The sequence below is a fragment of the Ranitomeya variabilis genome, chromosome 2 (assembly GCF_051348905.1).
Source record: "Ranitomeya variabilis isolate aRanVar5 chromosome 2, aRanVar5.hap1, whole genome shotgun sequence".
Lineage (NCBI taxonomy): Eukaryota > Metazoa > Chordata > Amphibia > Anura > Dendrobatidae > Ranitomeya > Ranitomeya variabilis.
Genome location: NC_135233.1, coordinates 751914985 through 751987073, shown reverse-complemented (window position 1 = coordinate 751987073; position 72089 = coordinate 751914985). Strand labels below are relative to the sequence as shown.

The 72089-nt window shown below is 42.1% G+C and overlaps 1 protein-coding gene across 1 annotated transcript; it reads right to left on the bottom strand.

Annotated features, from left to right (window-relative positions):
* Positions 1 to 34344: 34344 nt before the first annotated feature.
* On the bottom strand, positions 34345 to 60556 carry LOC143807758 (troponin C, slow skeletal and cardiac muscles-like). The gene is made up of 6 exons (XM_077289665.1): positions 60430 to 60556; positions 54696 to 54726; positions 52738 to 52884; positions 52448 to 52562; positions 51504 to 51640; positions 34345 to 34929 (listed from the first exon to the last, which is right to left on the bottom strand). Exons 1-6 carry the CDS (start codon positions 60451 to 60453, stop codon positions 34898 to 34900), a joined length of 486 nt encoding a protein of 161 aa, XP_077145780.1. The 5' UTR covers positions 60454 to 60556; the 3' UTR covers positions 34345 to 34897.
* Positions 60557 to 72089: the final 11533 nt, after the last annotated feature.

Below are 72089 nucleotides of genomic sequence, written 5' to 3'. Positions count from 1 at the left end.
CGCCGTTTTGCCTCTGCCCCTGTGTTGCGTCAGCCTGATGTGAATCTGCCTTTTCAGGTTGAGGTTGACGCTTCGGAGATCGGAGCTGGGGCAGTGTTGTCGCAGAAAGGTTCCGACTGCTCCGTCATTAGGCCTTGTGCCTTCTTTTCTCGCAAATTTTCGCCCGCAGAGCGGAATTATGATGTTGGGAATCGGGAGCTTTTGGCCATGAAGTGGGCGTTTGAGGAGTGGCGCCATTGGCTCGAGGGGGCTAGGCATCAGGTGGTGGTATTGACTGACCACAAAAATTTGATTTATCTTGAGACTGCCAGACGCCTGAATCCTAGACAGGCGCGCTGGTCTTTATTTTTTTCTCGCTTTAATTTTGTGGTGTCATACCTACCGGGTTCTAAGAATGTTAAGGCAGATGCCCTTTCTAGGAGTTTTGACCCGGACTCTCCTGGTAATTCTGAACCCACAGGTATCCTTAGGGAGGGAGTAATTTTGTCGGCCGTTTCTCCTGATCTGCGGCGGTCCTTGCAAGAGTTTCAGGCGGATAGACCGGATCGTTGTCCGCCTGATAGACTGTTTGTTCCGGATGATTGGACCAGCAGAGTCATCTCTGAGGTACATTCTTCTGCATTGGCAGGTCATCCCGGAATTTTTGGTACCAGGGATTTGGTGGCAAGATCCTTCTGGTGGCCTTCCCTGTCACGAGATGTGCGAGTCTTTGTGCAGTCATGTGACGTTTGTGCTCGGGCCAAGTCTTGTAGTTCTCGGGCTAGCGGACTGCTGTTGCCCTTGCCTATTCCTAAGAGGCCTTGGACACACATCTCGATGGATTTTATTTCAGATCTGCCTGTTTCCCAGAAGATGTCTGTCATCTGGGTGGTCTGTGACCGTTTCTCTAAAATGGTCCATTTGGTTCCTCTGCCCAAGTTGCCTTCTTCTTCTGAGTTGGTTCCTCTGTTTTTTCAGAATGTTGTCCGATTGCACGGTATTCCTGAGAATATTGTTTCTGACAGAGGTACCCAATTTGTGTCTAGATTTTGGCGGGCATTCTGTGCTAGGATGGGCATAGATTTGTCTTTTTCATCTGCTTTTCACCCTCAGACTAATGGCCAGACCGAGCGGACTAATCAGACCCTTGAGACATATCTGAGGTGTTTTGTCTCTGCTGACCAGGATGATTGGGTTGCTTTTTTGCCATTGGCAGAGTTCGCCCTCAATAATCGGGCCAGCTCTTCCACCTTGGTGTCCCCGTTTTTCTGTAATTCGGGGTTTCACCCTCGATTTTCCTCCGGTCAGGTGGAATCCTCGGATTGTCCTGGAGTGGATGCGGTGGTGGAGAGATTGCATCACATCTGGGGGCAGGTTATGGACAATTTGAAGTTGTCCCAGGAGAAGACTCAGCGTTTTGCCAACCGTCATCGTCGTGTTGGTTCTCGGCTTTGTGTTGGAGATTTAGTGTGGTTGTCTTCTCGTTTTGTCCCTATGAGGGTCTCTTCTCCTAAGTTTAAACCTCGGTTCATCGGCCCTTATAGAATATTGGAGATTCTTAATCCGGTTTCTTTCCGTTTGGACCTCCCTGCGTCCTTTTCCATTCATAACGTTTTTCATCGGTCGTTATTGCGCAGGTATGAGGTACCTGTTGTACCTTCAGTTGAGCCTCCTGCTCCGGTGTTGGTTGAGGGTGAGTTGGAGTACGTTGTGGAGAAAATTTTGGACTCTCGTGTTTCCAGACGGAAACTCCAGTATCTGGTCAACTGGAAGGGTTACGGCCAGGAGGATAATTCTTGGGTCAATGCATCTGATGTTCATGCTTCTGATCTTGTTCGTGCCTTCCATAGGGCTCATCCTGGTCGCCCTGGTGGATCTGGTGAGGGTTCGGTGCCCCCTCCTTGAGGGGGGGGTACTGTTGTGAATTTGGATTCTGGGCTCCCCCGGTGGCCGCTTGTGGAATTGGACTTGTCATCCTCTTTCCTGTTTCACCTGGTTCCATCAGTAGTGGGTGTCGCTATTTAAGCTCATTTCTCTGGTGGTTTCTTGCCGGTCAACAATGTTATCTGATGCCTCTCAGTGCTTGTTCCTGCTTCTAGACTACTACTAGATAAGTTGGACTTTTGTCCATGTTTTGTTTTGCCTATTTGTTCCAGTTCACAGCTGAAGTTTTGTTACTGTGTCTGGAAAGCTCTCGTTGATCAGGGATTGCTACTCTGGCGTTATGAGTTAATGCCAGAGTTTAAGGAAATCTCTGGATGGTGTTTTGTTAGTGTTTTTCTGCTGACCATGAAAGTATACTATCTGTCTTCTGCTATCTAGTAAGCGGACCTCAAATTTGCTAAGACTATTTTCCTGCTGCGTTTGTTGTTTCATCTGAACTCACCGTCATTATATGTGGGGGGCTACTGTCTTCTTTGGAATATTTCTCTAGAGGTGAGCCAGGTCTTATATTTCCCTCTGCTAGCTATTTAGGTCTTAGGCCAGAGCTGGGCATCTAGCGATAAATAGGAAATGCTACCTGGCTATTTCTAGTTGCGCGGCAGGCTTAGTTCATGGTCAGTATAGTTCCATCTTCCGAGAGCTTGTCCCTCTATAGGCTTGCTATGATCTCTGCCTGCAGAGATCATGACAGCACACCCCACGGCTACTTCTAGTTGCGGTGTTAGTTCAGGTTTTGCGGTCAGTACAGTTTCCACCTACTCCAGAGAAAGTTCATGCGGCTCCAAAGTCACGGGATCATAACAGTACAACTGGCCCACTATGAGTTAAATGCATCTCAGAAGAAGGGAAGAAAGGTGTTGAGTCATTTTTTTTTCTGCAGTTTGCTTTGCCGTTTCTTCCCTCTTTTTCTCTGGGCGGCTAAGGAGTCTTGTGTTAGCATGGATGTTCAGGAATTAGCTTCTCGTGTAGACCAGCTTGCTGCTAGGGTACAGGGAATTTCTGATTATATTGTTCAGACTCCTGTTTTAGAGCCGAAGATTCCTACCCCTGATTTGTTTTTTGGTGACAGGTCCAAATTTTTGAGTTTTAAAAACAACTGTAAACTGTTTTTTGCTTTGAGACCTCGATCCTCTGGGGATTCTATTCAGCAGGTTAAAATCGTCATTTCCCTGCTGCGTGGTGATCCACAGGATTGGGCATTTTCCCTGGAATCTGGGAATCCGGCTTTGCTTAATGTAGATTCCTTTTTTCAGGCTTTAGGACTATTATATGATTAACCTAATTCTGTGGATCAAGCGGAGAAGACCTTGTTGGCCCTATCTCAGGGTCAAGAGGCGGCAGAATTGTTTTGTCAGAAATTTAGAAGATGGTCTGTGTTGACTAAATGGAATGATGATGCTTTGGCTGCAATTTTCAGAAAGGGTCTTTCTGAATCCATTAAAGATGTTATGGTGGGGTTTCCCACGCCTGTCGGTCTGAGTGATTCTATGTCTTTGGCCATTCAGATTGATCGGCGCTTGCGGGAGCGCAGAACTGTGCGCGCTGTGGCGTTGTCCTCAGAGCAGAGTCCTGAGCCAATGCAGTGTGATAGGATTCTGTCTAGGACAGAACAACAAGGACTCAGACGTCAGAATAGGTTGTGTTATTATTGTGGCGGCGCTTCTCATGTCATTTCAGTCTGCCCTAAACTGACAAAGAGGATCGCTAGTTTATTTACCATCAGTACTGTACAACCTAAATTTCTGTTATCGGTGTCCTTGATCTGCTCATTGTCATCATTTTCTGTCTTGGCATTTGTGGATTCAGGCGCCGCTTTGAACTTAATGGACCTTGAGTTTGCCAGGCGTTGTGGTTTCCCCTTGCAGCCCTTGCAGAAACTTATTCCTTTAAGGGGCATTGATGCTACACCTTTGGCTAAAAATAAGCCCCAGTTTTGGACACAGGTGACCATGCGCATGGCGCCAGCCCATCAGGAAGATTGTCGATTTCTGGTATTGCATAATTAACATGATGCTTTCGTGTTGGGTTTTCCGTGGTTGCAGGTACATAATCCTGTGTTGGATTGGAAGTCTATGTCTGTGACTAGTTGGGGTTGTCAGGGGGTTCATAATGATGTTCCTTTAATGTCCATCTCCTCTTCTTCCTCTTCCGAAATTCCAGAGTTTTTGTCTGATTTTCAGGATGTATTCGATGAGCCCAAGTCCAGTTCTCTTCCACCGCACAAGGACTGTGATTGTGCTATTGATTTGATTCCAGGCTGTAAGTTTCCTAAGGGCCGACTCTTCAATCTGTCTGTGCCTGAACATACCGCTATGCGGAGTTATGTTAAGGAATCTTTAGAGAAAGGGCATATTCGGCCATCTTCTTCACCGATGGGAGCGGGATTTTTTTTTGTTGCTAAGAAGGATGGCTCCTTGAGACCCTTTATTGATTATCGCCTCTTGAATAAGATCACAGTCAAGTTTCAATACCCTTTACCTTTGCTTTCCGATTTGTTTGCTAGGATTAAGGGGGCTATTTGGTTTACGAAGATTGACCTTCGGGGGGCATATAATCTTGTTCGTATTAAGCAGGGTGATGAATGGAAAACTGCGTTCAATACGCCCGAGGGCCATTTTGAATACCGTTGATGCCGTTCGGGCTCACTAATGCTCCATCTGTTTTTCAATCTTTCATGCATGATATCTTCCGGACTTATTTTAATAAATTCTTGATTGTATATTTGGACGATATTTTGATTTTTTCTGATGATTGGGAGTCTCATGTGGAACAGGTCAGGATGGTATTTCAGATCCTTCGTGACAATGCTTTGTTTGTGAAGTGGTCTAAGTGTCTCTTTGGGGTGCAGAAGGTTTCTTTTTTGGGTTTTATTTTCTCTCCTTCATCTATTGAGATGGATCTGGTTAAGGTTCACGCCATTCATGATTGGATTCAACCCACGTCCGTAAAGAGCCTTCAGAAATTTTTGGGTTTTGCAAATTTTTATCGCCGTTTCATTGCTAACTTTTCCAGTGTGGTTAAACCCTTGACCGATTTGACAAAAAAAGGCGCTGATGTGGCGAATTGGTCCTCTGCGGCTGTTTCTGCCTTTCAGGAGCTTAAACGTCAATTTACTTCTGCTCCGGTGTTGCGCCAACCGGATGTTTCCCCTCCGTTTCAGGTTGAGATTGACGCTTCTGAGATTGGCGCAGGGGCCGTTTTGTCCCAGAGGGATCATGTTGGTTACTTGATGAAACCGTGTGCATTCTTTTCCAGTAAATTTTCGCCTGCTGAACGCAATTATGATGTCGGCAATCGGGAGTTGTTGGCTATGAAGTGGGCATTTGAGGAGTGGTGACATTGGCTGGAGGGAGCTAAGCACCGTATTGTGGTCTTGACCGATCATAAGAATTTGATTTACCTCGAGTCTGCCAAGCGGTTGAATCCTAGACAGGCTCAATGGTCCTTGTTTTTTTCCCGTTTTGATTTTGTGGTCTCGTATCTTCCGGGTTCTAAGAATATTAAGGCTGATGCACTTTCTAGGAGTTTTTTGCCTGATTCTCCTGAGGTCCTTGAACCGGTCGGCATTCTGAAAGAAGGGGTGGTTCTTTCTGCTATTTCCCCTGATTTACGACGTGTTCTTCAGGAATTTCAGGATGACAGACCTGATCGTTGTCCAGTGGGTAAACTGTTTGTTCCTTACAGATGGACTAGTAGAGTGATTTCAGAGCTTCTCTGTTCTGTGTTGGCTGGTCATCGTGGTATTTTTGGTACCAGAGACTTGGTTGGTAGGTCCTTTTAGTGGCCTTCTTTATCACGTGATGTGCGTTCTTTTGTGCAGTCCTGTGGGACTTGTGCGCGGGCCAAGCCTTGTTGTTCCCTTGCTAGTGGGTTGCTTTTGCCATTGCCGGTCCCTGAGAGGCCCTGGACGCATATTTCTATGGATTTTATTTCGGATCTTCCGGTTTCCCAGAGGATGTCGGTTATCTGGGTTGTTTGTGACCGGTTTTCTAAGATGGTTCATTTGGTGCCTTTGCCTAAATTGCCTTCCTCTTCAGATTTAGTTTCGTTGTTTTTTCAGCATGTGGTTCGTTTGCATGGTATTCCGGAGAATATTGTGTCTGACAGAGGTTCCCAGTTTGTTTCTAGGTTTTGGCGGGCCTTTTGTGCTAGGCTGGGCATTGATTTATCTTTTTCCTCTGCATTTCATCCTCAGACAAATGGCCAAACCGAGCGAACTAATCAGACCTTGGAGACTTATTTGAGATGCTTTGTGTCTGCTGATCAGGATGATTGGGTGGCCTTTTTGCCATTGGCCGAGTTTGCCCTTAATAATCGGGCTAGTTCGGCTACTTTGGTTTCCCCTTTTTTTTGTAATTTTGGTTTTCATCCTCGTTTTTCTTCTGGGCAGGTTGAGCCTTCTGACTGTCCTGGTGTGGATTCGGTGGTTGACAGGTTACAGCAGATTTGGGCTCATGTGGTGGACAATTTGGTGTTGTCTCAGGAGGAGGCTCAACATTTTGCTAACCGTCGTCGGTGTGTTGGTTCCCGGCTTCAGGTTGGGGATCTGGTCTGGTTGTCTTCCCGTCATGTTCCTATGAAGGTTTCTTCTCCTAAGTTTAAGCCTCGGTTTATTGGTCCTTATAGGATTTCTGGGATTATTAATCCGGTGTCTTTTCGATTGGCGCTTCCTGCCTCTTTTGCCATCCATAATGTCTTCCATAGATCTTTATTGCGGAAATATGTGGTACCCGTTGTTCCCTCTGTTGATCCTCCGACCCCTGTGTTGGTTGATGGGGTGTTGGAGTATGTGGTTGAGAAGATTTTGGATTCTCGTTTTTCGAGGTGGAGGCTTCAGTATCTTGTCAAATGGAAGGGTTATGGAGGATAATTCTTGGGTTTTTGCCTCTCATGTCCATGCTGCTGATTTGGTTCATGCTTTTCATCTGGCTCGTCCTGATCGGCCTGGGGGCTCTGGTGAGGGTTCGGTGACCCCTCCTCAAGGGGGGGGTACTGTTGTGAATTCTACTTTTGGGCTCCCTCCGGTGGTTGTAGGTGGTAATGCAGTTGTCCCTGAGTTGCAGTCCTGGTCAGGTGTATCTGCTGATTGCAGTTCTGACTGGACTATTTAGGCGTGCAAGATTCATTAGTCCTTGCCAGTTGTCCATGGTTGTTGGGAGGTTTTGGTCCTGGTTTGGTTCCTTCTGCCTTCTGCCAAATCAGCAAAGATAAGTGTCTGGTTTTGTTTCTGTGGCACACATGCTGTGTGCTTAATAATTCTGTGCTATTCAATGTTTTTTTGTCCAGCTTAGATTGTGTCAGTATTTTCTCAGTCTTGTTGGATTCTCTGGAGTGGCAGATATACATTCCATGTCTTTAGTTAGATTGTGGAACTTTTTGTATTATCTGCTGTGGATATTTTTGGAAGGGTTTTAATACTGACCGCTTAGTATTCTGTCCTATCTTTCCCTATTTAGCTAGAGTGGCCTCTTTTGCTGAATCCTGTTTTCTGCCTGCGTGTGTCTTTCCTCTCCTACTCACAGTCAATATTCGTGGGGGGCTGCCTATCCTTTGGGGTTCTGCTCTGAGGCAAGGTAGTATTCCTATTTCCATCTATAAGGGTATTTAGTCCTCCAGCTGTGTCGAGGTGTCTAGGGTTTGTTAGGCACACCCCACGGCTACTTCTAGTTGCGGTGTTAGTTCAGGTTTTGCGGTCAGTACAGTTTCCACCTACTCCAGAGAAAGTTCATGCGGCTCCAAAGTCACCAGATCATAACAGGTACCCTTAGTCTCACAAGTTGATACAAATTCCTTAATATTGTTAAGCATGGATGGCCACCAAAAGAGTCTAGCAACAGCCTTCTGTGTGGCAATGACTCCCGGGTGACCACTTAAGACTGAGTTATGAAATTCCTGCAATACACGTAATCTAAGATACACAGGCACAAATAATTTAAATTCAGGAGTAGCAGATGGGGCCAACGACTGGATCTCACAAATTTCATCTTCCAATTCTGAAGATACATTAGAAATCACAATTCCTAGAGGATGAATGGAGGATCAATTTATCTGGAGGAGATACAGAATCAAGCTGCATGAAAAAGCGCCAGCCCTAAAATTCTTAGACCCCATTCTGAACGTGATTAAAAAAATTGAATCTAGTAAACAATAAGGACCATCTGACTTGTCAAGTGGTTAAACATTTAACAGATTCAATATGAGCTAAATTTTTATGATTGTCACCACAGTATCTGAAAGAATAGCTCCCTCCAAAAAATGTCTCCATTCTTCAAAAGCTAACTTGACAGTATGCAGCTCGCAATTCCCCACATAATAATTTCTTTCAGCAGATGAAAATTTCCTGGAGAAAAATGCACATGGATGCAAGATGGTGAGAGTTTTGGAACCTTGAGACAAAACAGCCCCTACACCAACCTCTGAGGCATCCACTTCTATGATGAATGGTTTCTGGAGATTAGATTGAATCAAAACTGGAGTGGACATGAAGCAAACCTTTAATTTATCAAAGGAGCAAACAGCATCCAATGACCAAACCTTAGGATCCGCCCAATTTTGTGTCAGGTCAGTAAGGGGTTTCATGATCTAAGAAAAACACTTAATAAACTTTCTATAATAATAAGCGAACCCAAAGAATTTTGAAATGCTTTCAGATCACAAGGTTAAACTTATCAATTAAGGCCTGCACCTTCCCAGGGTCCATTTTTAACCCTTCAGATGACACAATAAACCCCAGGAACGATATTTCCTGAATAGTATAAGTACATTTTTCCAATTTAGCAAACAATAATTTTCCCTGAGTTTCTGTAAAACAAATTGCACGTGCTCGTAGTGAGAATTCAGTTCAGATGAAAAAAATAGAATGTCATCAATAAACCTTCCAATAATATCAGGAAAAATGTCATTCATAAAGTTCTAAAAGATTGCAAGCGCATTGGTTAACCCAAAATGCATGACAACATTTTAAAGTAAATCCTCTGACGTTAAAAACACCATTTTCCACTCATAACACTCTTTGATATGTATCAGATTATATACCCCTCTAAGGACAAGTTTAGAACACTATTTAGCCCCCGTAAGCTGAGTATATAGGTCGGGGATAAGTGTGAGCGGGTAAGTATTCTTAACTATAAACTTTGTTTAGTTCGCGGAAAACGAGGCAAGAATGGAAGCCACCATGTTTTTTTTTCACAAAAAAGAACCCCACAGTTACAGTTGAGGAGGAAGGATGGATATGACCATTCTGTAAACCTTCATTTACATATTCTTTCATAGCGGTCCCAGAAAATTATACAGGAAATTTGGCATTAGGAAAAAGATTTATAGTACAATCATAAGGACGATGGGGAGGTAGTATCTCAGCCTCTTTCTTCGAGAACACATCTCCAAAGTCTTTCAGGTAAGCCAGCAGACGCTCCAGACTAGCGGAGCAAATTTTTACACAGCTAAGATAATTCTTATGACAGTAGGATCTACAGTTAACAATATCCTTCTGACCCCAATCAATAACAGGATTATGGCTATACAGCCATGGGAATCCCAACACCAACCTAGCAGGTAAATTATTCAACACATACAGTTGAAACTAGAAGTTTACATACACTATATAAAAAGAAACATATGCATGTTTTTCTCAATTTCTGACATGAAATCAGAAGAAACCTTTCCCATTTTGGGTCAGTTAAGATTACCATAATTATTAATATTTGCCAAATGCCAGCATAATGAGAGAGAGAATGCTTTAAGGCATTTTTACAGTATTACTTACTGCAAAGTCAAACGTTTAGATACATTTTAATAGTATTTGGTACCATTGCCCTTAAACTTAATGACTTGGGTCAAACATTTGGGATATCCTTCCACAATAGTTGGTCGGAACTTGGGCCCATTCCTCCTGACAAAACTGGCGTAACTGATCCAGGTTTGTAGGTCGCCTTGCTTGCACCTGCCTTTTCAGCTTTTCATATAAATTCAATAGGATTGAGATCAGGGCTTTGTGATTATCACTCCAAAACATGTACTTTGTTATCCTTAAGCCACTTTATTACCCTTTTGGCAGTATGCTTAGTGTCATTGTCCATTTGGAAGACCCATTTCTGCCCAAGCATTAACTTTCTGACTAATATCTTGAGATGTTGCTTCAATAGTGCCACATAATCTGTGCACCAGTCCCTCCTGCAGCAAAGCAACCTCACAACATGATTCTGCCATCCCCAAGTTTCACAGATAGGATGGTGTTTTTAGGCTTCCAGGTTTCTCCCTTTTTCCTCCAATCGTAATGATGGTTATTATGCACAAAAAGTAAAATTTTAGTTTAATCAGACCACAGGAAATGTCTCAAAAAATTAAGGTCCTTGTTCCTGTGCGCATTTGCAAACATTAATCTCGCCTTTTTATTTTTATTTTGGAGTATGGCGTCTTCCTGGCAGAGTGGCCTTTCAGCCCATTTTGATACAGTACTTGTTTCACTGTGGATATTGACAAAATCTTACCGGCTTCCGCCATCATCTTCAGAAGGTCTTTTGCTTTTGTCTTTGGGTTGATATGCACATGTTGGACCAAAGCACATTCATCTCTGGCACACAGAACCCGTCTCCTTCCTGAGCAGAATGATGGCTGGACATTCCCATCTTGTTTGCACTTGCATACAATAGATGGTATAGATGAAGAGCTACCTTTAGGTATCTTGAAATTGTGCCCAAGGATGAGCCAGACTTGTGCAAGCCCCAAATTCTCTTCCTGATAGCTTGGATGATTTCTTTAGACTTTCCCATGATGCTACGCAAAGAAGCAGTGTGTTTCAGGTGTGCATTAAAATACATCCAGAGGTGTGTCTCTAATTAACACATACAGTGGGGCAAAAAAGTATTTAGTCAGTCAGCAATAGTGCAAGTTCCACCACTTAAAAAGATGATAGGCGTCTGTAATTTACATCATAGCTAGACCTCAACTATGGGAGACAAACTGAGAAAAAAAAAATCCAGAAAATCACTTTGTCTGTTTTTTTATCATTTTATTTGCATATTATGGTGGAAAATAAGTATTTGGTCAGAAACAAAATTTCATCTCAATACTTTGTAATACATCCTTTGTTGGCAATGACAGAGGTCAAACGTTTTCTGTAAGTCTTCACAAGGTTGCCACACACTGTTGTTGGTATGTTGGCCCATTCCTCCATGCAGATCTCCTCTAGAGCAGTGATGTTTTTGGCTTTTCGCTTGGCAACACGGACTTTCAACTCCCTCCAAAGGTTTTCTATAGGGTTGAGATCTGGAGACTGGCTAGGCCACTCCAGGACCTTGAAATGCTTCTTACGAAGCCACTCCTTCGTTGCCCTGGCGGTGTGCTTTGGATCATTGTCATGTTGAAAGACCCAGCCACGTTTCATCTTCATTGCCCTTGCTGATGGAAGGAGGTTTGCACGCAAAATCTCACGATACATGGCGCCATTCATTCTTTCATGTACCCGGATCAGTCGTCCTGGCCCCTTTGCAGAGAAACAGCCCCAAAGCATGATGTTTCCACCACCATGCTTTACAGTAGGTATGGTGTTTGATGGATGCAACTCAGTATTCTTTTTCCTCCAAACACGACAAGTTGTGTTTCTACCAAACAGTTCCAGTTTGGTTTCATCAGACCATAGGACATTCTCCCAAAACTCCTCTGGATCATCCAAATGCTCTCTAGCAAACATCAGACGGGCCCAGATATGTACTGGCTTAAGCAGTGGGACACGTCTGGCACTGCAGGATCTGAGTCCATGGTGGCGTAGTGTGTTACTTATGGTAGGCCTTGTTACATTGGTCCCAGCTCTCTGCAGTTCATTCACTAGGTCCCCCCGCGTGGTTCTGGGATTTTTGCTCACCGTTCTTGTGATCATTCTGACCCCACGGGGTGGGATTTTGCGTGGAGCCCCAGATCGAGGGAGATTATCAGTGGTCTTGAATGTCTTACATTTTCTAATTATTGCTCCCACTGTTGATTTCTTCACTCCAAGCTGGTTGGCTATTGCAGATTCAGTCTTCCCAGCCTGGTGCAGGGCTACAATTTTGTTTCTGGTGTCCTTTGACAGCTCTTTGGTCTTCACCATAGTGGAGTTTGGAGTCAGACTGTTTGAGGGTGTGCACAGGTGTCTTTTTATACTGATAACAAGTTTAACCAGGTGCCATTACTACAGGTAATGAGTGGAGGAAAGATGAGACTCTTAAAGAAGAAGTTACAGGTCTGTGAGAGCCAGAAATCTTGATTGTTTGTTTCTGACCAAATACTTATTTTCCACCATAATATGCAAATAAAATGATAAAAAAACAGACAATGTGATTTTCTGGATTTTTTTTTCTCAGTTTGTCTCCCATAGTTGAGGTCTACCTATTATGTAAAATACAGACGCCTCTCATCTTTTTAAGTGGTGGAACTTGCACTATTGCTGACTGACTAAATACTTTTTTGCCCCACTGTATATTGCCGAAAAAACTTCCAAGCTTCCAAACACATGACATCATCATATGGGCAAAAAACTTTGGCACTCAAAACATACATTTATGTGTTTGACATTATATAGGAGACAAAAAAACTGAACAGAAAAAAAAGAAAAAGACTCAACCCTTACGGATACAATTCTCTGAGTACCAACATTTGTTCATAGTGAACACCCCTTTGTTCTTTATATTTATCATCATATGGGCAGTCCAGAATTGTTTAAAGGCATAGTAATCTTAGTGTATGTAAACTTTTTTACTTTGCAGTAAGTAATGTAAATTCCTTAAAACATTCTCTCTCTCTCATTATTCTGTCATTTGGCAAATATTAATAACTAGATGGTTGCCCGATTCTAACGCATCGGGTATTCTAGAATATGTATGTCCACGTAGTATATTGCCCAGCCACGTAGTATATTGCCCAGCCACGTAGTAGATTGCCCAGTTACATTGTATATTGCCCAGTGACGTAGTATATTGCCCAGTGACATTGTATATTGCCCAGTGACATAGTATACAGCAGAGCCACATACAGTTAGGTCCATATATATTTGATAAATTGAATACAGTATACCCTTATAAGATCCCTCAGATTATACCATTGTTGTGAATTTACCTTTTGGCTCCCTCTAGTGGCTACTAGTGATTTGACTCTGGGTATGTCATTCATCCCTTGTATGCTCACCTGGGTCGTTAGGTCAGGGGTGTTGCTATATAAGCTCCCTGGACCTTCAGTTCAATGCCTGGCAACGTTGATATCAGAGCTAATCTGTAGTGCTCTTGTCTACTGATCCTGGTTCCTGCTTGATTAAGCTAAGTCTGCTTTCTTGCTTTTTGCTATTTGTTTTTGGTTGCATTTTTGTCCAGCTTGCATATTATCTGTTTCCTGACCTTGCTGGAAGCTCTAGGGTGGCTGGTGTTCTCCCCCCGGGCCGTTAGACGGTTCGGGGGTTCTTGAATCTCCAGCGTGGATTTTGATAGGGTTTTTGTTGACCATATAAGTTATCTTACTACATTCTGCTATTAGTAAAGTGGGCCTCTCTTTGCTAAAATCTAGTTCATCTCTGTGTTTGTCATTTCCTCTTACCTCACCGTTATTGTTTGTGGGGGGCTACTATCCTACTTTTGGGGTCTATTCTCTGGAGGCAAGAGAGGTCTTTGTTTTCCTCTTCTAGGGGTAGTTAGTCCTCCGGCTGGCGCGAGACATCTAGCGACCAACGTAGGCATGTTCCCCGGCTACTGCTAGTGTTGGCGTTAGGAGTAGATATATGGTCAACCCAGTTACCACTGCCCTATGAGCTGGATTTTTGTACGTCGCAGACTTACTTGTTTCTCTGAGACCCTCGCCATTGGGGTCATAACAGTTTGCCAGGCCAGTATTAAATGTTAAATGCATTGCAGAAGCGGGATTATAAGAAAGAAAGTTCTGAGTTTTGTTTTTTTTTTTTCCCCTCTCATTTTTTTTTCTTTTCCCCTTTACCTCTGAGTGGCTTGTGTTTGCTGCAGACATGAATGTCCAGACCTTGATTACAAGTGTGGACCAGCTTGCTGCTCGTGTGCAGGGCATACAAGATTATGTTATCAGAAGTCCTATGTCAGAACCTAAGATACCGATTCCTGAACCGTTTTCCGGAGACCGATTTAAATTTAGAAATTTCAGGAATAATTGTAAATTGTTTTTGTCCCTGAAACCCTGTTCATCTGGAGACTCCGCTCAGCAAGTAAAAATTGTTATTTCTTTTTTACGGGGCGACCCTCAGGATTGGGCCTTCTCGCTGGCGCCAGGAGATCCGGCATTGGCTGACATTGATGCGTTTTTTCTGGCGCTCGGTTTGCTTTATGAGGAACCTAATCTTGAGATTCAGGCAGAAAAGGCCTTGCTGGCTATGTCTCAGGGCCAGGACGAGGCTGAAGTGTATTGCCAAAAATTTCGGAAATGGTCCGTGCTGACCCAGTGGAACGAGTGTGCATTGGCTGCTAATATTAGAAATGGCCTTTCTGAAGCCATTAAGAATGTGATGGTGGGTTTTCCCATTCCCACAGGTCTGAATGATTCTATGGCCCTGGCAATTCAAATCGACCGGCGGTTGCGGGAGCGCAAAACCGCTAATTCCCTCATGGTGTTGTCTGAACAGACACCTGATTTAATGCAATGTGATAGAATCCTGACTAGAAATGAGCGGAAAATTCATAGACGCCAGAATGGCTTGTGTTACTACTGTGGTGATTCTACACATGTTATCTCAGCATGCTCTAAACGTCTTACTAAGGTTGTTAGTCCGGTCGCCATTGGTAATTTGCAACCTAAATTTATTCTATCTGTAACTTTGATTTGCTCACTGTCATCGTATCCTGTCATGGCGTTTGTGGACTCGGGTGCTGCCCTGAGCCTTATGGATCTGTCATTTGCCAAGCGCTGCGGATTTGTTCTTGAGCCATTGGAAAATCCTATCCCTCTTAGGGGTATTGATTCTACCCCATTGGCAAAAAATAAACCGCTGTTTTGGACACAGGTTACCATGTGCATGACTCCCGAACATCGGGAGGTAATACGTTTTCTTGTTCTGCATAAAATGCATGATTTGGTTGTTTTGGGGTTGCCATGGTTACAGACCCATAATCCAGTCTTGGACTGGAAGGCTATGTCAGTGTCAAGTTGGGGCTGCCATGGAATTCATGGAGATTCCCTGCCCTTGTCTATTGCTTCTTCTACGCCTTCGGAAGTTCCGGCGTATTTGTCTGATTATCAGGATGTCTTCAGCGAGTCTAAGTCCAGTGCACTGCCTCCTCATAGGGAATGTGACTGTGCAATAGATTTGATTCCTGGCAGTAAGTTTCCTAAGGGGAGACTGTTTAATCTGTCGGTACCTGAACATACCGCGATGCGTTCATATATCAAGGAGTCTCTTGAGAAGGGGCATATCCGTCCTTCTTCTTCCCCTCTTGGTGCGGGATTCTTTTTTGTGGCCAAAAAGGATGGATCTTTGAGGCCTTGTATTGACTATCGGCTTTTAAATAAGATCACTGTCAAATTTCAGTATCCTTTGCCGCTGTTGTCAGATTTGTTTGCCCGGATTAAAGGTGCCAAGTGGTTCACCAAGATAGACCTTCGTGGTGCGTACAACCTTGTGCGCATTAGGCAGGGCGATGAATGGAAAACCGCATTCAATACGCCCGAAGGTCATTTTGAGTACTTGGTGATGCCATTCGGTCTCTCTAATGCACCTTCAGTTTTTCAGTCCTTCATGCATGACATTTTCCGGAAGTATCTGGATAAATTTTTGATTGTTTATCTGGATGATATTCTGGTTTTTTCTGATGATTGGGACTCGCATGTGGAGCAGGTCAGGATGGTTTTTGAGATTCTGCGTGAAAATTCTTTGTTTGTAAAAGGCTCAAAGTGTCTCTTTGGTGTACAGAAGGTTCCCTTTTTGGGGTTCATTTTTTCCCCTTCTGCTGTGGAGATGGATCCAGTCAAGGTCCGAGCTATTCATGATTGGACTCAACCCTCGTCAGTTAAGAGTCTTCAGAAGTTCTTGGGTTTTGCTAACTACTACCGTCGTTTTATCGCAAATTTCTCTAGTGTTGTTAAACCGCTGACGGATATGACCAAGAAAGGCTCTGATGTAGCTAACTGGGCTCCTGCTGCCGTGGAGGCTTTCCAGGAGTTAAAACGCCGGTTTACTTCGGCGCCTGTTTTGTGCCAGCCTGACATCTCACTTCCTTTTCAGGTTGAGGTGGATGCTTCGGAGATTGGGGCAGGGGCCGTTTTGTCACAGAGAGGCCCTGGTTGTTCTACTATGAGACCTTGTGCCTTTTTCTCTAGGAAGTTTTCGCCGGCAGAGCGAAATTATGATGTGGGCAATCGGGAGTTGTTGGCCATGAAGTGGGCATTTGAGGAGTGGCGTCATTGGCTCGAGGGTGCTAAGCATCGTGTGGTGGTCTTGACTGATCACAAAAATCTGATGTATCTCGAGTCTGCTAAACGCCTGAATCCTAGACAGGCCCGCTGGTCATTGTTTTTCTCCCGTTTTGACTTTGTGGTCTCGTATTTGCCAGGGTCTAAGAATGTGAAGGCCGACGCTCTGTCTAGGAGCTTTGTGCCTGATGCTCCTGGAGTCGCTGAACCTGTGGGTATGCTTAAGGAAGGAGTTATCGTGTCTGCTATTTCTCCAGATCTGCGACGTGTGTTGCAGAGATTTCAGGCTGGTAGGCCTGACTCTTTTCCACCTGACAGATTGTTTGTGCCTGCTAGATGGACCAGTAGAGTCATTTCCGAGGTTCATTCCTCGGTGTTGGCAGGGCACCCGGGAATTTTTGGCACCAGAGATCTGGAGGCCAGGTCCTTTTGGTGGCCTTCCTTGTCAAGGGATGTGCGGTTATTTGTACAGTCCTGTGGTACTTGTGCTCGAGCTAATCCTTGCTGCTCTCGTGCCAGCGGGTTGCTCTTGCCCTTGCCTGTCCCGAAGAGACCTTGGACACACATCTCTATGGATTTCATTTCTGATCTTCCGGTGTCTCAGGGCATGTCTGTCATCTGGGTGATATGTGATCGTTTCTCCAAGATGGTCCATTTGGTTCCTTTGCCTAAGCTGCCCTCTTCTTCTGATCTGGTTCCTGTGTTCTTCCAGAACGTGGTTCGTTTGCACGGCATTCCTGAGAATATTGTGTCAGACAGAGGATCCCAGTTTGTTTCCAGGTTCTGGCGATCCTTTTGTGGTAGGATGGGCATTGAGTTGTCGTTTTCATCCGCTTTCCATCCCCAGACTAACGGACAAATGGAGCGAACTAATCAGACTCTGGAGGCTTATTTGAGGTGTTTTGTCTCTTCTGATCAGGATGATTGGGTGACCTTCTTGCCATTGGCTGAATTTGCCCTTAATAATCGGGCTAGTTCCGCCACCTTGGTTTTGCCATTTTTCTGCAACTCTGGTTTCCATCCTCGTTTTTCCTCGGGACATGTGGAGCCTTCTGACTGTCCTGGGGTGGATTCCGTGGTGGATAGGTTGCAGCGGATCTGGGGGCATGTGGTGGACAACTTGAAGTTGTCACAGGAGAAGGCTCAGCGTTTTGCCAACCGCCGCCGCGGTGTGGGTCCCCGACTTCGCGTTGGGGATTTGGTATGGCTGTCTTCTCGATTTGTTCCTATGAAGGTCTCCTCTCCCAAATTTAAGCCTCACTTCATTGGTCCTTACAAGATATTGGAAATCATTAATCCTGTATCCTTTCGCTTGGATCTTCCGGTGTCGTTTGCCATCCACAACGTATTTCATAGGTCCTTGTTGCGGCGGTACGTTGTGCCTGTGGTTCCTTCTGCTGAGCCTCCTGCTCCGGTGTTGGTTGAGGGCGAGTTGGAGTACGTGGTGGAGAAGATCTTAGATTCTCGTCTCTCCAGGCGGAGGCTTCAGTACCTGGTCAAGTGGAAGGGATATGGTCAGGAGGATAATTCCTGGGTGGTCGCCTCTGATGTGCATGCGGCTGATTTAGTTCGTGCCTTTCACGCCGCTCATCCTGATCGCCCTGGTGGTCTTGGTGAGGGTTCGGTGACCCCTCACTAAGGGGGGGGTACTGTTGTGAATTTACCTTTTGGCTCCCTCTAGTGGCTACTAGTGATTTGACTCTGGGTATGTCATTCATCCCTTGTATGCTCACCTGGGTCGTTAGGTCAGGGGTGTTGCTATATAAGCTCCCTGGACCTTCAGTTCAATGCCTGGCAACGTTGATATCAGAGCTAATCTGTAGTGCTCTTGTCTACTGATCCTGGTTCCTGCTTGATTAAGCTAAGTCTGCTTTCTTGCTTTTTGCTATTTGTTTTTGGTTGCATTTTTGTCCAGCTTGCATATTATCTGTTTCCTGACCTTGCTGGAAGCTCTAGGGTGGCTGGTGTTCTCCCCCCGGGCCGTTAGACGGTTCGGGGGTTCTTGAATCTCCAGCGTGGATTTTGATAGGGTTTTTGTTGACCATATAAGTTATCTTACTACATTCTGCTATTAGTAAAGTGGGCCTCTCTTTGCTAAAATCTAGTTCATCTCTGTGTTTGTCATTTCCTCTTACCTCACCGTTATTATTTGTGGGGGGCTACTATCCTACTTTTGGGGTCTATTCTCTGGAGGCAAGAGAGGTCTTTGTTTTCCTCTTCTAGGGGTAGTTAGTCCTCCGGCTGGCGCGAGACATCTAGCGACCAACGTAGGCATGTTCCCCGGCTACTGCTAGTGTTGGCGTTAGGAGTAGATATATGGTCAACCCAGTTACCACTGCCCTATGAGCTGGATTTTTGTACGTCACAGACTTACTTGTTTCTCTGAGACCCTCGCCATTGGGGTCATAACAACCATTGATCTATATTTATATATATATATATATATATATATATATATATGTATATTTCCTCAAAATAGCAAGTGACCGGTGATCAGGGTGTACTGTAAAAGCAACAGTGGAAACCACTGTGATTAAGGGAGACCCAAAGAGCTGAAGCCACCTTAGATACAGAAAACACCAGAAAGTTTTAAAGCTTTGGGAGTCATTTGAATAAGCCTTTATTTCTAGAAATGGCAACAATATATTAAAAAGTATGTATAAAATTTTTTATAAATTTTATAATATAAATAAACATGTATATGAAACCACCACAGGAACAGGATAAAAAAATGCCCATACACAGAGTTGTACCCCAATATATATATAAAAAAAATATATATAAAAAATCCTTATATCTTCATTTGATCACACTGTGTGCATAATAAAGTGCAAAAGGTTAGAGAGTGCAATAAAAACCATGTTGAGAAAACCAATTATTAAAACATTATATCTGTGAAAAATCATGCCACAATTCCATAATAATGTGCAAAATATGCAAATAGCAGCTATAAACAGAACTAAACCAAATCGTGTGCAAGGGAAATTCTAAAAAAAGGTGCACTATATCAAAAAAATATATAATTAGCACCACGTATCTTAAGAAGTGCCTCCGTGCCTAGTGCCTGGATCAGTGTGAAGATAATGAACAATGTCCACACACAGCGATATAATGCTGCAGTAATATCGCCGCTACAAATACCTGGGATTGTATAGGGTCCTGAGCCTGCGGGCGCCCGACGCGCGTTTCGGAATAATTCCTTCATCAGGGAATTCCCCCTGACGAAGGAATTATTCCGAAACGCGCGTCGGGCGCCCGCAGGCTCAGGACCCTATACAATCCCAGGTATTTGTAGCGGCGATATTACTGCAGCATTATATCGCTGTGTGTGGACATTGTTCATTATCTTCACACTGATCCAGGCACTAGGCACGGAGGCACTTCTTAAGATACGTGGTGCTAATTATATATTTTTTTGATATAGTGCACCTTTTTTTAGAATTTCCCTTGCACACGATTTGGTTTAGTTCTGTTTATAGCTGCTATTTGCATATTTTGCACATTATTATGGAATTGTGGCATGATTTTTCACAGATATAATGTTTTAATAATTGGTTTTCTCAACATGGTTTTTATTGCACTCTCTAACCTTTTGCACTTTATTATGCACACAGTGTGATCAAATGAAGATATAAGGATTTTTTATATATATATTTTTTATATATATATATTGGGGTACAACTCTGTATATGGGCATTTTTTATCCTGTTCCTGCGGTGGTTTCATATACATGTTTATTTATATTATAAAATTTATAAAAAATTTTATACATACTTTTTAATATATTGTTGCCATTTCTAGAAATAAAGGCTTATTCAAATGACTCCCAAAGCTTTAAAACTTTCTGGTGTTTTCTGTATCTAAGGTGGCTTCAGCTCTTTGGGTCTCCCATACATATTTGGACAGAGACATCATTTTTCTAATTTTGGTTATAGACATTGCCACAATGAATTTTAAACAAAACAATTCAGATGCAGTTGAAGTTCAGACTTTCAGCTTTCATTTGAGGGTATCCACATTAAAATTGGATGAAGGGTTTAGGAGTTCCAGCTCCTTAACATGTGCCTCCCTGTTCTTAAAGGGACCAAAAGTAATTGGACAATTGACTCCGAGGCTATTTCATGGACAGGTGTGGGCAGTCCCTTCGTTATGTCATTCTCAATTAAGCAGATTAAAGGCCTGGAATTGATTTGAGGTGTGGTGCTTGCATTTGGAAGGTTTTGCTGTGAAGTAAACATGCGGTCAAAGGAGCTCTCCATGCAGGTGAAACAAGCCATCCTTATGCTGCGAAAACAGAAAAAAACCATCCGAGAAATTTCCACAATATTAGGACTGGCAAAATCTACAGTTTGGTACATACTGAGAAAGAAAGAAAACACTGGTGAACTCATCAGTGCAAAAAGACCTGGGCGCCCACAGAAGACAACAGTGGGATGATCGCAGAATAATCTCCATGGTGAAGAGAAACCCCTTCACAACAGCCAACCAAGTGAACAACACTCTTCAGGAGGTAGGCGTATCAATATTCAAATCTACCATAAAGAGAAGACTGCATGAAAGTAAATACAGAGGGTTCACTGCATGGTGCAAGCCACTCATAAGCATCAGGAATAAAAAGGCTAGACTGGACGTTGCTAAAAAACACCTAAAAAAGCCAGCACAGTTCCAGAAGAACATTCTTTGGACAGATGAAACCAAGATCAACCTCTACCAGAATGATGGAAAGAGAAAAGTATGGCGAAGGCATGGTGCAGCTCATGATCCAAAGCATACCACATCATCTGTAAAACACGGCGAAGGCAGTGTGATGCTTGGGCATGCATGGCTGCCAGTGGCACTGGGTCACTAGTGTTTATTGATGACGTGACACAGGACAGAAGCAGCTGAATGAATTCTGAGGTATTCAGAGAAATACTGTGTGCTCAGATCCAGCCAAATGCAGCAAAACTGATTGGTCGTCGTTTCATAGTACAGATGGACAATGACCCGAAACATAAAGGCAAAGCAACCCAGGAGTTTATTAAAGCAAAGAAGTGGAATATTCTTGAATGGCCAAGTCAGTCACCTGATCTCAACCCAATTGAGCATGCATTTCACTTGTTAAAGACTAAACTTCAGACAGAAAGGCCCACAAACAAACAGCAACTGAAAACCACCGCAGTGAGCCTGGCAGAGCATCAAAAAGGAGGAAACACAGCATCTGGTGATGTCCATGAGTTCAAGACTTCAGGCAGTCATTGCCAACAAAGGGTTTTCAACCAAGTACTAGAAATGAACATTTCATTTACAATTATTTAATCTGTCCAATTACTTTTGGTCCCTTTAAATACAGAGTGGCACATGTTAAGGATCTGAAACTCCTAAACCCTTCATCCAATTTTAATGTGGATACCCTCAAATGAAAGCTGAAAGTCTTAACTTCAACAGCATCTGAATTGTTTTGTTTAAAATTCATTGTGGTAATGTCTATAACCAAAATTTTGAAAAATGTTGTCTCTGTCCAAATATATATGGACCTAACTGTAGTATATTGCCCAGTTACGTAGTATATTGCCCAGTGACGTAGTATACAGCACAGAGCCACATAGTATATTGTCCAGTGATGTAGTATATTGCCCAGTGATGTAGTATACAGCACAGAGCCACATAGTATATTGCCCAGCTATGTAGTATATTGCCCAGCCACATATGACACAGTTTAAAAAAATAAAAAATAAACATATACTCACCTTCCGCAGGCGCGTTGTAGCACTGTCGCCTGTGTGGGGTGCAGGCGGCATCTTCCCGTCCCAGGGTGTGCTGACGTCGCGGTCACGTGACTGTGTCGCGGTCACATGACCGTGATGTCACGGCAGGTCCTTGTCATGCAGGACCTGTCATGACGTCGCGGTCACATGACTGTGTAGCGGTCACATGACCGTGAGGTCACAGCAGGTCCTTTCTGCGCAGGCGCGCAGGACTTGTGATGACGTCGCGGTCACATGACAGTGACGTCATGGCAGGTCCTTCTGCCAGACCATCCATGCGACCGGAACGTGCCGGTTGCATCGAAAGGAGCGGGAAAGGCGGCGTAGGTGAGTATATAATCATTTTTTATTTTTTTTATTATTTTTCACATTCAATGTTTTTACTATTGGCGCTGCATAGGCTGCGTTAATAGTAAAAAACTTGGTCACACAGGGTTAATAGCAGCGGTAACGGACTACATTACACCGCGGCATAACGCGGTCCATTACCGCTGCCATTAAACCTGTGTGAGGGCAGACTGGAGGGGTGTATGCGGGCGCCGGGCAGTGAGTGCGGGAGGTAAGGAGCGGCCATTTTCTTCTGGACTGTGAGCGTCACTGATTGGTCGTGGCAGCCATGACAGGCAGCTGCCGAGACCAATCAGCGAACGAATAACCGTTACAGACAGAACGACAGACGGAAGTACCCCTTATAAAATTATATAGTAGATTATGGTAATCCTAATTGACATAAAACATGAAATGTTTGTTCTGATTTCATGTTAGATATTGAGAAAAACATGCATATGTACCTTTTTTATATAGTGCATGTGAACTTCTGGTTTCAACTGTAGCAGGAGATTGACTCAGAGTGAAGAGTTCCCACTCTAAGTGTATATTCCACTGTTATCAGCTGAACAAAGTTCTGAAGTAATGGTGTCTTGTCAATGGCAATTTGAATGGGTCTATTCAATCTAACTGTCCCTAATCATAATTTAAGAACCAGTCCAGAATCAATGAAATTGGTGGCATATCCACAGTCAATGAAAGCAAGAGCAGAAAACCACAGGTTATGAAAACAATGTTCCATGTTCTGCAATACTTTATCTGAGGAGTAAAAAGGTACCTGGAAGTTTGAGTGACCTCCTCGGATATCAGCCCGACATAAATGTTTCCCGATGGCTGGCTGGCTTGAGGGCGTATTGAACAGTTTTTGAGAAAATGTCCAGAAAGACAACAATAAAGGCAGAGTCCAACATCACGCCAACACCTTCTCTCCACAACCCGAAAGTGTGGAAACCCCTGTCGCTTACCACGTCTCTCACAAATTCAGCGATCCATTCAAATGGCCTGGGTCATGGCCTCCTCCAGGAAACTGGGTGAAGTATGCAAACCCAGAGCATCCTTTAGAGTATCCAAAAGGCCACTGTGAAACTGACACCTCAGAGCTGCATCATTTGGCAAATCCTCAGAGGACCATTGCCAGAACTCAGAGCTATAGTCCTCTGTGGTGTGGCCCTCCTACATCAGGTTTATGATCTTTGCTTTCGAGATCTGGGTCCTGGGTCCTGTTTCATCGCACATCAATCCTAAGGCATCAAAAGAAGCATCAACAGAAGATCTGGGGCTAGTGGTGACAAAGAGAATGCCCAAGTCTGATGACCCCCTCTTAATAGGGACATAATTATTCCTACCCGCTGGGATTCATGCCCTGAAGACCGGGGTTGTAAGGTAAAAAATAGTTTGCCTTCTGCCCGAAAACTTGTCAGGAAGTGCCACTACAGGTTCAAGGAAGACCAACTGCACATCAGAAGGAACAGGAGTCATTGCTGCAGTTGATGTTGGAGAGCTTTGGGAAGCATCTATAGTTCTAGAAAACTGACCCTGCAGCTGGGACTGTGAGGATTCTAGTTTTTGGAGTTCCCTTTCCAGATCCTGAACCATCTGGGTCAGATTTGCCACCTGATCACAGCGTGCACAAATGGGATTCATTGGTGGAGAAAAATAAAAGTAATTTTGTGGTCAGTCAAAATGTGATGCTAGTCACAGCCCACAGACAATCCGTGAGTCAACAAAGTCAGACGTTCCGAGGTCAATACCAAAAGAACACGTAGTAAACCAAGGGAGCATACGAAGATGTAAGTCAGGTCACATTCCAGGGTCAGAATACCAGAGAAATAGATGATAAACAAAGGGGCAATAACAAATGGGTAGTCAGCAGTCAGTAGCAGAAGATCAGAAGCAAAGACACAATAACAAATGGGTAGTCAGAACATGGTCCAAAGGTCAGCAGCAGAAGATCAGAACCTACAGCACAGGGATCAGGCAAACACGCACCAGAGAGCACAAGCTTTTTACTGCCAGAAGTCTGGGTCAGATAGCTCACCTAAATAGCAGGGCAATTATCAAGAACAGGGAGTACCTGTGGAAATTTCTGCACCTCCCAGTCTCAGATAGGTCAATCAAGCTGTCAATCAAAACAATGACAGCTCAGCACACTGCAGCACAGGATAGGATGACAGAGCTGTCCGTCACTACGTCCCAGACACTCTGACTAGAGGAATCATGGCACTTGCATCACCCAGCTCATGTTACATTATGTGTTCATTTCAAATTATATCAATATAATGCGCTTTGTTGCCTCATTCTCTGTTTTAATAGAAATAGGACTTCAACTGTAGACATTGGTCATGTATTGGAAGTATGTAGAATGGTTATGGAATAAAACTTTGCATAATTAGAATTATGCATAAGTAATCCAATTCCATAGCTTTTTTTTTTTCAGATGAAGTTTTCTAAATTTTGTGCCACATTTGAAAAATGTATTTTTTTAGCAGTGTGGCTACCTAAAATACATAAAATGTGAGAATTCAGGGACTGTATACATCAGTGAAAGACAAAATTTACAATAGATAATAGGGCCTGATACCAGGCCTGGAGTTGGAAGAGAAGAGTGGGCTTCTTCTTCATTAGGATAATTCATGTTTTTAACTGTTTAATTAGGCTCACTAGAAGTCAGCTGGGATATCTTCTTAAAGACAATATCAGCTGCAGTGGCATATCCAGGGGGGCAGCTGGGGCATGTGCCCCGGGCGCAGCTGACAGGGGGCGCCAGCGGGCCGCCTGATGATGCGGCGGTCCAAGGAGGGGGTTGGCAGAGCCAGGGAGCGGGAGCTGTCTAATTATACTCACCTACTCCTGGCGCGGTCCCTGTAGGTCCCTGGCTGCCCAGTGCCCAGGCTTCTTCCTGTACTGAGCGGTCACATGGTACCGCTCATTACAGTAATGAATATATGGCTCCACCTCCCATAGGGGTGGAGCTGCATATTCATTACTGTAATGTGCGGTAACGGTGACCGCTCAGTACAGGAAGAATCAGCAGCACCGGGGAAGCAGGGACTGCACCGCGCCAGGAGTAGGTGAGTATAATGGGGAGGGGGAGCGCTGCGCTGCACGATATTTACCTGCTCCTCGTTCCAGCCGCAGCTCCGTCTTCTGCAGTGACGCTGAGGTCAGAGTGCATGATGACGTAGTTAGTGCGCATCCTCTGCCTGACCGTCAGTGCAGAGGAGGCGGAAGATGGAGCGGCAAATGGAACGAGGAGGTGAATATTGAAAGTGCCGGGGGCCTGAGTGACGGAGAGGTGAGTATGTGATTTTTTTTTTTTTATATCGCAGCAACAGTAAATGGGGCAAATATCTGTATGGTGCATCTTATGGGGCCATAACATTTGTGCAGCATTATATGGGGGCCATAATGTTTGTGCAGCACTATATGGGGACCACAACGTTTGTGCAGCACTATATGGGGGCCATAATGTTTGTGCAGTGCTATATGGGGCCATGACATTTGTGCAGCACTATATGGGGGCCACAATGTATGTGCAGCATTATATGGGGGCCATAATGTTTGTGCAGCACTATATGGGGGCCATAATGTTTGTGCAGCACTATATGGGGGCCATAATGTTTGAGCAGCACTATATGAGGGCCATAACGTTTGTGCATCACTATATGGGGGCCATAATGTTTGTGCAGCACTATATGGGGGCCATAATGTTTGTGCAGCACTATATGGGGGCCATAACGTTTGTGCAGCACTATAACGGGTCAAGTGTCTGTATGGAGCATCTTATGGGGCCATAACGTTTGTGCAGCACTATATGGGGCCATGACATTTGTGCAGCACTATATGGGGCAAGTGTCTGTATGGAGCATCTATGGGGCCATAACATTTGTGCAGCACTATATGGGGCAAGTGTCTGTATGGAGCATCTTATAGGGCCATAACATTTGTGCAGCACTATAATGGGGCAAGTGTCTGTATGGGGCATCTTATGGGGCCCATAATGTTTGTGCAGCACTATATGGGGCCATAACATTTGTGCAGCACTATATGGTGCAAGTGTCTGTATGGAGCATCTATGGGGCCATAACATTTGTGCAGCACTATATGGGGAAAGCGTCTATATGGAGCATCTTATGGGGCCATAATCAACGTTTCTGCAGCATTATATTGGGCAAATGTGTCTATGGAGCATCTTATGGGGCCATTATTAACCTTTATGCAGAATTATATGGGGCTCCTGATTCAATATGGATATTCAAAAACACTTAACCTACTGATGTCTCAATTAATTTTACTTTTATTGGTATCTATTTTAACATTATGGAGTTTCAGGAATGTACCTTGGCTTGGTCATACAGTTTAAATAGAGTTAAGGTTCAAATGGGGGAGGGTTTGGGGGGGGCGCCAAACTGATCCTTTGCCCCGGGTGCAGGAAAGGCTAGATACACCTCTGATCAGCTGTCCATGCAGTGCTTTTAGTCTGGTGAATACAGTCATTGCCAGCCTGTTGGAGTGAAAGCTCATATAGACAAATGTTTTTTTTATCTAGTGACCAGACTGCTGCATTGTGTTTTTTTATACTGTAATAATAATTGTTTTCACATGTATGAAAAAAGGTTTACCAATCATTTAAACCAGAACTTTCGGTCCCATGTAAACTTTTGTTGACAATCTGTTATACCTAAGGCTATGTGCACACGTTCAGGTTTTTTCGCGTTTTTTTCACGTTTTTTTCGTGATAAAAATGCTATAAAAACTCATTAAAAACGCATACATTAGTTAGAATGCATTCTGCATGTTTTGTGCACATGTTTTTCTGCAAAAAAAACGCATCACGGTAAAAAAAGCAGCATGTTCATTCATTTTGCGGATTTTCCGCGTTTTTCCCGCAATTCTATGCATTTGGAAAAAAACGCACAAAAACGCGTCAAAAATGCGGTAAATCGCGGTAAAAACGCATGCAGATTTCTGGCAGAAATGTCCGTTTTTTTGTCAGGAAAATTTCTGCCAGAAATCCTGACGTGTGCACATAGCCTTAAAGGAGTTGTCCATTACACAGATAACCCTTTCTCAATCATTATGCTCCCCCAATTAAAATAGAAAATATAAAATGGGAATAATCTTTCATGTGGAAAGCCTAAGGCCATGTGCACACGTTCAGGTTTTTTCGCGTTTTTTTCGTGTCTTTTCGTGCTAAAAATGCTATAAAAACTCATTAAAAATGCATGCATTATGCATTCTATCATTTAGAATGCATTCTGCATGTTTTGTGCACATGGATGCGTTTTTTTCAGCGAAAAAAACGCATTGCATTGCGGTAAAAAAATGAGCATGTTCATTAATTTTGCGGTTTTTCTGCGTTTTTCCCGTGATTCTATGCATCTGGGAAAAAATGCACAAAAAACGTGTCAAAAATGCGTCAAAAAACGCAAAAAAAACGCATGCGGATTTCTGGCAGAAATTTCCGTTTTTTTGTCAGGAAAATTTCTGCAAGAAATCCTGACGTGTGCACATACCCTGAATCTTAACAACTAGGGATGCCACAATGATTAGCTGGTGATTACACTGCCTCAAAGCCATTTTTTGTACTGTAAGATGCGCCTATTCTGGCACTTGGCCACTCTCTTCCCACTCCTGTGTAGCGGTGGGATATGGGGTAATGAAGGGTTAATGTCACCTTGCTATTGTAAGGTTACATCATTTTACAGCCAGGAGCTGTGCTAATGCACTCGCTCGTGCCTGTAAACCCCCAGGTCTCATATCATGTCGGGTTTGGGAAGGAGAAATGAAAAGCCGGCAATTGAATTACCGGCTTTTCACATATATCGCGCTGAATTAAATATAAATACAGAATATATATGTGTCTCAATGACATATATATATATATATATATATATATATATATATATATATATATATATACTGTATATATGTTTTAACGAACATTTGAGCACATAAATCCATTAGATGTCGGTTTTGCAAGCCTGCGAGAAAATATCGCAGTACGGATGCCATACGGATTACATAAGGAGGATGCCATGCGCAAAATACGCTGACACACCCTGCCTACGGATGACATACGGATCACTATTTTGGGGACTTTTCTGCGTATTACGGCCGTAAAAAACGGACCGTATTTACATACGCTGAGTGTGAGGCCGGCCTAATATAAATAGTTTGGCTGCGTAAATGCAATACAAGCGTTTTTGTTGTGAGCAAATAAATCTGGGTGTGAACTGTTTTTAAGCTAAAAATCACAGTGTTCTTTGTAAGCCAACCAACTAACCAAGAACATTGCGGTCCCATCTTATGAGTTTATTTACACCCAATTTATATAAGAGACATAAGGAAATGATTAGTGCTAATAATTTATGGAAAATAATGAGAATTCAGAGAAAATCTAAAAAATCTGTAATGCAAATTTTAATACTAAAATGCATATTTCTTCGGATTGTTAATGCTAACATATGGATAATGTAATTGCAAAGAACATTAATGTGCCACATTAGACTATTCATAGTTTACATTTTATAGCCAGTAAGTCATGATATTGTTGTGCTGCCATGTCCTATAATGTAAATGGCAACATTCAAAACATACAGTGGGGCAAAAAAGTATTTAGTCAGTCAGCAATAGTGCAAGTTCCACCACTTAAAAAGATGAGAGGCGTCTGTAATTTACATCATAGGTAGACCTCAACTATGGGAGACAAACTGAGAAAAAAAAATTCAGAAAATCACATTGTCTGTTTTTTTAACATTTTATTTGCATATTCTGGTGGAAAATAAGTATTTGGTCAGAAACAAACAATCAAGATTTCTGGCTCTCACAGACCTGTAACTTCTTCTTTAAGAGTCTCCTCTTTCCTCCACTCATTACCTGTAGTAATGGCACCTGTTTAAACTTGTTATCAGTATAAAAAGACACCTGTGCACACCCTCAAACAGTCTGACTCCAAACTCCACTATGGTGAAGACCAAAGAGCTGTCAAAGGACACCAGAAACAAAATTGTAGCCCTGCACCAGGCTGGGAAGACTGAATCTGCAATAGCCAACCAGCTTGGAGTGAAGAAATCAACAGTGGGAGCAATAATTAGAAAATGGAAGACATTCAAGACCACTGATAATCTCCCTCGATCTGGGGCTCCACGCAAAATCCCACCCCGTGGGGTCAGAATGATCACAAGAACGGTGAGCAAAAATCCCAGAACCACGCGGGGGGACCTAGTGAATGAACTGCAGAGAGCTGGGACCAATGTAACAAGGCCTACCATAAGTAACACACTACGCCACCATGTACTCAGATCCTGCAGTGCCAGACGTGTCCCACTGCTTAAGCCAGTACATGTCCGGGCCCGTCTGAAGTTTGCTAGAGAGCATTTGGATGATCCAGAGGAGTTTTGGGAGAATGTCCTATGGTCTGATGAAACCAAACTGGAACTGTTTGGTAGAAACACAACTTGTCGTGTTTGGAGGAAAAAGAATACTGAGTTGCATCCATCAAACACCATACCTACTGTAAAGCATGGTGGTGGAAACATCATGCTTTGGGGCTGTTTCTCTGCAAAGGGGCCAGGACGACTGATCCGGGTACATGAAAGAATGAATGGGGCCATGTATCGTGAGATTTTGAGTGCAAACCTCCTTCCATCAGCAAGGGCATTGAAGATGAAACGTGGCTGGGTCTTTCAACATGACAATGATCCAAAGCACACCGCCAGGGCAACGAAGGAGTGGCTTCGTAAGAAGCATTTTAAGGTCCTGGAGTGGCCTAGCCAGTCTCCAGATCTCAACCCTATAGAAAACCTTTGGAGGGAGTTGAAAGTCCGTGTTGCCAAGCAAAAAGCCAAAAACATCACTGCTCTAGAGGAGATCTGCATGGAGGAATGGGCCAACATACCAACAACAGTGTGTGGCAACCTTGTGAAGACTTACAGAAAACGTTTGACCTCTGTCATTGCCAACAAAGGATATATTACAAAGTATTGAGATGAAATTTTGTTTCTGACCAAATACTTATTTTCCACCAGAATATGCAAATAAAATGATAAAAAAACAGACAATGTGATTTTCTGGATTTTTTTTTCTCAGTTTGTCTCCCATAGTTGAGGTCTACCTATGATGTAAATTACAGACGCCTCTCATCTTTTGAAGTGGTGGAACTTGCACTGACTGACTAAATACTTTTTTGCCCCACTGTATATAAAGACCAATAGTATAATGCACAATGCAAAAGGACTTCATTATTCCATTATTTAGTCAATGCTTCATGACTAACTCTTCTCCAGAGATAACAAATGAGGGTGTTCCCAGTGTTCATACAGCTTACTAAATTACATTTTAATTATAAATTACTAAATTGTGCCTTCAGTTTTATCATATTTTGTTTGTAGCTTTTATCGATTTTTGAATTACCGAGTAAAATCAAATGCACCTATGTGTTTAATGTACTGAGAAAGGATACTGGAGTTAAACAAAGGTACCAGTTCAGAAATAATGAACCCACATAATTAGCGACTCACTATAAATGATTAAACATGGATCACCAGGTTACTGTTTTGTTCTTAGTATACATGTGTGATATAGATGCTGAATAGGGATCTAATTTAATTACTGCACATATAAGGTTACCTTTGTTTCCTGAACAATCCAAGGCCCTTTATATTCACTTATGGATTTAATCACATTGTACCCATAATAAGGAAAATAAGCTTGTATTTTGTATGCTAATTTTTGTAACATAAGTAAAATCTTTATACTTTTTTTTAGCAATTTGACTCTGTTTTCTCCATGTTTAATAATGAGAAAGGATAGTAGTTTAAACCATATGCCTACAGTACGTAAAATAATTTCTTTAACCCAGCATAGCGACATTATACAAAATTAGAAGCCAGTAATATGTGTACTGTGGCTTGCTATGTTGGTAGAATAATGGATTGATAGTTTATTCATTGTATGCCACTTATTTCCAGTAAATGAGGATGACAACAGTAGGCAAATAGCAAAGATTGCTGTGACATAACATAGTGTCTGAGCCATTTGCTAATGCCCAGGGGTGAACCTAGCCTTTCTGCTGCCTGAGGCGAACTGCAAAACGGTGCCCCCCCCCCCCCCCCGTGTAGTAAAATCAGCACAAATAAATCTGGTTTACTCTTTACTCGCCTAACCTGACGCACATGTAAAATATATTACTATTTAAAATTGTATGGATTTGAAACATCGATCTTTATACTTGTTACATTTCTGATTATGTAGTAATGCAGGTTGCATGTTGTCGCATGTCGTCGGCAGCTTGTCGCATGTTTCATGTTGTTGCATGGTGTATGGTGCATGTGCACACAGTGTAGATAGACGAGTCTGGCTCTGCTACATCTGGATGCCTGACGTGACATCTAGATGTAGCAGAGCCGGTAGATGATCGCCAGAGATAACTCTCCAGCGATCACCTACACTGCAGAGTTCTCACAATCAGCTGATCAGCTGTTTGCGAGAACCAGACTAGTGACCGGAGATAAGTCCCGGTCACGTGCACAGCAGTTCTCACAATAAGTTATTGCGAGAACTGCAGTGGACGAGGGACTTCCGGTGGCGGGACAGGTGAGCCGGCAGACATGCGTAGTAAGCTGCATTTACGCAGTTTCTACGCATGTGACTAATCATTAGATGCAATTTTATCGCATCTAATGATAGTCTATGGTACATTTATGGCACGGCGACGGAGCGTCGCCGCATTGTAAACAGAAATGCTGCGTTCTGAAAAGACGCGCCGCATGTCCGTTTACGTGGGTCTGCCGCCTGCGTGTTTTACCACATAGTGGAGACGGGATTTCATGAAATCCCCTCCACTATGCTGCAACATGTGGACGTTGCATGTTTTACGCTGCGGCTCTAACGCAGCGTCAAACACGCAGCGTTTCCTGAACGTGGAAAACATACCCTAATGCTTGCAGTCTGTGGGCACTTAAGGGTTAACAATAGGAAGCATTTTCTTTCTTTTCCCATCCACCCTGTCCTGTCCTGTGCTTGTCTGCAACATTTCTCCAGACAGTGCTCACAAACAGTCCACAGCTACTTCTCTCCTTCCACATGAGTCACAGACAGTCTGACAAGCTGCAGGCATGAGCACCAGAAAGGAAAAAAAAAACTTGGCTCACTCACGCTGCAGAGCCGACCCCTTTGATTCACAGCAGCCGGGAGCCGGCTCTATCAGCTCGTTCATGGAACGACACTCACTAGCATGTGGGGGGAGGGGGTGGGGAATGATGTTTTTTTATAGTTACTACTAGCCTGCCTGCCGCCGATTACTGCTACAAGCACAGCAGCCAGCAGGTCAGGAGACAGGGCACCGCTTCTGACTGCACCTCAGCCCGGCCAGGTGGTAACAGTGAGTCACTTCACCTGCTGCTGGGCACGCCGCACCACACATTACTTTGTTTCAGTTGTAAGTTGCACTGTCAGCAAGTGTCAGAGAGCGCAGGGATTGCATTTGCAGGGAGAGTCGGCACCACCTGTTCTAACTTCTGACTGCCGCTCTGCCGCCCCCTGTCTTTAGGAATACTCTGCCGCTTGAGGCAAAGTATTCAACTCGCCTCATGAAAGCAGCGTCGGTGCTAATGCCTACTACGTCGGTAGATGATTTCATATGATTAACAAGGTAATTGACAAGTTGATGCAGCAGAGATTCAGATGTATCACTATCTCCTCAAATCCACACACATACTCACATTTCACAGGGATAAGCTCTAGGTGTGTGAGTATAACATATAGCATACATACAACTGCAGCATTATTATGCCACACATATTAAAGAATCATTCCCATCTCAGGCCTACAGGGCTGAGACATTAAAAACTAGGTGTCAGCCATGACAGGGCTACAAAAACAGTCGAGCTCAGTTGCGCTATGTTATTTGCGTCACTCCCATATGAATGAAGATTAGGCTAGGTTCACATTGCGTTAGCAGCAGCCCGTTCAGCACATACGCTAACGGGCTGCTGCTAGTGCAAGTGCCGGCGTTTGCATCCCGCTAGCGCAGATAGAGCTCTGCTAGCTCTATCTGCGCTGGCAGTGACGGACCCGGAAACACTGCAGCCCGCGTCTCAGGGTCGTCACTCAATGACGGCACATTGCTAGCGCACTCCCATTGTGGGCGTGCGCTAGCGATATGTCCGCCATTGCATTCAATCGCGGCGTTAACGGACAACGTTACACCGCGTTATGCCGCGGTGTAATGTAGTCCGTTAAACGGGTCACACTAACACAGTGTGAACCCAGCCTCACAGAAACAGCATGGAGAAGCTGGCTACCCTGTTGGCTTTACTCCCAATTTGCGCACACAGCATATATGTTATTTCTATAACTTTAATTCATTTTTGTGGGAGTTAAGCAAATAGCTTGGCTCTTTTTGTAGCCCCACCTCTGGGAGTCAGTATCTGGTAGTAGTAGCTAGCCCCATCTCAGCCATGAGATTCCATGATAGGAATAATTATTTAAGTGCTTAGTCTTCCTTTACTGCACATTTCAAAATACATACTGTACTACCTGAGTTGTAATAACCAGTCAGAAGCTCCCTTCGCTGCTTCATAAAAAGCTTCATACAAGAGAAGGTGGGTGAAGGCAGACATCCTCATCCAGCACATCTCTCTCCTACTACCCAGGAGCATGTGCCTTGTTCATCTCCTAAAATAATAACCCCCCTGAAATAGTACCATAGTCAAAAAAGAAAAGCACGTGTTGTTCTTTTTTTAAAAATGTATTAGTGTTCTATACAATTTAGTATCTAGTAACAGACGTACAGATGTTTTTGACTGTCACTTCACAATAAATATGATCATCCTCCATATGTGTATAGTAAAAAAGAGATCCAAGTGATAAGCATCCGGGCCAATATTTTTAGGTGTGTGACCATTGGTAGTCTACATGGCAATTATAAATCACCTCCAAATGCTATAGAATTTTATTTTTTGGGGGTGGGAGTGGGGGGTGGAGATATTTTTAATCATTTTGGTTCACTTGTGTGATTTGCTAAAAGCCATTTAAAATTGTAATTTGCTCCTTAGTTTCTACTCTGTATATTCTTCTAATACCAGAAGTGGCTCCTAAATGTTAGAGGGGAAAAAAGAAACACTTAATCCTTGTCTTGAGCTGCAACATTTGTGTCCCTGGTTTTCTACGTACTTTTGTGGATAGTATATTAGTAATATGGCTATTATATATGGGACGTACATTGTGAATCCATACATCACACAGCACTACTAACATTATGTACATGAGTCACTTGATCCTATTAATTTTGCATGTAAAAACTGAAGTATGTCAATATAGTCCTACAGAAGAAAAGCCAGTGTCGTGCTAAGGAGAAACTAACAAAATATTTTATGGCTAATGACAAACCTCAATTAAAGGTCACTGATACTTTAATGAAGAACATTTGTCAATATTTATAGTTTTATTAAATTATCTGTTAAGGAAAATAACTATTTAATTGGTGAAACCCTCTCTTCAGTTTATTCCACTCCTTTCATAAATTCCAGGAATTCTGTAAAACAGAACAATAAAATGTTATAAGCACAAGTGAAATGAATGAAGGAAACAAATCTGCTGTAAACAAAATGCTCTGATCCACTAATTGCTAAGAAATCTTGTGGGTCGGAACATGACATTATTTGTGTTTGCTTACAGTATGTGTATTCATAGCAGGAAAATTGAATAAAAAGATACTTTTTGTATTTGTGTTTCTGGTAAGTAATGTGCACCCACACTCAATCTTTTTTAAACTTTGCCTTTTTGTCCTTTTCTGGTACATAGCTGATGTGAATCAAAGCATCTTACAAATATAATGGAACAAATCAGTTGCTTAGCAACTTAGTTGATTTTGGAAGCATGGAATTATGAAAAAAAATAAAAAACAAATGTACTAACTTGACTTGTATCTTGTACAATACGGCCTTGCATTCATCAGTAAAGTTATGGTATTGTTATGATAGATAGCATGTTGTTGGATACAGCAGTTGGAATCTGAAATTTGATATATTGTGCTGTCTTGAAAAATTCAAACTGTTCAAACTACCATAGTGCTGTTTTTCTCATAACTAAAGGGAATCTACATGATCTGAGAGCAGCATGACATAGTGACAGAGACCCTGGTTTCAGTGATGTGTCACTAACTGGGCTGCTTGCTGTCATTTTGAAAGCTGCCAATCAGTAGTGGGGGTGGGATTATAATAAGTCATCATAGGGATCAAGGGATCATAAGTACAGAGGACTACATGACAGTAGGTTTACTACTACCAGGGCCATATTTAGAGCTTCTGCTGCCCTAGGCACTTTTAGTGCTGCCTCTCCCATTGGTGAGTATGACACTATCGGCAGTGACTTTGGCAAAAATCGCTAATGTGAAAGTAGCCTTTTGCAGCAGATCCGGCAGTTTTTCGCATCTGCCAGGTAACGGATCACTTACGGCAACACTGCGTTTCGCCTCATTCATTCCCTATGGAAATTGCGGACATGTGCGGCACTTGCTGTTTTGTTGCGATCCGGCAAATGCAGTACTTGCAGCAATGGTAAAAAAAGCTGCTAGCAGTGTTTTTTTGTCTCACTGCAAGTGCAAAACCGCAAGTGCCGCACATGTCCGCAAGTAGCCATCACTACCTGTCCGTGCTCCTTGCTAGCTCATCCCTAACCATCCCTCTCTGACCTAAAACTACACTATAAAGCTTTAGAAAAACAATTTATTAACTGACATATTCCTATGATAATGGGAGCTGCAGGCTATGGCGTAGACAGGGACGGGCAGTCTCCGGGTCTCCATTCTCTCTCTGTGCACACCCTCAGTCCCTGCCTCACTGCCTGTGCTGCACTGCTCACAGACCTCCCTCCACTGGACCTCGTAATCACCGCTCGCAGTAGCATACCGGCAGAGGTGTATCTAGGTTTTCTGGCACCCGAAGCAAGAATTCATTTTGGCGCCCCACCTTTCCAAGGACATATGCGATTTGCACACTTAGTCATGTACCCACAAGCTCCTCTCCCTAATGCACTCAATGTTCAGTGAAAAACTAAGAGAAGCAGAAGAGAAGCATGTTGTCCCAAAACCACAAGTATGAAAATCGCATATGAGTGACGTGTCCATGTGATGACTACTGGAATCTGCAGAGCTGAATCCTGACATCGCAGCTTCTGAATTCTCACAACTAATGCACTGTACACTTTTAGGATTCTCCCTTGCTAGTGGACAGTCATGTCAACATGAGCATGCGATTTGTATACTTCTGACCACATTCTGACTAGACCTGCCCGGCCTCACTCAGTTCACTTTCATTGAGTGAGGCCACACATGTCTAGTCAGCATGTGACAGCATTAACCCCTTCATGACCCAGCCTATTTTGGCCTTAATGACCTTGCAGTTTTTTGCAATTCTGACCAGTGTCCCTTTATGAGGTAAAAACTCAGGAACGCTTCAACGGATCCTAGCGATTCTGAGATTGTTTGATCGTGACATATTGGGCTTCATGTTAGTGGTAAATTTAGGTCGATAATTTCTGCGTTTATTTGTGAAAAAAATGGAAATTTGGCGAAAATTTTGAAAATTTCGCAATTTTCACATTTTTAATTTTTATTCTGTTAAACCAGAGAGTTATGTGACACAAAATAGTTAATAAATAACATTTCCCACATGTCTACTTTACATCAGCACAATTTTGGAAACAAATTTTTTTTTGCTAGGAAGTTATAAGGGTTAAAATTTGACCAGTGATTTCTCATTTTTACAACAAAATTTACAAAACCATTTTTTTTAGGGACCACCTCACATTTGAAGTCATTTTGAGGGTTCTATATGGCTGAAAATACCCAAAAGTGACACCATTCTAAAAACTGCACCCCTCAAGGTGCTCAAAACCACATTCAAGAAGTTTATTAACCCTTCAGGTGTTTCACAGCAGCAGAAGCAACATGGAAGTAAAAAATGAACATTTAACTTTTTAGTCACAAAAATGATCTTTTAGCAACAATTTTTTTATTTTCCCAAGGGTAAAAGGAGAAACTGGACCACGAACCTTGTTGTACAATTTGTCCTGAGTACGCTGATACCTCATATGTGGGGGTAAACTACTGTTTGGGCGCACGGCAGGGCTCAGAAGGGAAAGAGCGCCATTTGACTTTTTGAATGAAAAATTGGCTCCAATCTGTAGCGGACACCATGTCATGTTTGGAGAGCCCCCGTGTGCCTAAACATTGGAGCTCCCCCACAAGTGACCCCATTTTGGAAACTAGACCCCCCAAGGAACTTATCTAGAAGCATAGTGAGCACTTTAAACCCCCAGGTGCTTCACAAATTGATTCGTAAAAATGAAAAAGTACTTTTTTTTCACAAAAAAATTATTTTAGCCTCAATTTTTTCATTTTCACATGGGCAACAGGATCAAATGGATCGTAAAATTTGTTGGACAATTTCTCCTGAGTACACCGATACCTCATATGTGGGGGTAAACCACTGTTTGGGCACATGGTAAGGCTCGGAAGGGAAGGAGCGCCATTTGACTTTTTGAATGAAAAATTATCTCCATCGCTAGCGGACACCATGTCACGTTTGGAGAGCCCCTGTGTGCCTAAACATTGGAGCTCCCACACAATTGACCCCATTTTGGAAACTAGACCCCCCAAGGAACTTATCTAGAAGCATAATGAGCACTTTAAACCCTCAGGTGCTTCACAAATTGATCCGTAAAAATGAAAAAGTACTTTTTTTCACACAAAATTTCTTTTAGCCTCAATTTTTTAATTTTCACATGGGCAACAGGATAAAATGGATCCTAAAATTTGTTGGGCAATTTCTCCTTAGTATGCCGATACCTCATATGTGGGGGTAAACCACTGTTTGGGTGCACGGCAAGGCTCGGAAGGGGAGGCGCGCCATTTGAATTTTTGAATGGAAAATTTGCTCCAATCGTTAGCGGACACCATGTCGCGTTTGGAGAGCCCTTGTGTGCCTAAACATTCGAACTCCCCTACAAGTGACCCCATTTTGGAAACTAGACCCCCGAAGGAACTTAAATCATAAGTTTCCAAACCACAATACACCCACAGCAATATGTTATAGGAGTGCCAGGATAAGTAAAGGTTCGGTGCATCTAACATGAGCAAAACCAAAAAGAACAATGAAGCACCAAGAGAACCAAAATCATAGAAAGTCTTTATTATTAAAAGAGAAATAACAAATATTGATAAAAACACAGGAAAAGACAGGAACACATCACAGAAAGGGTGGCAAGGTGGACACCATTAGGCAAACAAATGTCAGTGAGCAGATGTTAATAACCATGAGCAAGCATACACAAGTAACCATGGGCAAGTCAAGACTAAAGTGTATATCTATAAATCATTACACCGTGTACTAAGTAAGATATGCCCACAAGTCATAGGCAAAAAAGATGCCAATAAGTAGAAAAAGTGCGCAGCCATGATAAAGAAGGGGGAAGTAATAACTCAGTTTACCTGTAGTGCCACGATGCCACCCACCCCAACGCGCGTTTCGGCGCCGTGCCTTCTTCCGGGGGTATGGCATCATGGGAGAGATGTGCTTTTTATAGTACGAGTGGCCAATCAGAAAGTGAACCCAGCGCCGTATATCGGCGCATGCGCAGTCGGATCGCAACCTGCAGCCGGAACAACACCAGCGACGTCAAGGCCAAGAAGCGGAAGCGCCGCCAGTCCCCGCCCACGCAGGTGACGTGAGCGGAGAAGGCGACGCGAACCACAACAGAGCCCAGGAGACGCCGCCAGAGTTGCCCAGCAACGGGGCGCCGGCGCGCATGCGCGCAGGAACTGGTGAGTGGTCACGAAAAAGCGTCTAATCAATCAATTAAAAGAAGAAAAGGAAGGTATGGGCAGACACCGGTCCAGGGCAACAAAAGTATCCACTCAAAACGAGTGTTATAACATCACATACAGGTACAGTGAGACTACAAAGCAATACAGAGTGTAGTGGTATAAAATGTATATAAAAAATCAAATAATTGGGAGGTGAATGGAAAATAATAAAAGAAAAAGAATGCATATGAATATATGTGCAACACTCAATATACAGCAGTATACAGAAAAGAAATCAATCATGAATAAATGAACAGACGTCCAGAGTGCAAAGTGCAATATATATGCAACAAGGATATCTATGAATAAACAAACAAAGTGCAAAGTGCTCTGCATAAATAGATATATATTAAATAGTACAGTACATAAGAATTACAACAGGATAAAATACAAATTACTATAAATACAGTGCATGAAGCATGAGTGTAACCATTGAGATAGTGTGCACAAATAGATAGTGCCATAACTAAGTGCATATACAAATATAATACAAATGTACTGCTAAGTACCTGAAGAAAAACATGTATGAATAAAAATACAAACAGATATGAATGGAGGACATAAAACCACTAAAATGGGGGACGCTGGTAGCAAAATAATGTCCTGCCCGGATCCAACCGAAGGTGCAGATATTCCAACATACCGTATAGTAGAAAAAAACGGAATAGGGCAATAGGCCCAGCCTGTAAAGAGCAATAAAAAATTAAAAACAATGAAAAGACGACAGCATGTTAAAAAGCAAACAATACAAAGAATGCCAATTTAAAAGTGCAACAAAAAAGATGATCAAAGGAAGGGGGCGAAGCTCAGAGTTTCATTGAGACCACGGGGATGTAGCGTTTTGAGTCTCCATATCCACCGTGATTCTCTCTGTGCCAGATGGCGGCTCAAATTTCCACCACGTAAACTAACAATTAGATGGTCTATTCCCTTAATTCTAAAGCCAGAGGGATCACATGAGTGATGCAACTTAAAGTGCCTAGGAATAGTTTTAAGACACTCCACATTTTTCTCTTTAGAGGCTGCCAGAATGTCACAAATATGTTCACGTACTCTGACCTTGAGAGTACGTGTCGTGAGCCCAATGTATATCTTGCCACATGGGCAGGTCCCATGATATACTACCATAGTTGTCATACAATTGATGGAATGAGTGATAGCAAACTCACATCCATCAGAAGAAAGAAAATGGGTAGCAGAATCAATATTAGGGCAGGCAATACATTTCCCACAGGGTCTACAACCCCACGGAGGACGATGCAAGTTAGTACCACTAGAGAAAATTGGAGAGGGAGATACTGGTGGAAAATAAGACCTAACTAAGTGGTCACCAAGATTCCTGGATCTGCGTGCTGTAACCGAAGGATGTGGAGGCAAGTATTGTTTTAATACGGGATCAGCACGCAAAATCGGCCAATGTTTGGCCACGATGTCAGACATTTGATTCCACCTAGAGTGGTATTGTGTAATAAGTCTGACCTGATTCATACTCTTACTTGGCTTAGAAGAATAGAGGAGATGATGACGATCAGAACGCTTCGCCCTATTGTAGGCCCTCTTGATACTCCTTCTGCTGTATCCACGATCCAAGAAACGGTTCTTCAAATCCTCAGCTTGAATTTCAAAAATTTCATTATTGGCACATATCCTTTTAAGTCGGAGGAATTGGCCCGTGGGAACCGCACCAATCACATGGGGTGGGTGGGAGGATGAAGCGTGTAAGACGGCATTCACCGCCGTTTCCTTACGGAAAACACTGGTCAAAAGTAGCCCATCCACACCCCTCTCCACCAGGACATCTAGAAAATCAATTTGAGAAAAATCATATTTGTAAGTAATATGTATATTCAATTGGTTCTTGTTCAAATCCTGTATAAAAGTCTGTAACTCACAAGGTGTACCCCGCCAGATCAAGAAAATGTCATCAATGTAGCGGGCCCAAAAAATGACCCGCTCCATTGACGACCCAAGATCTGACGAGAAGAGGTCCCTCTCCCACAGCCCCAGGAACAGGTTGGCGTAAGATGGCGCACAGGCCGCGCCCATTGCTGTTCCCTGGAGCTGCAGGTAGAAGGACCCATTAAAAAGAAAGAAATTGTGTGTAAGCAGAAATTTCAACAAAAGAACCAAAAAATCAGTGTCACTGGGGGAGAGGCTGGTCATGGAAAGGAAGTGCGAGACAGCCCTCAAACCATCCTGGTGGCGAATATTAGTATACAAGGACTCAACTCAATTTATCTTTCAGTGAATTGCAATCTTTAAAAAGATTAAAAAAATTGAAGGACGTGGTTATTAAGCCGGCTGACAAGGGGGGGAACATTGTGGTTTGGCCTACCAAACTATACCTTACTGAGGCACAACGCCAACCTGTTCCTGGGGCTGTGGGAGAGGGACCTCTTCTCGTCAGATCTTGGGTCGTCAATGGAGCGGGTCATTTTTTGGGCCCGCTACATTGATGACATTTTCTTGATCTGGCGGGGTACACCTTGTGAGTTACAGACTTTTATACAGGATTTGAACAAGAACCAATTGAATATACATATTACTTACAAATATGATTTTTCTCAAATTGATTTTCTAGATGTCCTGGTGGAGAGGGGTGTGGATGGGCTACTTTTGACCAGTGTTTTCCGTAAGGAAACGGCGGTGAATGCCGTCTTACACGCTTCATCCTCCCACCCACCCCATGTGATTGGTGCGGTTCCCACGGGCCAATTCCTCCGACTTAAAAGGATATGTGCCAATAATGAAATTTTTGAAATTCAAGCTGAGGATTTGAAGAACCGTTTCTTGGATCGTGGATACAGCAGAAGGAGTATCAAGAGGGCCTACAATAGGGCGAAGCGTTCTGATCGTCATCATCTCCTCTATTCTTCTAAGCCAAGTAAGAGTATGAATCAGGTCAGACTTATTACACAATACCACTCTAGGTGGAATCAAATGTCTGACATCGTGGCCAAACATTGGCCGATTTTGCGTGCTGATCCCGTATTAAAACAATACTTGCCTCCACATCCTTCGGTTACAGCACGCAGATCCAGGAATCTTGGTGACCACTTAGTTAGGTCTTATTTTCCACCAGTATCTCCCTCTCCAATTTTCTCTAGTGGTACTAACTTGCATCGTCCTCCGTGGGGTTGTAGACCCTGTGGGAAATGTATTGCCTGCCCTAATATTGATTCTGCTACCCATTTTCTTTCTTCTGATGGATGTGAGTTTGCTATCACTCATTCCATCAATTGTATGACAACTATGGTAGTATATCATGGGACCTGCCCATGTGGCAAGATATACATTGGGCTCACGACACGTACTCTCAAGGTCAGAGTACGTGAACATATTTGTGACATTCTGGCAGCCTCTAAAGAGAAAAATGTGGAGTGTCTTAAAACTATTCCTAGGCACTTTAAGTTGCATCACTCATGTGATCCCTCTGGCTTTAGAATTAAGGGAATAGACCATCTAATTGTTAGTTTACGTGGTGGAAATTTGAGCCGCCATCTGGCACAGAGAGAATCACGGTGGATATGGAGACTCAAAACGCTACATCCCCGTGGTCTCAATGAAACTCTGAGCTTCGCCCCCTTCCTTTGATCATCTTTTTTGTTGCACTTTTAAATTGGCATTCTTTGTATTGTTTGCTTTTTAACATGCTGTCGTCTTTTCATTGTTTTTAATTTTTTATTGCTCTTTACAGGCTGGGCCTATTGCCCTATTCCGTTTTTTTCTACTATACGGTATGTTGGAATATCTGCACCTTCGGTTGGATCCGGGCAGGACATTATTTTGCTACCAGCGTCCCCCATTTTAGTGGTTTTATGTCCTCCATTCATATCTGTTTGTATTTTTATTCATACATGTTTTTCTTCAGGTACTTAGCAGTACATTTGTATTATATTTGTATATGCACTTAGTTATGGCACTATCTATTTGTGCACACTATCTCAATGGTTACACTCATGCTTCATGCACTGTATTTATAGTAATTTGTATTTTATCCTGTTGTAATTCTTATGTACTGTACTATTTAATATATATCTATTTATGCAGAGCACTTTGCACTTTGTTTGTTTATTCATAGATATCCTTGTTGCATATATATTGCACTTTGCACTCTGGACGTCTGTTCATTTATTCATGATTGATTTCTTTTCTGTATACTGCTGTATATTGAGTGTTGCACATATATTCATATGCATTCTTTTTCTTTTATTATTTTCCATTCACCTCCCAATTATTTGATTTTTTATATACATTTTATACCACTACACTCTGTATTGCTTTGTAGTCTCACTGTACCTGTATGTGATGTTATAACACTCGTTTTGAGTGGATACTTTTGTTGCCCTGGACCGGTGTCTGCCCATACCTTCCTTTTCTTCTTTTAATTGATTGATTAGACGCTTTTTCGTGACCACTCACCAGTTCCTGCGCGCATGCGCGCCGGCGCCCCGTTGCTGGGCAACTCTGGCGGCGTCTCCTGGGCTCTGTTGTGGTTCGCGTCGCCTTCTCCGCTCACGTCACCTGCGTGGGCGGGGACTGGCGGCGCTTCCGCTTCTTGGCCTTGACGTCGCTGGTGTTGTTCCGGCTGCAGGTTGCGATCCGACTGCGCATGCGCCGATATACGGCGCTGGGTTCACTTTCTGATTGGCCACTCGTACTATAAAAAGCACATCTCTCCCATGATGCCATACCCCCGGAAGAAGGCACGGCGCCGAAACGCGCGTTGGGGTGGGTGGCATCGTGGCACTACAGGTAAACTGAGTTATTACTTCCCCCTTCTTTATCATGGCTGCGCACTTTTTCTACTTATTGGCATCTTTTTTGCCTATGACTTGTGGGCATATCTTACTTAGTACACGGTGTAATGATTTATAGATATACACTTTAGTCTTGACTTGCCCATGGTTACTTGTGTATGCTTGCTCATGGTTATTAACATCTGCTCACTGACATTTGTTTGCCTAATGGTGTCCACCTTGCCACCCTTTCTGTGATGTGTTCCTGTCTTTTCCTGTGTTTTTATCAATATTTGTTATTTCTCTTTTAATAATAAAGACTTTCTATGATTTTGGTTCTCTTGGTGCTTCATTGTTCTTTTTGGTTTTGCCCCGAAGGAACTTATCTAGATGCATAGTGAGCACTTAAAACTCCCAGGTGCTTCACAGAAGTTTATAACGCAGAGCCGTGAAAATAAAAAATAATTTTTCTTTCTTCAAAAATGATTTTTAGCCCGGAATTTTTTATTTTCCCAAGGGTAATAGGAGAAATTGGACCCCAAATGTTGTTGTCCAGTTTGTCCTGAGTACGATGATACCCCATATGTGGGGGTAAACCACTGTTTGGGCGCACGGCAGGGCTCGGAAGGGAAGGCACGCCATTTGGCTTTTTGAATGGAAAATTAGCTCCAATCATTAGCGGACACCATGTCGCGTTTGGAGAGCCCCTGTGTGCCTAAACATTGGAGCTCCCCCACAAGTGACCCCATTTTGGAAACTAGACCTCCCAAGGAACTAATCTAGATGTGTGGTGAGCACTTTGAACCCCCAAGTGCTTCACAGAAGTTTATAACGCAGAGCCATGAAAATAAAAAATAATTTTTCTTTTCTCAAAAATGATTTTTTAGCCCACAATTTTTTATTTTTCCAAGGGTAACTGGAGAAATTGGACCCCAAAATTTGTTGTCCAGTTTTTCCTGAGTACGCTGATACCCCATATGTGGGGGTAAACCACTGTTTTGGCACACGTCGGGGTTCAGAAAGGAAGTAGTGACATTTTGAAATGCAGACTTTGATTTAATGCTCTGCAGGCGTCAGGTTGCGGTTGCAGAGCCCCTGATGTGCCTAAACAGTAGGAACTCCCCACAAGTGACCCCATTTTGGAAACTAGACCCCCCAAGGAACTTATCTAGATGTGTGGTGAGCACATTTAAGCCCCAAGTGCTTCACAGAAGTTTACAACGCAGAGCCATGAAAATAAAAAATCATTTTTCTTTCCTCAAAAAAGATGTTTTAGCAAGCAATTTTTTATTTTCACAAGGGTAACAGGAGAAATTGGACCCCAATATTTGTTGCCCAGTTTGTTGTGAGTACGCTGATACCCCATATGTGAGGGTAAACCACTGTTTGTGCGCACGTCATGGCTCGGAAGGGAAGTAGTGACATTTGAAATGCAGACTTTGATGGAATGGTCTGCGGGCGTCACGTTGCATTTGCACAGCCCCTGATGTGCCTAAACAGTAGAAACACCCCACAAGTGACCCCATTTTGGAAACTAGACCCCCCCAAGGAACTTTTCTAGATGTGTGGTGAGCACTTTCAACCCCCAAGTGCTTCACAGAAGTTTATAACGCAGAGCCGTGAAAATAAAAAAATAATTGTTCTTTCCTCAAAAATTATGTTTTAGCAAGTAATTTTTTATTTATGCAAGGGTAACAGGAGAAATTGGACCCCAATATTTGTTGCCCAGTTTGTCCTGAGTACGCTGGTACCCCATATGTGGGGATAAACCACTGTTTGGGCGCACGTCGGGGCTTGGAAGGGAGGGAGCACCATTTGACTTTTTGAACGCAAGATTGGCTGGAATCAATGGTGGCGCCATGTTGCGTTTGGAGACCCCTGATGTGCCTAAACAGTGGAAACCCCTCAATTCTAACTTCATCACTAACCCCAACACACCCCTAACCCTAATCCCAACTGTAGCCATAACCCTAATTACAACCCTAACCCCAACACACCCCTAACCACAACCCTAACCCCAACACACCCGTAACCCTATTCCTAACCCTAATCCCAACCTTAACCTTAATCCCAACCGTAACCACAACTGTAACCCCAACACACCCCTAACTCTATCCTTAACCCTAACCACAAGCCTAATCTTAACCCTATTTCCAACCCTAGCCCTAATTCCAACCCTAAATCTAATTCCAACCCTAACCCTAAGGCTATGTGCCCACGTTGCGGCTTCGTGTGAGATTTTTCTGCATGATTTTTGAAAAATCTGCAGGTAAAAGGCACTGCGTTTTACCTGCGGACTTACAGCGGATTTCCAGTGTTTTTTTGTGCGGATTTCACCTGCGGATTCCTATTGAGGAACAGGTGTAAAACGCTGCGGAATCCTCACAAAGAAATGACATGCTGCGGAAAATACAATGCAGTGTTTCCGCACTGAATTTTCCGCACCATGGGCACAGCGGATTTGGTTTTCCATAGGTTTACATGTACTGTAAACCTGATGGAAAACTGCTACGAATTTGCAGAGGCCAATCCGCTGCGGATCCGCGGCCTATCCGCTGCGCATCCGCGGCCAATCCGCTACGGATCCGCGGCCAATCCGCTGCGGATCCGCGGTCAAATCCGCACTGTGTGCACATGCCATAACCCTAACCCTACCCCTAACCCTAACCCTACCCCTAGTTTTAACCCTAGTTCTAACCCTAACCCTAGTGAAAAAAGAAAAAAAAATATTTTCTTTATTTTATTATTGTCCCTACCTATGGGGGTGATAAAGGGGGGGTCATTTACTATTTTTTTTATTTTGATCACTGTGATAGGTTATATTACAGTGATCAAAATATACCTGGAACTCATCTGCCGGCCGGCAGATTCGGCGGGCGTACTGCGCATGCGCCCGCCATTTTGGAAGATGGCGGCGCCCATGAAGAAGATGGACGGGCATCGGGAGGCCCGGTAAGTATGAGGGGGGGGAGATCTGAGTATGGGGGGTGGATTGGAGGACGGGGGGAGCCATCGGAGTATGGGGGGAGCGGGCAGGAGGACGGGGGAGCCGACAGGAGGACGGAGGGGAGCGGAGAGGAGGACAGGGCAGAAAGGACAACTGGGGGGCGATCGGTGGCAGTGGGGGGGTCAGATTTGGTCTCCAGCCATGGCAGATGCTATTGCAGCATCGGCCATGGCTGGATTGTAATATTTCACCATTTTTATAGGTGAAATATTACAAATCGCTCTGATTGGCAGTTTCACTTTCAACAGCCAATCAGAGCGATCGTAGCCACAGGGGGGTGAAGCCACCCCCCCTGGGCTGAAGTACCACTCCCCCTGTCCCTGCAGATCGGGTGAAATCGGAGTTAACCCTTTCACCCGCTCTGCAGGGATGCGATCATTCCATGACGCCACATAGGCGTCATGGGTCGGATTGGCACGGGTTTTCATGACGCCTACGTGGCGTCAAAGGTCGGGAAGGGGTTAATGTAAATCCCCAGCAAGAAGGAATACTGACAGCGTGCAGTGCATACTGTGAGAATTCAGAAGTGTGCAGTCACAAAGAAGGACTGCTGACTCATTACAAACCTGGACATTTTCTTTAAGGCTCCTAACATAAATAAAAACATGAGAATTACCGTATATACTCGAATATAAGCCGATCTGAGTATAAGCCGAGACCCCTAATTTTGCCACAAAAAAACTGGGAAAATTTATTGACTCAAGTATAAGCCTAGGGTGGGAAATGCAGCAGCTACTGGTAAATTTCAAAAATAAAAATAGATACCAATAAAAGTAAAATTAACTGAGACATAAGTAGGTTGAGTGTTTTTCAATATTCATATTGAATCAGGAGCCCCATAAGATGCTCCATACAAAAAATATGCCCCATATAATGCTGCATAAAGGTTAATAATGACCCCATAAGATGCCCCATATTAAAATATGCCCCATATAATGCTGCATAAAAGGTTAATGATGGCCCGATAAGATGCTCCATAGAATAATATGCCCCATGTAATGCTCCATAAAAGTTAATGTCCCCACAAGATGTTCCATAGAATAAAATACTCCATATGCTGCTCCATAAAGGTTGATGGCCCCATAAGATGCTCCATAGAGTAATATGCCCTATATAATGCTTCACAAAGGTTAATAATGGCCCCATAAGATGCTCCATAGCATAATATGCCCCATATGCTGCTCCTTAAAGGTTGATGGCCCCATAAGATGCTCCATAGAATAATATGAACCATATGCTGCTGCATAAAGGTTTATGGCCCCAAAAGATGCTCCATACAATAATATGCCCCATATGATGCTGCTGCTGCGATTAAAAAAAAAATGACATACTCACCTGGCCAGGTGCTGGCGTCCTGAGCAGGCGGGGACACCGGCACGCTATGGGGGCCAGCTGTTGGAGTCATCGCTGGCTCAGGCCCCTGGCACTTGCGATATTCACCTGTCACCGTTCCACTGCCGTGTACAGCTGTGTCTTACGGGTCTCTGAAGTGACTGTTCAGGCATGTTTCTGCTTCGTCCCGGGGCCTGCACCTCCTTTCAGTGTTGAGCGGTCACATGGTACTGCTCATTAAAGTGATGAATATGCACTCCACGCCTATGGGAGTGGAGTCGCATCCATATTTATCACCTTAATGAGCGGTATCACGTGACCGCTGTGCATAAGAAGAGCTGCTGGCGCTGAGACCATCGGAATTGCAGGCATCACTGGAGGAGAGTGAGTATGATGTCTTCAAGAAGGTGGGGAGGTGTGTGGATGGGCGGGCGGCCGACCCCAGACTTAAGCAAAAAAACTTGCACAGGTGCCGCCCCCCGCATCCTGGTGCCTTAGGCACATGCCCTCAAGTGCCTAGTGGCAAGTACGGCCCTGACTACTATCCTAGTTTTAATCTCCTGTTAATAAAACTAATGTGATTAAATCTACAAGAAACACCTAAGTAGGTGACATATCACTGGAATCAGGGACTCTGCCTCCATGTTCTGCTGCTCTCAGATTTGAAGGCAAACACCTTCTGAGAGATTCCCTTTAAGAATATGTGACAGATTGGCTTTAGAAGTGTGTGATAAAAAAGAAAATTAGGAGTATGTGGTAAAACAGGAAATGAGGAGTATGTGATAAAACAGGAAGTTAAGAGCATGTGGCAAAACTGGAAGTTAGGAGTGTTTGGTAAAACAGAAAGTTAGGAGTATGTGATAAAACAGGAAGTTAGGAGCATATGATAAAACAGGAAGTTATGATTTTATGGTAAAACAGGAAGTTAGGAGTGTGTCATAAACAGGAAATTAGGAGTGTGTGATAAAACAGGAAATTAGGAGTGCGGGATAAAGCAGGAAATTAAGAGTGTGTCATAAAACAGGAAGTTAGGAGTGTGTGGTAAAACAGGAAAATAGGAGTGTGTGATGAAACAGGAAATTAGGACTGAGTGGTAAAACAGGTAGTTAGGAGTGTGTGACTGAGGCCCTATGGAGTGTCTGGAGATTTTGTGAGGCTTGGAGACTAAATTGTAGGCCCTAGAAGCTTGATTCTGGGTGAGTTGCAGCAGAAAAAAAGTTGCATTGAAAGACACTGAGAAGAAGCAGAAAATGTCAGAGCAGAGTGCAGGTTTGCCAGTTCACAAGTAACAACCAAGCTTATGCCACTGCATAAAACATTATCTACAAAAATTATGCCTTGCTTATACCAGTAATTGTGACATTTCTGAAGCACACTACCACACATCAGGTTCTTCAATGCTTACTCGTGTCACATATGCACTAAAGTTTTTTCAGTTTGAAAACACTAAAAAATATGCATGTCACATGCCATACTTAGGTGTCTATTGCCACACTACTTTTGACCAATCCTAATATGTGTGTGGTGCTTCATATTTGCAATCTGTTCTACTTGATTATTAACACTTTCTGCTATTTTCCGTACAAAAAAGTGACCAAAATCAATGGTCTCAGTGGTGATTTTAGCATATGCACTTTGGTAATATGGGGATGAGACTTGTCCAAGTCCAAGTAATTTTCAATATGAAAACTGTACATAATTAGATGTATCATTTTTCATTTATTATTCATATATCATCTCAGAAGGGTGGGGACTGTTTACGATACAGACAAGCTGAAACTAGGCGAGGAACTACCAAAATACAAGCAATGGGGGAGTGAAATATGATTTCTCAAAAGCTTTGCAATATTTAGTATATGTATTTTAGTAAGTTATTAGCTTTTGGATGATTTTTCTAAAAAAGTATGTGCTCTTAAAAACTATTATAAAAACAATTGCTTTTTTGATCACTTGTGATTTTTTTACTCTAACAAAACATAATCCCAAAAAAAGTTACCTAAGAAACTACCCCCATTTTTTTCAGTCTACTTTTTAAGTGAAAAATTCTCATTATGTAACACAGTCTGTTACAGATGCTTTACTTTGTTAATATTCCACCACATAAATTGTAGTCCTAATATATCATGTGGCCTGATTATTGGGAGGGCACAATAAATTGCTAGTGATGAGCAAATATACTCGTTACTCGAGATTTCCCGAGCATGCTCGGGTGTCCTCCGAGTATTTTTTAGTGCTCGGAGATTTAGTTTTCCTCACCGCAGCTGAATGATTTACATCTGTTAGCCAGCTTGATTACATGTGGGGATTACCTAGCAACCAGGCAACCCCCACATGTACTCAGGCTGGCTAACAGATGTAAATCATTCAGCTGCGGTGAGGAAAACTAAATCTCCGAGCACTAAAAAATACTCAGAGGTCACTCGAGTAACAAGTATATTCGCTCATCACTATAAATTGCCCCTTATGGACTTAATGGACACCATCATTAAAAATTGTGATACTGGTGATAGGATCTGAAATAATATTGCAATATTTTTGCAAGACATGTTAGCACTGTTATTTTTGGAGATATCAGTGTGCCCCCACTACATTTTCTTTGGAATAAATAATTTACCTGGACTTAGTTTCAGTTGGAATGGCAATGCCTGTTGATAACCCTGCTTGTTTCTTGCTTTACTAGATAACTATATGATATTAGGTGTTGCTGGGTTTAGTTTTACAGTGATAAGTTGACCATGATTTGTTTACCTCTTTTGCTTGTGTAAGAAACTCAATAACTCAACTGTTTTATAATTAACATGATAGTGGAGCTGGAGGCATGCATGATGGTCCACTTTTTCAATATATGGTGGTCTTAATAGTTCAACTGATGTATAGATGAAAAAGATGACATAGAGCCCCCCACCAAGTTTTTTTGCCTAACCAACTTTGAATTTGTGTGAAACATAAGTGAAGTATTTGGGTGACCTTTAGTTAAGCCTATATCTTTTAGTTTTTCAGTAGTTGTAGACTTTCTCAACATCAATAGATGTAACAATGTTTCACTTTGGTTTTGTGATATTGAAAAAAAAAGGAATACTATTAATTCTACATTCATTCCAATAATGCACTAAAATAACAACTGCTTGTTAAACATGAAGCTACAAAATCAACTAGATTCTCACCATCATAATCAATTCGGTCATCATTATTTTTATCCCCATCTCTCATAAGTTCTTCAATGTCATCTTCTGTGATGGTTTCACCTGTTGCTTCTAACATGGTCTTTAGCTCTTCAAGGTCAATGTATCCATCAGCATTTCTGTAAAGAAAGTTTGTGTAACAGTTTTTGCATTAGAAAATAATTGCAATAATAAAAATAATTTTTCCAGACGAAACCAACAGAAATTTTTTTCAATAAATGGAGAAGGTTTATAGAGTATAAGTGTACAAAGGAGATCAATCTAATAATGGCATCGTTCATACAAGCAGACTGGTATTTGATGAACGATATGCAGGGATCTTTGGGGAAATTGAAGGTTAATATTTCTTGAATGTAATGTTCTCACATCAATCACGAGGTGCTCACCGGTCCAAGGTAGGGTTGATTACTACTGAAGGGAGGAGGGAGGGTAATGATGAAACATGTTTTGCGGGGTTTATGATGTATTGCATTGGTGCAAATGTTTGTTTAATGAAAATATCAAAATCAAAAATGATTTGCTAAAAAAAATTATAATTTTTCCAACTTAGATAACTTTGCAATTTGTACATTAGCGAATATTTTTATTGATATTATTTTACTTATTTTTAAATTTAAATTTGCTGGCTTATTCCTACCCTCAACATATCCTGTATTATCAGCTGCTATCTATCCCACTCAGTGGACCTTTTCATTTACAGTCCTAGTTTTATAAAATACATGTTGTCTAAACTAACTTTCATGCAGTACTTGTAATGACATAAAAAGCTGCTCTTACATTAGAAATCAAGACTGGATATTACATTAGCAAAATAACATGCTAAACTTTCATGTAAAGTTAATGAAATATGGAAGTTCTTTAGCATTGTACTATCATATAAGAAAACAATACGATGGTATTTTAATTCATCAAATCGTATCACTTACTTGTCAAACATGCGGAAAAGGTCTCCTAATTCCTCTTCTGATTTTCCTTTGCTGTCATCTTTCATACATCGGACCATCATAACCAAGAACTCATCAAAGTCTACAGTACCGCTTCCTATTGTAGATAATCATGATAATAAATGCATAGACAGAACAAGTGCTCATACACTTTTCTCCTTTTTAAGAAACATACAACATCCAGTGTAACTTTTATTTTTTTTTATAGTAAAATTATTCTTAAGCGAAGTTATATTAAAAAAAAATATAATTCAATATAGTATAAAACTGACCATCTTCATCCACCTCATCTATCATCTCTTGCAGCTCTTCTGGAGTGGGACTCTGACCAAGCATTCTCATGACTTTTCCCAGTTCTTTTGTGCTGATACATCCATCCTCTGCGTCTTGTACAAAAATGTCAAAAGCTGCTCTAAATTCTAGGGAATACAATTTTGTGCAATTTTAGTTAATATAGTAATTACTCACAATTACTTTACGCAACTATTTTACTTATGCAATATGCAATATGGTTGCCAAAACAAGTGGTAGTATGGGTTTATATATATATATATATATATATATATATATATATATATATATATATATATATATATATATATATATACATATATATATATATATATATATATATATATATATATATAAATATATATATACTGTATATATACATGTATATGTGCAGGGTGGGCCATTGATATGGATACACCTAAATAAAATGGGAATGGTTGGTGATAACGACTTCATGTGGTGGTGCACCCTCTTGGGTGTCAGCATTCCTATATGAACAGTTTCTTGGAAAGTGGGTTGGTCATTGTGGACCAGTTGAATGGCCACCAGGTCTCCCAATCTGACCCTCTTAGACTTTTATCTTTGGGGTCATCTAAAGGCAATAGTCTATGCTGTGAAGATATGAGATGTGCAGCATCTGAAACAATGGATACTGGAAGCCTATGCTAGCATTTCTTCCCCGGTGTTGCTATCAGCATGTCAAGAGTGGGAGAAGAGGGTTGCATTGTCAATCCAACACAATGGGCAGCACTTTGAACACATTTTATAAGTAGTCATGAACTTGTAAATAGCTCAAGAATAAGAATAAACTTATGTTAAAACCAAGCACCCCATTGTTTTTCTTGTGAAATTCTCAATATGTTTGATGTGTCACATGACCCTCTTCCTATTGAAAAAAATAAAGTTGGCCAACTTCAAAATGGCCACCATTGTCACCACTAGTGATGAGCGAGTGTACTCATTGCTCTGCATTTCCCGAGCACGCTCGGGTGATTTCCGAGTATTTGTTAGTGTTCGGAGATTAAGTTTTCATCGCCGCAGCTGAATAATTTACAGCTATTAGCCAGCTTGATTACATGTGGGGATTCCCTAGCAACCAGGAAACCCCCACATGTACTCATCCTGGCTAATAGCTGTAAATCATTCAGCTGCGGTGATGAAAACTTAATCTCCGAACACTAACAAATGCTCGGAGATCACCCGAGTAATAGGTATAATCGCTCATCAGTAGTCACCACCCATCTTGAAAGATTTTCCCCCTCCCGTATACTAATGTGCCACAAACAGGAAGTTGATATCACCAAGCATTCCCATTTTATTTAGGTGTACCCATATAAATGGCCCACCTTGTATATATATGTATATATATATATATATATATATATATATATATATATATATATATATACTGTATATATTTTTTTTTTCTGTAGGGCCATTTATTCCATGGTGCTTTACACGTGAGGAGAGGTATACATAATAAAAACAAGTACACTAATTTTAAACAATACAAGTCAGGTTTGGTACAGAAGGAGAGAGGACCCTGCCAACGAGGGCTCACAATGTACAAATATATAAACACATAGAAGGAATTCTGAAAAAAATAAATGAATTACAGTAACTTAAAGGTAATTAAGCACTATCTAATCCACTAAAGATTATTTTGTTACACTGTGAGTTGATCATTAGGTGCTCTCCCATATTGCTAACAAACTGAATTTTTTTGCTATGATAGAAACAAAAAATTGTTTTGTCCATCATTTGATTCAGTCTTGCTCATGACGCTAATGATTGTCTAAATATGTTTTTCTTAAATCCATGAACAGCTGATCTTAATATTTAATACATTTTGCAGATGTCTATAAAGCTCTGTTTTGTATTTTAATTATAATGTATCACATGTATTTACACATAACATGTTAGTATGTCAGGAATTTACCATTTTTTTGTTCTTCGGTTAGCTGCTCGACCTACAACAAAGAATGCAAATAATGTTACATGCCATAAGTTACAGCATAAAAACAACTGTTGCACGTGTAACATTACTGAGTATTACCAAATACACTTTATTTCACCATACTTATGACGTTCAGTACCTTACTGTCTTTCCCTGTTCTGCCTATGAGCAGCAATGCTCCCCCAGAGGCTTGAAGGTCTGTTTTGAAGGTAAATTGATAAAATGTGCAGGGAAATAGTCATGTTTTCTTTAGCTGTCATTTGAGTTAATGCTGCTGCTTAGGAGATAATTGATAGTAACAATAGTATTTGAGAGTGTAATGTGAGTCCCATGTGTCATCACTTTCAGATAAGAAATATCAGCTGCATGGCACCGATTTTATTGTCCTAGCCTTCAACTCAGATGCCTGGATACCCAGACACTAAGTAAAGTAGCCATATGTTCATTACTAGTTTAAAGTAACCAAACCCTTGTTGCATGTGTCCTATTTCTAGCTTAGACATTCAGGGCTAGGCGAGAGAGAGATAAAACATTTGATTGTTACAAGTAGCTGAGCTACAATGGTATTTAACCTTAGGCCTTTTATCTGCTCCACATACTGAAACGTGAACCAAATTTAGCTCAACATTTGCCTTACCTTATGTAGACATAGAGGTACAGGTACTTAACACACAGCTTTCTCTCCTTAATTGTTCAGTAAGAAGTATATCCTTGAGAATAACTTTTGCAACAATATTTTAACATTATTTTAATTGGAGTTACATATGATAAAAAGCAGAACGTAGTATAGAAAGAATGACATATTAGCAAATGTCACTGACAAGGCACGATTCATTATTGCATTTACGCGTGTTTTGTGTCAAGTTTTTGGTTTCCTTTTTCTTGTTCATCTTTTCATGTCTGCCTATTTATGAAGTCTATTTTATATGTTATTGACTATATATTTTTTTACTTTGTCACTGTGGCAAGGTTAGAGTTTCTAGATGTTTTTTCCTGATTCATCATTTGTGATTTTTCACAAATTTACAAAATTTGTCGTGGATGTTCTTTAGATAACCCTGGGTAGCTAAAGGATTATATGCCACCATAATTTTATTTAACATTTAATTAACGTTTTGCTGTAAAGAGTCTCAAAATTGGTTAAAGACAAAGGGGAATAAATACTATATATGACTTTGCGCAAAATTTATAAACTGTTTGCGTCATATTAATGAATTTGGAACAAAAAACTTCAGAGAATACCAAAAGATATAAAATGAAATGTGACTTTGAAATAAAAAACAATTGGGCCCAATGTGTTTACGGATTGACTTGCACACACTTGAGCATTTATGCTTTTGTCATCTTTATCTTAAGAAATCACACTCTATAACACAGGGGTCTCAAGGTCGGCAGGGTATACGGGCCGCTTATAGGAAAAATTTAAATCTGTAGGGCCGCATTCTTTACAAAGGAAAGTGACATTTTTAGTGATAAGATTTCTTTTTTTATACACCTTTTGATTTTTTTGAACAATTTTGACAAGTTTATTTGATTTTTTAAAATGGCATACATTGCATGGGTTATAGTACAGTTTTATAGCTTGGGTTGTTGTGGATGTGGCAATAATATCATTTTTTTATTTACCATAGTTTATATATATGAAACATAATTTTGAGTGGCAAAATATTTTTTTACGCTTTATTTATTTTTTTTCATTTTTACAATTTTTATTTCCCCAATTGTGTATATACAGTAAAATTCTCTTACAGTTAGCACCATATAGTAAGTATGGCAAATATCTTGTAGCAGAGCCCCATCCTGGTCCCCTTCTTGTAGTAATGCTCCATCCTTGTTCCCTTCTTGTAGTAGTGTACCATCCTGGTCCACATCTTGTAGTATTGCCCCATCCTGGTTCCCATAATCTCCTTATCAAGGTACCCATATTGTAGCAATGTCCCCATCCTAATCCTCATCTTGTAGTAGTGCACCATCCAGGTCCACATCTTGTAGTAATGCCCTATCCTGATCCCCTTCTTGTCATGATGCCCCATACTGGTCCCCTTCTTGTACTAATATGACTATCCTCATTATCTAGTAATAATGCCCAAATTATGCCCTCATATTTAGTAATGTCTCAATCCAGGTTGCCTTCTTGTAGTAAAGTCCTCATCCAGGTCACTGTATTGTAGTAATGTTCCATATTGTACCGTTTTTCACAAATGCATAAAAGAAAAAAAAGATTCTTCTCACCTGTCCTCCATTCCCTCAGCATCCTTTTTTGTGCACATGCAGCCTGCAGGCACAATAGACCCCTTGACAATGGCAGCCCAGTCCAGGGTTCCGCCAATGGCAGTGCTTTATTTCAGTTGAATATGGGGCCTTCGACGCACATTCAATTGAAATTCTTTTCCGAGCAGAGACAAGTTCTCTGCACAGGAATGGTAATGCCAGCCTCCGGTCATTCAGAGGCCAACAGCTAACATCAATGTTCCAGTGCATGTCAATGATACCGAGCTTGCATGCTGATGTTAGCTGCTAGCATCTTATTGGCCGGCAGCTGGCATTGCTATTTCTGTGCAGAGAGCTTGTCTCTGCTTGGCAATGTATTTCATTGAATGTGCCTCAAAGGACCCACAATCCGCTAAAAAAAAGCACCGCTGTCAGCGGACTCTTGGACCTGGCCATGATCGTCAAGGGTTCTACAGTACCTGCAGGCTGCATGAAGCAGCTTCAGGGGTCTCATGCGGCCCACGGGCTTTATGTTTGAGACTCGTGCACTAGAATATCATATATATGTTTTTTTTTTTATAATTTATGACAAGTACCTAAGTAGTAAGAAATGTTTACATATTCTTTAAACTCTTTAAGCAATTATATGCAGGATCATAATAAATAATGCACCGTACCACATTTGCTGTTGATATAGAAATCATACTTGTATACCAGTGAAAGTTCACTCTTGGGCCTCATGCACATACCAAATACCATATGTGCACAGCTCTCCTTATGGCTCTGGAGCAATAAATTCTCCAGGTGCCACCATATGGTTATATGGTGCTAATGTTTAGAAGCAATGCTTTAGGAGAAATGGAAAATATTTTTTCATACTTACCGGAGTCTAATCAAAAAGTAAATTCTGAATAAGTATTTATGGTATGGCCCCATAGACAGTTAGGCATTCTATTTTAAGGCTCTTCAATAAACAAAAGTTGCATGGAGCTGTGCAAAAAAATAGTACTTTGGCATAAAGTTTAAAGTGTTTTGGACTCAATTCTGTATAGAAATAAAAGCATCCCTTTGGGATTTGGGTTTAGAAAACAAAGGATACAAAATGTTTTCATGCAATGTAATCTATTAAAAGTCATGACCAACTCTGTATCACTGCAAAAGCTTGACACTTCAGATAAAACAGCTGCACGTGGATGATAGCTCATTGTTCCATTGTTCAAGCTTAGTTACTATACATAGCTGAGATATTCATATGCTTAGAGTTTTAATGAAATGTATCTCTCTGAAACATCCATCACCAAAATCATGATTAGTTATAAATATTAATAAGTATTTTTTTTTAAACTCATTGTTTTTTTTATCAATGGTGAATAATTGGTTTTATTTTTAATTTATTTTGCGGCTTTGCTAAAATGTCATATGTGTATACCAAAATTCTGTTATTCTGACCTGAACAGATGGGACTGTGCTGCGTTTAATAATTCACAATGCAGCTTTCCCTAGTATATTTGGTGGAAATGGGCATCTTATCCTTTTTGATCATTATAGTAAAAACTTATCAACTGCTGGTAAAACCACAATTTGTCCAATCAGTACTGATCTGCAAAATATGCAGAACAACATATATACCGGTATATGGAGAAAGGCCTGCAAGCAAGGACACATATTCATTACAGATAGCAAAAGATTAGGGTACTGTTCTAGAGATTAGTGCACATACTGTGGATATGCCAGAAATACCTGTGCTATATATATATATATATATATATATATATATATATATATATATATATATATAGTATATGTAAATCAGTAAAATAGAACATTCTTACTTTTAAACCGTAGTTATATAAACCATATATGTAAAACGACTGTGATAATGTTATATTTTGCTGCTGTATATATTGTACAGATATTTATGGCATATCCACAATGTGTGCGTTGATCTCTAGAACAATACCTCATCTCTTGCTATCTGTAATGGTGGTCTTGCTTGCAGACCTGTCTCCATTTATTTATACAGGAGTTCTGCAGCACTTGGCACCTCTTCACTGACGACAGCAGCAATGTCCTAGGCTCCATTCTTGTGATAGAACTGAGTTCCAGAGGTGGGGGATTATGTATAAATGTTCAGCAAATAAATAATCCTTTAAGTAAAGGCATTTATAGGGGTTAAACTATAATGCCATGAAGCAGAGTTTGCCTGTCTATGTAGTGTCTGTCATCCAGCTAAAAAGGACAAATGCAAGGTGAATTGTGGAGACCTCCTGCCTGCCACTTGCTCTTTGACAGTATAAGTGAAAACACTCCCGCCCAGCGTTGAATAGCATTGACAGCACTTTACAGTATATACTATGTGGAATGTGTATTTTAAGGGCTTGAAGCCCTAAGTAATTTAACCTTTTATGGGCATGGATATCCTTTTCTATTGATATAGATACTTGAAAACAGAAATAAGTGTCTGCTAGGTCCTACTCTGAATTTCCCTTTTGTAGATGCTAATGTTTCATGTAAGAAGTTTGTCTTGTAGGTACAATCTATATGTGCAGCTCTCCATGCTTTTGCTTTGAGTAAGTCACAGCCATGGACAGATTTGAAGGTCAATGCCCTGTTTAAATGCCTGGCATGCTTTTAGCTGTGTGTTTATCTATGGGCTTTTCAGTCACCATCATTATACAGTGATAGATTATTTGTCATTTGCCTTTATACAGGGCTGAATTAAAGAATAGAAGAGCCACAAGACTGAAACCATTTCCATTCCAGAATGTCATTGATACACCCGACCTCATAGACATTATTGAATGTGGAGCTTTTACTTCCAAAACTTGACCTTCCCTCCATTATCATTGATATAGCACATCTTCCCTTCTTTTATATTAATAAGGCTTATCGTGTCTTATCGTCCTGCTCATAAATAACACATTAAGTCATATCAAGATGCAGAAACTAACATTTTCTTCTTATAAGGTGCATGAACAACCCTTATGATATCAGATAAGTTGCAACAAGACAAGGGCAAGGTTAATATATGACATGTTGTAACTGGGAATATGTTAATTCATACGATATTGCTGTAAGAAATACTGTGCCTTAACCAGTATATTATTATGACACCACTTGTACTGATAGTATTCACAGGATTGCATTCATACAGTACATGCTACCGTGGCTGGAGCAAAGTTAAAACTGGCATGCTGCTGCTTTGAATACTGAATGGGACAATTCATTGAGATGACCTAGAGTGACAGGTTAAGCTGCAGGCCTATGCAAAACTGCAGAAAAATATGTTGCAACATCATGGTTAATAGACATATGACGAGCAATGACAAACTCTGCTCAGCTTTATATGTGTTAAAATAATATTTATCTAATAAACAATAGACATTAAAATAAATTGCACTGTATGGTAATATTAACAATGTATCAATATTTGTTAGTAGCAGAAACTCATGCTTTTATTAAAATGTTCATTATTGTTTTAAAAATGAGAAATAATCTCACATACCGCTGCCTTGTAAATATCATCCATGATGAGTGAGGTTTGGTAAAGAGCCCGGCAGAGATGAGACTGTGCACTCTGAATGACAATTGGGTGCAGAGCTTATATATAGGTCACACACTGACTCTTAAAGTGTACTCACTGGTCACTCCCTCCTGAGCATACCATCAGACTCGTATCATTTAACAGTTTCCGTTCCATCCCCTTGAGAATATAAGACTTGTACGTACAACATACTCACAAGTGCATTTATTTATATACTTGAGAGACAAGGCAATGATTTGATTCCTTTTTCAGAGGTGTGCAGTTACACCTTGCTCTAATTTTAAGCTAATTATGCTCATAAATTCTATATACTAGTACCTACTATGTATTTTGTTCTCATCAGTGTGGCATGATAATATTTTTTAAAGAGACAATCAACAGCTTTATTTATAAATCTACCTTTGCACATGTAGAGTTTGATGCAATTCATTTTTTTTCAACTGAAGCCTTTTTATCCAAGTTGCATCATAAGAAGTGTATGGCTGCATTCACACTTCTCTGCTACCATCCTCTTTCCTAGGGATCATCTTAGTTGCATCCTATTTGCTTCTGATTTACTCTGATTCCTTTATTTTTTCTTCCAAGCCAATAAAATGATATCCATAAGACATCGAAGAAAAATTAAAGCCTTCTGATTTGCATCTTCATTCCACAGATTCTCATTGTCTTGAATAGTGTAGTTTGATCCTCAGACTCAAGTCAGAATAAGACCTCAGCTGTAGGGATGAGTGAACCTGTAGACGTTTGGGTTTGTGGGATTTGGCCGAACTTTAGTCCATAGTTCAGTTCGGGTACCAGAACTTGACCCAAACTTGACCCTCGACCGGAAACCCATATAATTCAATGGGGACCCAAACTTTGGTGGTAGTAAGGGGAAGGGGACTAAAAGTAAGAAAAATGAGGGTAAGAGCAGGACAATTGCCCTGCAAAAAATGTTGCTGCAGATATCATTTGCGGTTATGTCTCAAGGGCAGCCTTGGGCTGGCCCACATGAGAACAGGAGAATCCTTCAGTGGGCCCCTGTGCAAGAGTGGGCCACCACCCTTTTATATGAGCAATTCTGGGTACTACATACTTGATTCACCATGTACAGAAAAAGGCAGCATCGTATTCATTTAACAATGAACTCAGTTCATTGTTATACACATTTGCAATTGAGGATAATGTCACATTTGCATTTAGCTGAAAAGTGGTCCCCTGGAGTTGGTTACTTGTAGGCCCTTGGCACCCCAATCTGACACTGCTCATGTGCGATGATGTTACTGATGTCATCACCCATGAGAGGATCTAGAGAATTGACTTTTGTTTTGGGAACATCGAGGATTACGTCAGAACTGCTGGGATAAATTTTTAATAATAAATGGGTAAACCAGAGAATTTGTAAGGGAGTCTTTATTCAAATAAACCTTTTTTTCTCTGTGTATTTTTTTCTTTTAGCATAGTGGGTTAGTAATGGGGTGTCTGATAGACTCCTGTCCATTATTAACCCCTGGGCCAGATGTCAACCATCATTACACAACTGACATCAACTTCAAAAACTATTACCCCAATTGCCATGGCACCAGGGCAATGACGGAAAGCCAAGTCTAAGTGCCAGAATTCGTGCATCTAATGGATGAGTGGCACCCCAGGAGTTTGGATGCCACAATGGCATTGCCTTCCTCACAGGGAGGGTAATGTCATGCTTGGGGGTAAGGAGGGATCAACTTGGAAGGTAACATATACATACAACCTTCCTGACTTCGGACCAGAAGGGGGAGCTCTAAACCCAATTTCAGGGGAACTTCCCTGATAAGTTCTGGTCTGGAGGGAGGGTTAGTCAGTCAGTGTGGGACAGTGAAGGGTGAGGAAGCATGTGAGGAGAGAGACTGCAATTGAGCTCTTCAGAGTATTAAGCCCAAGAGAAACCGGACACCGGAGTCTGTGGTTGCACGGGTACTAAAAGGCGCAGCAACTAGAACCGGAGGGCAGGAGATTGCAAGTCTCCTGTTCCATCTTACACCTGGAGGCACCACAGCAAGTCAGGAGCATGGGGATGCCAGTTAGAAGACAGTGCCCATGAAAGGTTCATGCTGTCACCCATACAGGTTAGGAGTAACAGACACTGAGGGGAACTTGTGTAAAGCTTCAGGCAGCAAGGGACAGAGAATATACCCCACCATCTATCATCCTTTACTAACTGCATTGGTAGCCCTGGGGACTTAGCTCTACCTGTGGGGAGCTATATCAACTCTGCTGCGACACCATCAGCCCCAGTGGTTCCCTTTAAAGTGTGTCGGCCATCCCTGGCCGTGTACCACAGGTGGTGTAATGAATATTCCCCCATAAACTTTATTTTCTGCTTCCCTTCATCATTTTTGTTGGATGCCCGAGGCCACGGACTGGGTGCCAGCTTCCGTGACCACCCCTTTAATTACCGCCTGACCCAACCCGAGTACCCCAAGGTCCTAGCGGGCGCTCCAGATGCGCCATTTCTATGGAGTCTGTGGGCTGGTCTTAGGATGGGAATGGGCCAATATACATGACCCTTCAAAACCTACTAATATCAGCCTCCATCTTTCTGCTTTGCCTTAGCTGGTTATTAAAAATAGGGGGAACCCATGTCATTTTTGGAGGTCCCCATTTAGAGTAACCACCAAAAGCAGAGTGAATAAATGGGGCCTATATTAACTGGCTGGGAAGGTACATGATATTGACCACTTCCCAGCATTGTAACACCAGCTCACAGCTATCTGCTTTTCCTTGGATGGTTATTAAAAATATGGGGACCCAACATCATTTTTTTTTAATTATTTATTTTACATTGTCCTTACGCTCATCATAACACAACACCACCCCATGATCCAGAGTTTATACAGCCCGGGTCACATGTTGCATTAGCCAATCACACTCATCCCAATACTTGGCATAGCTGTAATAGCTGTGGAAATACCCACAGCCTAAAAGCTTCTTGATTGGCTGCGCTACTGCCTTTCAACAACCTTTATTAAGCATCTGAACTCCAAACAGTAACATGGACTTTGAGGAGAAGTCCATGTTCGGATTTTAACACCGGACAGTTCGAGCCCCGAACTTTACAATTCAGGTTAGTTCATCCCTACATATCTGTGTTAAATGGATCTCACACTCGGATCCATGGTTTTCACAGATGTGTGAATAGATCCATTCAACTCTGCCTTAAATGAAAACTTCTACTTTTTGGATTCAGTCTTGTGTTTGATGAAAAAAAAAAAAACTTTCATTAAAGCTGCATGGCATGCATGATTCCTCCATGAAACAAATATGTATTCACATAAATGATTACTATGCTTGTGTGGCATCAATTTTCATTCAAGTCACTGGAAATAAATAAAGGGATTTGTGCAATTTGTCTGTGAATGGCTGTCATGTGACAATTTCCAAGTTGCAATTTAGCTGTAATAAAAACAACCAAATCTCAGCATGCAACTTATATAATTTTCAATATTGTAGTAGTCACCTGTGACTTGTGAGTACAAATTCCAGCAGCACATAGCAAAAGATACAGCAGCAAACATTTACAGTCCTAGGATGCAATGTAACATTATAACATTGCAATCTTCAGATAATACAAAAAAAAATTCTTTTTGCACTTGATTAATAGGATTTAGATTCACAAAAATATGCATATATTAGATTTCATTTCATAGGCAAATACGGAGAAAAAAAGAAAGGAATGGAGAAAGAGATCGAAAGTATGAAAGAGAACAAAAGAGAGTAGAAAGAGCTGCTGTGAGGCTTATTTTACAAAGTACATGTGACGCTGAGTCACTTCTCATGCACTATCCATTAATCAGGGAATTCAAAGAAAGAGGTCAAGATCCAGAAGGGTATGTCATAAACAGAGGGAAAAGACAAAAGTTTAGTAAGTTAACGGTCAAAGGTCAAAATACCAGGAAGGTAGCAGACCAAAGCAAAGAGGATAGGTAAATGGATGGTCAGAACAAGTTCCAAGGTCTGGCAGCAATATATCTAAGCAAAGCACAAGGCACAGACAAACTAACCACACTGATCTCATCTGAAGCTATCTGGGACTGCCAGCCAAGTTAAGTAGCTGAGAAATAATTAGAAACAGGGAACACCTTTCAGAAGCTCATCACCTCCTAGTCTCAGATTGTATGGCCAAGCTGTCAATCAAAACATAGACAGCTCAGCTCGCCCCTGCAATAGACTGGATGAGTGAGCTGTCAATCATTGTATTCAAGACACACTGAGGTATGGAATCATGACAGTATAGTGGAATAGCCAAAATCTGTTCTCTTCAGAATCTGTGAAGTGACCATGAAACACACGAGACATGTGACCTCTAGATGAGGGTTTTTCTGATGAGACAGTAAAGTACTCTTCCCTTTTATTTCTATTAGAATATTTACAGATATAAACACACACTCTTCAACACTGATATTGTAACACCAAGATGGAAAAGTCAAGGAATTCAAAAAATTATAAAAAACTATAGATTTGTTAGCTGTCATGCTGCTGCAGTGCAGTATAGCGCAAACTCCACCAGGGGGAACTTGTGAGGGAAGTGAGGCTGCACACACAGAGTAGCACCACAGAGCAGCAGCACAGGCACCACCAAGTGGCAAGTGAGTGGTCAGACAAGCAGAGTCAAAACACAAGCAGAAGCAGAAGTACCAGAGGGATCAGCAGTACACGTGGTCAGGAACAAGCCAGGGGGTTCAGCAACGGTCAGAAACGGATAAGACAAAGACAAAACCAGGGAATCAAACCTACTTACAGGGAAACACTGGGAAAGGGCAGACAGAGGAAGTCAACAGACACGGGGCATGTCAGGGATCACAGCAGGACAAATCAAGATCTACCAGAGTCAGGTACACAAGATGAAGACAGAACTATAGCTGACACTGCCAGCAGGAAGCATTGGAGCCGAATAGCAAACCTGAACCCAGCATGAGGCAGAGCAAAGTTAACCCTTGACATGATCCACCCGGAAAAAGGGCAGACAGGACAAAACCCAGAACGGATCATGACATTAGCAATATACGAATGCTGAAAAAATGGAAACAAAATTTTCAAAACATGTTGGTTTATTCAGTATCCAGTATGAGCACCACGCACAGAAATACTTGTGCTTAAACAGCTTGACATGTTATCAATGAATCAGTGACATTATTAATAATGTTCTGGCACACTAATTGAACTTGGTGTTTTCTTGAATTCATTCATTGCTGGAGATTCATTTGGAGAAAAATACCATGAAGAGGCCTTCAGTAGGGAATTTCATATTGATCTTACTCCCAGGATTATGGTTTGAGATGACATAACGTACGGTCCCTCTAGGTTTCATTTAATTTACAATGGCAGTTACATTAATTTGGTCACGGAATCAGTGTAACGGCCATTTCTTCAAAGTGTCCAAGGAGCCTTTTTTTCAACACGATAGCGCCAGGCCGCATGTTGCTTGTGCGCAACTGTGAGCTACCATGATGTGCAACATCTCTGGACTTGCCTTGCATCAAGCACATCTGGGACATCAAATATAAAGGGAGCTGCAAGCAGCAGATTTTGATAATTTGTGTGCTAAATGGCTTTGAGAACGGCAGAACATTTCTCAAACAACCATTAATAATATTATTCATAGCATGCCAATGTATGTAAGTGCTGCTCATCCCTGCTACTGAATAAATTGACATGTTCTGAAAATTTAATTTCCTTTTTTTCATTATTTGCCTATCTTCACCATGTCTATCGATCCTGTGATTTCCATAATTCCACAGCTTTTGATTCTTGATGTTACAACTTTAGTACTAATAATAAGTTATCTATAGGGAATAAAAACAACTATGACCTAGTAATTAGTAATAAATGAGTATGCTCATTACTTGCTTGATCATCAGTGTGCTTGTGATGATCGTTAGTGGGCGAGTATTTTGTAATGTTTGAACTGAATCCCGAGTCTCTGCCCTGCATGTCTGATGCTTTTTAAACAGTCAATGAACATGTGAGGACTGCCTGCCAGTCACTGTAATGCCATAGTCATCTTGGTTTGGGTATTACTGTGACTGGCTGGCCCCATAGCGCCATCAGGTCTATATAAGACCCATGAACCTATGCTCATCACACTGTTCCCCCGAAACAAGTAGAGCAGGAAGAAAGAGGGACAGAATTGTAGCTGCGTACTAGCAATGAATTCATCCACATTAATACTTCTTTTAAGTACAACAACAGACCTTCTTAAGGCTAATGATAATCATTTGTTATACGACTGGTAGCAGCTCTAAGGGAGATTGTACTGAAGAGATAATGTGAATTGCACATCCTTTATACTGCAGTCTGCAACTCATAGCAGAACCCCTTTTCAGGGCTACTAATTTTCTTTTTGCTCTTAACCCCTTTCTGCCATTGGACGTACTATTCCGTTCATGTGGGGTGGGCCCTAATTCCCAAGGACGGAATAGTACGTCCAGCGCGATCGGCCGCGCTCACGGGGGGAAGCACAGCTGATCGCGGCTGGGTGTCAGCTGCCTATCACAGCTGACATCCGGCACTATGTGCCAGGAGCGGTCACGGACCGCCCCGACACATAAACCCCCAGCACACCACGATCAAACATGATCGCAGTGTGCCGGCGGTACAGGGAAGCATCGCGCAGGGAGGGGGCTCCCTGCGGGCTTCCCTGAGACCCTCGCAGCAATGCGATCACATCTTACCTCTTCTCCCTGCAGCAGGCCCGGATCCAAAATGGCCGCGGCATCCGGGTCCTGCATGGAGGGAGGTGGCTTACCAAGTGCCTGCTCAGAGCAGGCGTTTGGTAAGCCTGCAGCGCTGGAACTCCTAAATAAAGAAAAAAATATATATTATTCCCATAAAAACATTTCTTTATCTAAATAAAAAAAAATCAAACAATAAAAGTACACATATTTAGTATTGCCGCGTCCGTAACGACCCCACCTATAAAACTATATCACTAGTTAACCCCTTCAGTGAACACCGTAAAAAAAAAAAAAAAAAACAAGGCAAAAAACAACGCTTTATTCTCATACCGCCAAACAAAAAGTGGAATAACACGCAATCAAAAAGACGGATATAAATAACCATGTTACCGCTGAAAACATCCTCTTGTCCCGCAAAAAATGAGCCAAGATACAGCATCATCAGCAAAAAAATAAAAAAGTTATAGTCCTCAGAATAAAGCGATGCCAAAATAATTATTTTTTTCTATAAAATAGTTTTTATCGTATAAAAGCGCCAAAACATAAAAAAATGATATAAATGAGGTATCGCTGTAATCGTACTTACCCGAAGAATAAAACTGATTTATCAATTTTACCAAACGTGGAATGGTATAAACGCCTCCCCCAAAAGAAATTCATGAATAGCTGGTCTTTGGTCATTCTGCCTCACAAAAATAGGAATAAAAAGCGAAAAAAAAATGTCACGTGCCCAAAAATGTTACCAATAAAAATGTCAACTCGTCCCGCAAAAAACAAGACCTCACATGACTCTGTGGACTCAAATATAGAAAAATATAGCTCAAAATGTGGTAATGCAAAAAATATTTTTTGCAATAAAAAGCGTCTTTCAGTGTGTGACGGCTGCCAATCATAAAAATCCGCTAAAAAACCCGCTATAAAAGTAAATCAAACCCCCATTCATCACCCCCTTAGTTAGTGATAAAATAAAAAAATTAAAAAATGTATTTATTTCCATTTTCCCGTTAGGATTAGGTCTAGGGTGAGGGCTAGGGTGAGGGATAGGGTTAGGGCTAGGGTTAGGGCTAGGGTTAGGGTTAGGTCTAGGGCTAGGGTGGGGGCTAGGGTTAGGGCTAGGGTTAGGGTTAGGGCTAGGGTTAGGGCTAGGGTTAGGGTTAGGGCTAGGGTTAGGGTTAGGGCTAGGGTTAGGGCTAGGGTTAGGGTTAGGGCTAGGGTTAGGCTTAGGGCTAGGGTTAGGGTTAGGGCTAAGGTTAGGGCTAGGGTTAGGGTTAGGGTTAGGGCTAGGGTTAGGGTTAGGGTTAGGGCTATGGTCAGGGTTAGGGCTAGGGTTAGGTTTAGGGCTAGGGTGAGGGTTAGGGTTAGGGTTAGGCCTAAAGCTAGGGTTAGGGTTTGGATTACATTTACGGTTGGGAATAGGGTTGGGATTAGGGTAAGGGGTGTGTCTGGGTTAGAGGTGTGGTTAGGGTTACTGTTGGGATTAGGGTTAGGGGTGTGTTTGGATTAGGGTTTCAGTTATAATTGGGAGGTTTCCACTGTTTCGGCACATCAGTGTTGTGAATTCTGTTGTGGGTTCTGCTCTTAGGCTCCCTCCGGTGGTTATAAGTGGTAGTGCTGCTGTTTGTCCTTCACAACAGTCATCAGCTGCTTCCACTTTGGATGGGGCTATTTAGTCTGGCTCCTTCCTTTAGTGAGTGCCAGTTGTCCATTGTTTTCTAGGGATCCACATCTCTGCTTGGTTTCTCCTTCTGGATTGTCCAAATCATCAAAGATAAGTCCTGGCTCTGTTTTTGCAGTCCACATGCGGTGGACTTAATAGTTCTGTGAATTGCTATATTTTTTCTTGTCCAGCTTTGTCTGTGTTAAGATTTACTCAGCCAAGTTGGAAGCTCTGGAGTCACAGAGTTACCCTCCATGCCTTTAGTTAGATGTGGAGATTTTTGTATTCTCTGTGGTGGATTTTGTAGTATTTTTTATACTGACCGCACAGTACTTTTTCCTGTCTTTTCTTTCTAGGTAGCGTGGCCTCCTTTGCTAAATTCTGTTTTCAGTCTGCGTTTGTAATTTCCCTCTCCTCTCACAGTCAATATTTGTGGGGGGCTGCCTTTCCTTTGGGAATTTTCTCTGAGGCAAGATAGTATTCCTGTTTCTTTCTTTAGGTGTAATTAGTCCTCCGGCCGTGATGACGTGTCAAGGGAGTGACAGGAACATCCCACGGCTACTTCTAGTTGATGTGTTAAGTTCAGGGTCTGCGGTCAGTATAGAGGCCACCTACTCCAGAGCTCGTCCATGCTGCTCCTAGGCCACCAGTTCATAACAGTACAACTGGCCAACAATGAGTTAACCGCATCTCAAAAGAAGGGAAAGAAAGTGCTGAGCCATTTTTTTTTCTGTACTCTGTTGTGTTTTTTTTCCCTCTTCACGTCTGGATGGCTCAGGAGTTAGGCGTTGAAATGGATGTTCAGGGACTTGCTTCTCGGGTGGATCAACTGGCTGCTAGAGTACAGGGTATTTCTGATTATATCGTGCAGACTCCTGTTTTAGAGCCTAGAATTCCTACCCCCGATCTGTTCTTCGTGGACAGGTCCAAATTTTTGTGCTTTAAAAATAACTGTAAACTGTTTTTTGCTCTTAAGCCCCGTTCCTCTGGTGATCCCATCCAGCAGGTAAAAATTGTCATTTCTCTGTTGCGCGGTGACCCGCAGGATTGGGCATTTTCCCTGGAATCTGGGAATCCGGCCTTGCTTAATGTAGACACCTTTTTTCAGGCGCTTGGGTTATTGTATGATGAACCTAACTCTGTAGAGCATGCTGAGAAAACACTTTTGGCCCTGTGTCAGGGTCAAGAAGCGGCAGAGTCATAGTAAGCACAGACCATTTTCTGAATTTCTGGCAATAAGTGGAATGAGGATGCTTTGGTGGCAATTTTCAGAAAGGGTCTTTCTGAATCTGTTAAAGATGTTATGGTGGGGTTCCCCACACCTGCAGGTCTGAGTGATTGTATGTCTCTGGCCATTCAAATTGATCGGCGCTTGCATGAGCGCAGAGTTGTGCACACTATGGCGTTGTCTTCCGAGGGGAGTCCTGAGCCTATGCAGTGTGATAGGATTGTGTCTAGAGCGGAACGCCAAGGATTCAGACGTCAGAATAGGTTGTGCTTTTACTGCGGCGATTCTGCTCATGTTATTTCTGATTGCCCTAAGCGTGCCAAGAGAATCGCTAGTTCCGTTACTATCAGTACTGTACAACCTAAATTTCTGTTATCTGTGACCCTGATCTGCTCATTATCGTCATTCTCTGTCATGGCATTTGTGGATTCAGGCACCGCTTTAAATTTAATGGACTTAGAATTTGCCAGACGTTGTGGTTTTTCCTTACAGCCTTTGCGGAGTCCTATCCCTTTGAGGGGGATTGATGCTACACCATTGGCTAAAAATAAACCTCAGTTTTGGACACAGTTAACCATGTGCATGGCGCCAGCCCATCAGGAAGATTGTCGCTTCCTGGTGTTACATAATTTGCATGATGCTATTGTGCTGGGGTTTCCATGGTTACAGGTACATAATCCGGTGTTGGATTGGAAATCTATGTCTGTGACTAGTTGGGGTTGTCAGGGGGTTCACGATGACGTTCCTCTGATGTCAATTTCCTCCTCCCCCTCTTCTGAAATTCCTGAGTTTCTGTCAGATTTCCAGGATGTTTTCGATGAGCCCAAGTCCAGTTCCCTTCCACCGCATAGGGACTGTGATTGTGCTATTGATTTGATTCCAGGCTGTAAGTTTCCTAAGGGCCGACTTTTCAACCTGTCTGTGCCTGAACATGCCGCCATGCGGAGCTATGTAAGGGAGTCTTTGGAGAAGGGGCATATTCGGCCATCTTCTTCTCCATTAGGAGCAGGTTTTTTTTTTGTTGCCAAGAAGGATGGCTCCTTGAGACCCTGTATTTATTATCGCCTCTTGAATAAGATCACGGTCAAATTCCAAAACCCTTTGCCTTTGCTTTCTGATTTGTTTGCCAGAATTAAGGGGGCTAGTTGGTTTACTAAGATTGACCTTTGAGGGGCATATAATCTGGTTCGTATTAAGCAGGGTGACGAATGGAAAACTGCATTTAATACGCCCGAGGGCCATTTTGAGAATCTTGTGATGCCATTCGGACTCTCTAATGCCCCATCTGTGTTTCAGTCCTTCATGCATGATATTTTTCGGAATTATCTTGATAAATTCATGATTGTATATTTGGATGATATTTTGATTTTTTCAGATGATTGGGAGTCTCATGTGAAACAAGTTAGGATGGTATTTCAGGTCCTTCGTGACAATGCCTTGTTTGTGAAGGGGTCAAAGTGCCTCTTTGGAGTACGGAAGATTTCTTTTTTGGGCTTCATTTTTTCTCCATCATCTATAGAAATGGATCCGGCTAAGGTTCAGGCCATTCATGATTGGATCCAGCCCACATCCATGAAGAGCCTTCAGAAATTTTTGGGCTTTGCTAATTTTTATCGCCGTTTCATTGCCAACTTCTCCAGTGTGGTCAAACCCCTGACCGATTTGATGAGGAAGGGCGCTGATGTAGCTAATTGGTACTCTGAGGCCGTTTCTGCCTTTCAGGAGCTTAAGCGCCAATTTACTTCTGCCCCTGTGTTGCGTCAGCCGGATGTTTCTCTTCCTTTTCAGGTTGAGGTTGACGCTTCTGAGATTGGGGCAGGTGCCGTTTTGTCTCAGAGGAATTCTGATGGTTCCTTGATGAAACCGTGTGCCTTCTTTTCTCGAAAGTTTTCGCCTGCGGAACGCAATTATGATGTCGGCAATCGTGAGTTGTTGGCTATGAAGTGGGCATTTGAGGAGTGGCGACATTGGCTTGAGGGGGCCAAGCACCGTATTGTGGTCTTGACCGATCATAAGAATCTGATTTACCTCGAGTCTGCCA

Excerpts from the sequence above, each read along its gene's own strand:
- LOC143807758 (XM_077289665.1), bottom strand. The coding sequence starts at position 60,453 with ATGGATGATATTTACAAGGCAGCG. Across the intron at positions 54,727-60,429 it reads ATGATATTTACAAGGCAGCG|GTCGAGCAGCTAACCGAAGA; the intron begins GTATGTGAGATT and ends TCTTTGTTGTAG. Across the intron at positions 52,563-52,737 it reads AGATGAGGTGGATGAAGATG|GAAGCGGTACTGTAGACTTT; the intron begins GTCAGTTTTATA and ends TATCTACAATAG.